Source organism: Cebidichthys violaceus, unplaced genomic scaffold, assembly GCF_023349555.1.
Source record: "Cebidichthys violaceus isolate CVI_PGR_0920_01 unplaced genomic scaffold, fCebVio1.0.p SCAF_67, whole genome shotgun sequence".
Taxonomy (NCBI): domain Eukaryota; kingdom Metazoa; phylum Chordata; class Actinopteri; order Perciformes; family Stichaeidae; genus Cebidichthys; species Cebidichthys violaceus.
In genome coordinates, this window is record NW_027176894.1 from 121,999 (window position 1) to 193,648 (window position 71,650).

The 71,650-nt window shown below is 45.2% G+C and overlaps 4 protein-coding genes across 8 annotated transcripts in view; all 4 read right to left on the reverse strand.

Moving 5' to 3' along the window:
* mpz (myelin protein zero) overlaps positions 1 to 3,436 on the reverse strand; it is a 10,961-nt gene extending 7,525 nt beyond the window's left edge. For 2 of the 3 annotated variants that reach the window (XM_068734766.1, XM_068734765.1), the window contains exons 1-2: positions 3,241 to 3,378; positions 1,556 to 1,722 (exon numbers count right to left, since the gene is read on the reverse strand). In XM_068734766.1, the coding sequence (XP_068590867.1) occupies positions 1,556 to 1,722; positions 3,241 to 3,286 (213 nt within the window). In that variant the 5' untranslated portion in view covers positions 3,287 to 3,378. Of the gene's footprint in view, positions 1 to 1,555; positions 1,723 to 3,240 lie in introns of all 3 variants that reach the window. The other variant, XM_068734767.1, reaches the window with a different exon arrangement.
* A 7,656-nt stretch (positions 3,437 to 11,092) lies between these two features.
* lig1 (ligase I, DNA, ATP-dependent) lies at positions 11,093 to 47,497 on the reverse strand. Of its 3 annotated transcripts, none has more exons than XM_068734797.1 (27): positions 47,358 to 47,497; positions 46,596 to 46,664; positions 45,362 to 45,542; positions 42,724 to 42,928; positions 41,242 to 41,367; positions 39,884 to 40,291; positions 39,608 to 39,722; positions 37,554 to 37,640; positions 36,721 to 36,777; positions 36,011 to 36,069; positions 34,515 to 34,628; positions 34,195 to 34,361; positions 33,706 to 33,782; positions 33,422 to 33,513; positions 32,238 to 32,337; positions 31,961 to 32,046; positions 30,986 to 31,101; positions 29,706 to 29,801; positions 26,125 to 26,235; positions 24,057 to 24,128; positions 21,879 to 22,023; positions 21,281 to 21,363; positions 20,703 to 20,855; positions 16,871 to 16,924; positions 14,226 to 14,369; positions 13,209 to 13,301; positions 11,093 to 11,285 (listed from the first exon to the last, which is right to left on the reverse strand). In XM_068734797.1, exons 1-27 carry the CDS (start codon positions 47,372 to 47,374, stop codon positions 11,211 to 11,213), a joined length of 3,102 nt encoding a protein of 1,033 aa, XP_068590898.1. In that variant the 5' UTR covers positions 47,375 to 47,497; the 3' UTR covers positions 11,093 to 11,210. The 3 variants fall into 3 exon arrangements, with proteins under 3 accessions (XP_068590898.1, XP_068590897.1, XP_068590899.1); XM_068734796.1 differs by having other exon boundaries at positions 42,724 to 42,931; XM_068734798.1 differs by lacking the exon at positions 41,242 to 41,367 and having other exon boundaries at positions 42,724 to 42,931.
* Positions 47,498 to 48,290: 793 nt separating this feature from the next.
* Positions 48,291 to 54,535, reverse strand: LOC137890645 (ETS domain-containing transcription factor ERF-like). Its single transcript, XM_068734813.1, has 5 exons — positions 54,458 to 54,535; positions 52,083 to 52,314; positions 51,503 to 51,662; positions 50,644 to 50,722; positions 48,291 to 48,800 (listed from the first exon to the last, which is right to left on the reverse strand). Exons 1-5 carry the CDS (start codon positions 54,513 to 54,515, stop codon positions 48,487 to 48,489), a joined length of 843 nt encoding a protein of 280 aa, XP_068590914.1. The 5' UTR covers positions 54,516 to 54,535; the 3' UTR covers positions 48,291 to 48,486.
* An 11,505-nt stretch (positions 54,536 to 66,040) lies between these two features.
* pip4p1a (phosphatidylinositol-4,5-bisphosphate 4-phosphatase 1a) overlaps positions 66,041 to 71,650 on the reverse strand; it is a 12,854-nt gene continuing 7,244 nt past the window's right edge. Inside the window, exons 5-7 of the mRNA XM_068734799.1 lie at positions 69,844 to 69,896; positions 68,519 to 68,609; positions 66,041 to 66,492 (exon numbers count right to left, since the gene is read on the reverse strand). Of these exons, the coding sequence (XP_068590900.1) occupies positions 66,349 to 66,492; positions 68,519 to 68,609; positions 69,844 to 69,896 (288 nt within the window). The 3' untranslated portion in view covers positions 66,041 to 66,348. The remainder of the gene's footprint in view (positions 66,493 to 68,518; positions 68,610 to 69,843; positions 69,897 to 71,650) is intronic.

Here is a 71,650-nt window from a genome sequence, read left to right on the forward strand (position 1 = left end):
ACAGTCTATTGACGTTTTTGGTAAAGGATTATTTGAAATGTCCGACACACTTCTGATCGAAGGTCGGAGGCCCGCATGAGCCACAGCTGAATTACACACAGCCTCTTAACGTGATATGAACATGCCAGGAATCAAATACGACATTTCAAAAAAAGGACAAATGCACCATGAAAAACAGATCGACATATGAAACCGTAAATCCGTCCCGGCGGGGTAAAGAAATGAGCGACACAAGATAAGTGGTGGGAAGAAAAAAAAAAAACAGAAATCTGGTTTCAAAGTGAGGGCACAGCGGGAGACGGATGAAAGCGATGGAGGTGAGGGGAGGAGGTAATGAGAGAGGAGGGGAGGGACAAAGAAGGCCGGGCTGTGGAGGAGGAGATTAAGAGGTGGACAGAGGGAGGCACAGTCAGGACGGGGAGATAGAGAGATTAGGGAGATGGCGGGACGATAAGGGGCAGGGAGAGTGAAATTAAAGAGCGGGAGGCGGGTGAGGCAAGCGAGAGGAGGCGGGAGGATTACACGTCGGAGAGAAAGTTTCTGTGCGCTTGTTGTTTCCTTTTCCGAGTTAATACACGTCTCCCGCACTTGTGTGTCAGAAAAGAGAATTGGGTATCGCTCCAGTGTGTGATGACATTTCAGACGTTCACACAGTCCCGTGTTTGTCGGACTAAACCGGGATTCATTTTTTTATGATTTGCAAGTCTCCTGTTCTGTTAGAGAGCCCCTAAAAATTACTCAAAATTCATGAATCCGGGAAGCGCAAATGATCAGGATTTAGTGAAATCAAACAGAACCCGATGTTAACGCACAGAACATGGAGTTCTCTATCCAGAAATCACGCCATGATGTGTCATCAGTTCACCGCCCCCTCTCCTCTTCGTGCCTGGTAGGGGCGGAGAGAGGGGGGGGGTGAAAGTAATAACAGGTTGGTTCTCTTTTTTATGCAGAAGACGCAGTCTGCATTTCTGCTGCAGCAAAAGATTCTTTTGTATTTTCGTCTTGGAAGAGGGAGTACATAACAACAGAATTTAATTTAGGATAATATGGAGGAAAGATGAAGGGATAGTCTGGTGTCCCTACCCTCCTCATGATAAATATCTTCCACTATGTTCATCAGCCAGACTTTATCTGTCTGTTCGGTGCTGAGCAGGTGGGTTCATCGCAGCTTTTTGTTTTTGAACAGAAAACAGCTGCTGATGAAAGCCACGCATGACGAGGGCATGAGAGTGGATTAAAAACAGCGACGCCTCGGGCTGTAAAAACCAAAACAACGAGCTTCAACATGAACTTCTTGTAGAGCGTACATTAAGTTTGCTCCACGACAATCTCATCAAGTGCAGCTTCAAAGTGGAAGCGTCTGATTTTATAGAGATTCACCGATTGCTACAGGTGGCTTCACTGTGACCAACTGTTGCATATCATTTTATTTTGCAGGATGAGGGCGTCGTCACCTGACAGCACACCTCTCTGTTAAGTACCCCGGTTATCAACAAGCGGACTGGAGTGTGTGTGTGTGTGTGTGTGTGTGTGTGTGTGTGAATCTGCGCCTTACAGAGATGCTGTCCCGGGAGCCGTCGGGCCTGTACGTCCAGGAGAAGGTGACGTCCTCCGAGGTCCAGCGCCAGGAGAAGAAGGAGCAGGACAGCCGGATGTCGGAGCCCAGCAGGGCGTGGCGCTCCCAGCCGGTGTAAATCACTATGGCCTGGGACTGCTCAGGCACTGGGAGACACAGAGTCACGCACAGACGAACACGGCAACAGCAAGAGTTAAATGTTCACGCTCCTGTTTTTTTTCTGGTTCAATATTTGATTTATTCTGCATAGTCTAGACTAGAATTTGCAGAAGAAAGTGATTATAATTGCAAACTTCAAAAGCTTTTTGATGGAAGAAAGCAAGTTTGTGAACAAACAAAACCATCCATGCACGGTTGTTTACATGAGTGGACAAAAAAAAAAAGACATTTATCCTTGTTCTGATATACTTTTGATCTAAATACACTGGCATTTGTTCTTAAGTCTCTACATTCCTGAACATGTAATGATGAGGCATTACCAGATTACTTTTCTCCCTCAAATCTGCCAAAGAAAAGCCAAAATATTTAGGCATGCATCCACCCACCCACCCACACACACACACACACACACACACTGTTAAACTGCACATTTAGTGGCGTCGGACCCACCATTGATTCACACATGCACTCAGTAAATATTTGGATTATTACTGGAATATTGGCGCTCGTCTCTCAAAGTCAAAGGGGAACATCATCGTCTCCATTAATATGGATTACGTTGGCTTAATCGTGTGCGCTGTTTATGCTCGAATAATATCTAATGATCGATGTTAATTTGGTTTTGGCCGCAAAATCAATATTTTACTTCCCTCGTAAGTAAAAAAACGCACACGGCATCTCAAGCGACCACCAAAGCCCCCCCCCCCCCGCCCTCCAAAGGTGTGAACGGGCCACCGGGCGTCTCAGTGCGCTCACGGCTACATCACAACACCGACACCCCTGAAGTGTCGTGGGGGGGGGGGGGGGGGGTTTGAGCCATCTCTCCTTCAGCACCCAGAGAGGAGAGGAGAGGAGAGGAGAGGAGAGGAGAGGAGAGGAGAGGACACAGCTCTCTCCGCCAGCGTCCTTGAGCGAACGCCGTCAGTGCAGCCAGCAAAAACTTGTCAATGAAACCTCGCTTGACATTTCTAATTAAAATTTGGACAAATATCTGACCGGAGAGTGAGCACTGAAAGCTCTGCCCCCCCCTCCCCCCCCCCCTCCCTTTGAAAGTCATAATATTACTCTTTCTAACTTTGCAAGCTGAGAGACACCTGCTGCATAAAAGGAGCACAGATTTAAACTCAACATAACGCACCTGAGAGCCAACAATGTCCTCCACAGCTGACTTTTGTAAACTGAATCAATAAGCAAATGGTAAGATATTAATTCAAGTGCTTCAGTTTAGTGTTAAGCCAGAGTAGAGGGAGATATTACATTTCAGTGAAAGATCAATTAGTTCCCTCTTAAGCCTATTGACCCTTTTTATTATCATTAAGTCCATCAGCTTTCAGGTAAGCGCTGAAGAAGAAAACACAGAAAAGGCCCTCTTCATCGTACCCTCACTTAACCTTTAACCCCGCATCGGCGGAAAGATCATTTCTACATCGTCCCCTTTTTTCAATAGATGAAATAAAACACAATTAAAAAAAACGTTCAAAGAAGATTCTTTCTTTCTTTTTTACCTATTCCCAGGAGGACGACCGACGCCAGCGCCAAAAACGTCAGCATGGTTTCTGGCTTCAACGGAGCTCCCAAAAAGACGGATGCCGCGGACCTGACAGGAGTCTCTGTCGAGGACGAGTCCCACCGTGGAGGGAAGCGCGAGTGGAAGGAGGAGAAAGAAAGAGAGTGGAGCGGAGGGGTGAAGGACAACAGGACAACAACAGAAAACCCACTGTCCACTGGTTTATACCCAACCACACCCCTCGGCACAGGCCCGGCCCGGCCCATTCCTGCCCTCCTCCACTCCCACCCCCTCCTGCCATTTCTCTCCATTTCGCCCCACATTGAAACAAAGCGTGCACATTATCTCGTGAAGTGGAATGGACGGGCAAAAGTCGGCAACGGGCAAAGTGGTGCGAAAACGAAATTTGCGAACCCTGTGCGGCGTTACACCGCGATGAATGCAATGTGCAAGATTACACCCTCACCGTGGTGTGACTGAATTGAGAGGGAATGCTAATCAACGCTTTGCATGTAGGCGCGAGGTGTGTGTGTGTTTGTGCGCGTGTGTGTGTGTGCGTGTATGTGCGACGTGGGGACTACCATCTGCAGAGGCCCTGCTTGTGATCGGCGCTCATATGTAAATATTACACGGGGAGAGGTGGGAGGCCGTCTCGGCCCGTTTACTGTCTGTTTACAGTGGAGGAGGAGGGGATGAAGGGGGGGGGGGGGATCCTGCAGCGGGGTCAGCCCAGTGCGCTCTCCTCCGTCCCCTCTCCATGCACTTTCACCGGGGTCCGAGGCCAGCGGGGGCCCCCCCAAACAAAGCCCCGACTCTTTGCCCTCCGTCCACCCTCTCTCCAGATTCCTGTCGTTTGCTGACGTCGAGCACTTGGGAGACAATGGGGAGAGAGGGAGACAGGGGCCGACTGGTGTATGCCCGTCTGTCAATGGCGCTTTCTTCCTCTCCCTTTTTCTTTTCTTTCTCCCCGCCTGCTTTTGGGACAAAGCAGCGTATTCAAAAAAAAAAAAAAAAAAAAAAAAAAAAAATGCAATCGCCCACTCCCCGCTTTTCCAGTAACACAGACGGCGAGCGGGGAGAGACCTGCTATATATAGATGGGTTGATACGAGGACAGGACAAGAGGCGCTAGACATGAGACGGATCCGCAGGCAGGACGCGGGGAGAGAACGAGACGAGCTGCAGAGGAATTTCAGCAGAGGCCTCATTTTCTAAAAGGTCTCATTCCATCATTCTGTCACATGTCATAAATATGCATTGGCTTTGCCGCTGGCATCGTAATAGTGAATACATGCACAAATTAATGGTCCGCGGTACTCCTCCAGCTTCAGCAAACACACAAGCTGGATGCTCTCATTCCCAACGTGAAGTGTAAACCATATCAGTTTGTGATTGGACTCCTCCCAACACCCCCCCTCCCCTTGGGAATGCATATATGATGAGGACGAAAGACAAGGAGGCACTCGACAAGGATGCCCACTTCACTTTGTCATTTTATTGAGCCTACTTATCCAGGATCTCCTCTGCAAGAAGCGGGGCCCTTGGCCGAGACGAGCGTTTAGCAGGCGGGATCGGACCCTTGCTTACATTTGAGGGCCGCGGCGTAAACATTCCTCGCCACTTGTGGGAAAATCGCAAACCGCTCATTCATCTTAACACCTCAAATACCCCCGCCGACGGATCAGCTGAACGAAAAATGGACCATCTGCCAACTTGTTGGCGGCCTCGGCTGTCTAAGCTTTGGCTCCGACGTCTAAATCGCGACATCCTTAACAATTATGGCAGATCCTGCCTTCAGGCCCCAGAGAAACAGGGGGGTTCTTTATGAGCCTGGCAGGTGCAGAATGTGGCACGCTCCCAAAAACTCGTCAGCTACGAGTGACGGTGGCAGCGGCTCAGCTTTTGGCAGGCAGAAACTGTATCACATATAGAGCGAAGGCACCCCCCCCCCCCCCACCTCCATTCCTTCAGCTGGCAGTGGTATATAGCACACTAATGTAGGAGAGGGAGAGCTTATCTGCAGCTAAATTATACAGCGGGGAGAGGTAGAGGAGAACGGGGGAGAGAGGTACCAGTGAGAAACAGACTCCATCCGTACAGCCATTTAGAGATTTCTTTTTGCTAAATTATACACTAGTCCTCCGCTGCACTTTCGTGATATTGAGGTGGACAAGGCTTCATATCAATTGGTGTTATTAGAGATGACTGAATACGCAGAGCACCTCCGGCCTCAGCCACCACGTGAATGAAACCATCTCCACCGTCTGCCCGCGCAACTCGTCAAGCTCGGGTTGTTTTTTTTTTTTTTTTCCACGGGTTGACGGCGGCCTCGGCCTCATTTGGCGGCGGTTTGCGTCATTAGACACCCGTAGAAATTTACGGAGCACATTTTCTTGTGATATTGTAATTTTCTTTGACGCGGAATTATTTTCCAATGGCAGGAGAGAGAGAGAGGAGAGAACATTCAAAAGAGCGGGGATAATCGCGGGCTGGGAAAGCATCCCGAGCTGTAGATGTTAGGGGCTCTTGTCAACTCTATCCATGTCTAATTTCTCTGCAATGTCGAGTGTGTTTGTCACAGCTCTGAGTGCAGCCGCGTCCACCAGGCAGGCTGGCAGATGTGCAGAAGGGGGAATGTCTTTTTTTTTTTTTTTTCCTTTCTTGGAAATGTGGAGGGCTTCTGTGAATGGAGCGAGGACGGCTGGAGGGTTTCTTGCCCGGTTAAGATGGAGGGAGGAGGGGGGGGGGGGGGGGGGGGGGGGGCAGAAGAGATGCACACCACAGGCCGGTTCACACCAAGGTCATAACACTAATGGCCGTCAACAACGATTCCAACGAAGTGCACTGCGGTCTTACCCCCCCTTAAGCACAAGGCCTCTCTCAGCGCGGGCCAAAGCGGAGCGCCGACGAGCGGGGAGCGGCGCCGACCCGCCGCCATCATAAACAAATCACGGAGCGGGCTCGTAAAAACGACTAGTTTTGCTGCGGGGGTTGGATAATCAGGCGAAACATTTCCATAACCAAATACGGCAAATGAGCCATGGCGAGCAATTGGCCAGAAAACTGTCAAAAGTTAAGGCTAGAAGGCAGGATTAAATATGCAGCCATCTAGGTTTTTGTAACGGGACACCGGTTCAAAGCCTGAGAACTAAAAAAAAGATCTGAAGAAGAGAAGCATATGCCACGAAAATATGACTCGAATGTGTCTGCATACAGTTATTATCTCAAGAGCATCCCCAACCAGGCGGGGGTACTTGTATCTCTTGGGGGGGGGGGGGGTATTTAGGAATTTGGAAAATTTGAAATAAATGAATTTAAAATGATATCCTCATATTGAGTCAGCTGTAACACCTGAACATGAAAAGAGTGCATGAAAACTAGTTCAGGGGAGCAGAAACGGTTGCCTAAAATGAATGGATTCATGGTTAAATTAGATGAATAAATAAATACATGGCGGTGTCAATGAAGGGCCACTTGAGTTCACTTGTGTGGGGAATTGGGGGGCTTTGGCCGCTTTGAGTGACAGGTGGGCGTCGTCTCAGGGCGCTAGCTGCTAGCCGCCTGCTTCTTTGACGCTGCCAAGACGGCGCCAGCCGGAGCCGCCGGCTTTGAGCTTCACAGACACCTGTGGGTGACGTCACGGAGGCGGCGTCCGTACTTCATACGGTCTGTGGTTGTGAAGGACAATGGTCGCACGCTCACAGCCGCAATGCACGGTGTGCGTCTCTCATCAGCACGTTAGCATGCCAACGCTCGCATTGCCCTCGTCTCCAGCGCCTAAACCCGTTATCTTAGACTTTTATATTTGCACTTCGTGTTGCAACTGCTGCAGGATGAATGAAGTTCCGTCAGTAGAAGCCACCGACGAGCGGCGTCCTCCCGACGGAAGAGCGCTCCGGAGGGCATTTACAAACAATGTATTCTCAATTAACTTGGAGGACTCGTTGGCACAGCTGCACACAACTTGTACGACTTGAACTGAGCTGATGAAGAGCCCTGATGAGTCACACAGAGCGCACAGTTCTGCACAGCCTCTTCTGTTGAGGACATAATACCCCCCCCCCCCCTTAAGAGCGGAGACTGGAGGACGAGGGAAATCATATAAAGGGGCCCAAAAAAAGAGGGGGCCTGACATCATCAAATCCGAAAGGTTACTGGCCAACGCTCGGCCCTCCCGCTCAAGAAAAACACTATTGATATTCCGTGGGTTTCGGCCGGGGGGACAATGGCCGGGTCTGTGCCTCCCTCTCTGCCTCGTAGCCCTGGCATGGCAGAGATGTCACAGAGAGCACCAAACAAATGGATGGAGGGACAGAGAGAGAGAGAGAGAGAGAGAGGGATGGATGGAGGGACGGGGAGGAGGTGGAGGAGAACAAACGCATTGTTCTCAGGGTGGAGAAAGGGGTATTGTGAACAAGACAGATAGCTTATGTGGGAGAAACAGGGAGAGGGGGGGGGAGGAACACAAAAGGACAGAGAAAGGTGAAACCTGGCATTTTTTATAGATGCCCCCCATTTTTTTTCTTTGTGGGTGGAGGTAATCCATAAAACCTGCTTCAGGGGACACTTCCTAGAACTTTTAAGAGGAACACAGCGGGGACAGTTTTAGCACAGAGGAGCCATCTTCAGCTTGCCTTTCATCTGTCACAAAGACCAGAGATCACTTCTGGGGCTTCTTCTTCTTCTTCTTCTTCTTCTTTTTTATAAATCATACTCCTCAACCCCAAAGCCCCCAGCCGCTTATGTAGCAGCAAAGGACAGCTCAACAGAGGCGGCGAGCAGGTAGGTTTGCAAATGCAACCTCCTCCCCCGGCGGGACCCGGTGTGAGCGGGTGACTTGATGTGAACTAACAGCACAGCTGTTTGAACACGGGCGAGGACCTCGCTGGAGATGGAGGCCACTGCGCCGCAATGCCCTGCAGGCGTGTTATGTGCTCCAGCTGCCCCCCTCGGTAAACATCAGTGGCACACACACACACACACACACACACACACACACACACACACACACACACACACACACACACACACACGGGCAGATAACCAGGCACACACACATCTTCAGAGAGATGATAAAAACAAACCCACACACACACAAAAGAGGAAACCGATACAGTAGCGTCCCGGCGTGCAGGCGCTCGCCGTCAACACAAAAGGTGCACAGAGACTTCCTCTCCACTTACACCATCACACGTATACAAATTAGGAGACAACGCTCGCCGTAGTCAACCTTCAGAGTAATCCACAACAAACAGCCGGGATCATACGGCGCACGCACGCACACACACACACACACACACACACACACACACACACACACACACACACACACACACACACACACACAATATGGAATTGAATTCATTATGTATTTGCATTTTCAATATTTCATGCTCTGTTGCCCGTTTGATTTCCAATACGGTCTTTTTTTCCATCCCTCCTCACACTCGCTGTAGCCAACTTCTAAAGCGACAGCACAGCCGACAAGTGCCATTTGAAATTCAGATTTTTTTTTTTTTTTGTAACACCAGCATGGTCCCTTGTTTCTGTAAAAAAGAAAAGAAAAAGAAAATAGACAAGATGTGATGATGGTATTCATGATGAGCGTCAGATGTACCCAAAGTAGCCCGCAGGAGAAAAGACATATTTCAAGAGCAAACCGGGGGGGGGGAGGGAAAACACGCCTTTAAATCTTCACGAGGAAGTGAATTAATATGGAATAAAACAAATAAAGAGAACGGTACAGATCAACAACAGAGCAGACAGAAAGAGCAGGCAAATCTGGATTTGGAATTTCCATTATTACTGTACCACAATGGTGTCTTTCTCAAACTCAGCCCACACACACACACACACACACACACACACACACATACATACAAATAGCCAAACCACCAGCCGTGCAGTATGCATACTTGCACACAGAGATAGCATAACAAACAGTGACCTCACAAGCACTCCAGCAGAGGAAATACAAACCGCTCTACATGTGAAAACAGTGACATGCCACATACAGAGTGTGAGTGTGTGTGTGTGTGTGTGTGTGTGTGTGTGTGTGTGTGTGTGCGTCGCCACATACTGGCCGACATTTACATGCAAATGTCCCACAGACGGTGCAGTAAAGCGCCCCCACTTGTTGTACAGCAAGCCTCCCTGCCGCCACAAGAATGCCGTCCTACCGACGTTTACAGTTGATTTCCCTGCATCTCATTGGGTTCAGCACAGCTTCCCGCTGCTGCTGTTGCACTGGAGCAATGCATTACTGATCAGCGAGTACACATCCCACACGGATCAAAACACGAGGCCACGGCTGCACTTAAAGGATGGTTTGGACTTTTTTTTATTTTTTTTTTTATAAAGTGGGGCTGTATGAGGTACTTAAGCACAGCCGGTGTATTATCCACAGGAGATGGCGGTCACCACGCCCCCAGTTTAGAGAAGCAGACACGGGAGCAAAGCAATGTGCATCATAATAACTGCTTTACCGTTTCCGACGGGGAACCGACGGCGTAATCTGTGCCGTCTTCAACGTCACAAGAATCATTTTACCTCACAGATACTGGAGTTGCTGGTCTACCGTTGCCTCGATCGGTTAGTTTGGTGCCGTGAAGCCTGACTTTGGATTCATCCAAGTCACACAAGAACACACTAACACGATCAAGGCAGCGGTAGACCAGCAAGTTGAAGAAAAACATCATATAAGTACACTGAAAACAGGTTTTATAACAGATATTTCCTAGAAATAAGGGAGCCAGCATTCCTAGAAGGAAGGACGATGGCGTCAGGAAACTTGGCCGAGTACGATAAACACTCCCCGTCTGAAGAGCCGATTGTCCTGCCAAGATGTTCTGTTATCGTGACCCCGATGAAGACAAAAGAAACGTATGACCATATTAGATATTATATAACATACCGTATTTGGTAACCAGAGGTGCTGGGTTTGTGGTTCAATCGACGGATTTGATTGGTGGAAAGCGACATCAGGGGCTGAATTTAGACTATAAGAGTGAGCTGTGAGAACTAATAGATGGGACTTGTTGGATGTTGCCTCGCGCTCATTAAAACAATCAAAAGGCCTCCACCTTTACAGACACGCCGGCTTTATGCTGATCTCACGCAGTTCGGGGCTAGAAGCACGCAGTTTGGTTTTTTTTGCATGCAGAAAAAAGCAATTGTTGCAGAAATCTCAAGTTTTTGTCAACGTCAACAAATTATGCGTTTGCACTTTTTGTCCGCGCGACCATTCAGCAGAACATTCAGCGGTTCAATCTCGATCACAAGTTCACCCACATCCTCTCACATGGCATCACTGTGCAGGAAACTCTTAAGTCCTCTCCATGTAATAACCCCCCCACCCCCCCACGTCTCCGACAGTCTCGGATTGATTCAGGCTGGACGGTTAGTGGATTCCCATCATCTAATGCGAGCTGTGAGTGCTTCTCTTTTGTCCTGCTGTTTGAGCAACTGTCAGCTCCCGCGTCTTTTTCTGCTTCTAATAACGTTTCGGGGCAACCGGCAACCTCCTTGGCTCGTCGTCCTATTACCGCACGCGCCCAATGCACTTTGCCGCCGCCGCCTTCTGAGTGCTCGAGCAGGAACCGGGCCCGCTGAAGACGTCGGTATGCCAGCCGCACATTTAAAGAGTTTTGCTTGGCTTTTTTTTTCTTCTTTTTTTTTTTGGCAGAGCGAATTTTTTGATCGGGATCTATTACCAGCAGGTATACTCTAACTGCTGAGTCGATTTGGGTTTTTTGGAATTCATGTGCACAGTACGCGGCGAGATGTTTACGCACTTTTGGCTCTGAAAAAGGCGGCAGCTTCCAGAAATCAATGAACACAACAACGACAGGGTGCTTAAAACTGGCAAGCGCCTTTATTTTCATTCGACATTACATAAAGAAAGAAGCTATTTACAATTCGTTTTTGAAATTGCGGTTCATCGTTATTCACCGCCGATGACTACAGACGATCAGTAGTAGTCCTCCGGGTCGCCTTTCTCCCCCTGATTCTGAATCTGCTGCTGCTTCTTGTACAAATCAGCAATCTGCGGAGAGATGGACCGAGATAGAGAAGGAAGAGAGAGAAGGAAGGAGGGAAGGAAGGAAGGAAAAAGGGTTTGCGTTAGAGAGCGTAGGGAGAAGGTAGGAGGAGAGAGGAGAAGATCATGAAGTCAGGTCAGCAACATTAAGAGGGAAAGCTAAAAATAACAGTTTGATTATTCATAACCCGAGCTTTGAAGTCGGTGACTCCCAGCTGCTGACTGGGAGACGGAGGTTGTGTTCAGTTGAGCTCAACAGGGTTTGAGGGGGGGGGGGGGGGGGGGACAACGACAATGAATAATGTGTGAGAATAGCAGGATCCACCCAGAATAAGCAGCATCAGTACCAGTGCAGCAGGGTGGCACAGCGAGGAGGGAAGACAATGAAGCGGGATAAAAGGTAAAGCATTTACTCTCAGCCTGAGTCCGACCCGTTCAGACTCACAGTTATTCTTCATTCCCTCTGACTCGAATGAGGTCAGGTGTCTTTTTAAACCGCTGAACCCCAGAATGTGAGCGCGTCCCGTCAAGAACACAACCGACAGAACTATCATTGAGATGCAGCCGATGTTCCGACCCGACTCCCGCCGTAACGAGCGCAAGTCTCGACTCCGCAGTCAGCAGATGGCTGTTTAATCCAGTCGGTGAAAAGTTGACGTTGTAATACGATTCAGACCGTATTAAAAGCTACACCTGTTTAGAACCAGGTGAAGACAATACTACCGGGATGCCTGGGGGGCCTTTAAACAATGAGCAGCAGTTGCTGATATCTGGGTTTTGGAACTCGTCTTACATTTATTATTAGAGAATCAAACCAGCGGACGGCGAAAAACGTCTATAAATCAAAGTGAAACGTGAACAGATTGTTGTCTGGCTGCTGTCGCCGCTTCATTTATAGATCCTTTGTCTTATTGTGGGTCACAAACTGACATCTTTAAGATATTTAATCGCTGCACAAGTTAGAACAGGAACACGCGTTTCAGTGCTTATTGACAGTAAACATTTGGACACCGATTACCGTTTCATATATCGCCGACGGTCCCGTCACAACTTGATTCCATAAACACACCGTGACGTGTGCATCGACTTGTAATTCAGTCGGGTTGCATCATAAAACAGTGATGTGCTGGTGGGTTTCGGCCACGCGGGTTAGAGAGCAGCAAAAGTAACAACGTCTTAACTCGTTCAAACTAAATTCAAGTCTTCTGTATCACCGGTCGTCATATGAAGGGGGGGGGGGGGGAATAACGGCTTCATGTTCATAGAGCCACAGAGTGTTGCTTGTAGTTTGTGTGTATTCAGGTGAAGCTGCAGCTGACCTGCACATCTCCACTGCTGTATAATTCACTGCACAATATATTACCCAGACTCCAGAACTTTACTCGACTGTTATATAGCTTTGCTCTCCGTGCGGTTGGGAGGCCACTACATGAATCAATGCCAGAATAACTAAATTGTATTTTTTTTTATTTATTTTTTTTTAAAAAAGCTCGTCCTTGCGGTGCCGTTCGGTATTCACCCTTGAAATGTTACGGGACAGATGTTCAGTCTCTACGCTTCAAAGCGACGCGGTCAAACGGACACGAAACTTCATTTCTACAGGTCAACAGAAGGGAAGCCACAGCGAGGAACACTTTCACCCCCATTTTCTGCTCAATGAACTTATGACAACACAGATGTGAGGAGCAAAAGAGACTTCACATCTGCGGAGCGCTCACTCTGATCTTTAAACGGCGTGTCCGGTTGAGCCGCGGCGTCCCGTCTTCACACCTCAAGCTTACAGATCGACTCATTGTCGGACCCGTTTTACCCCCTGGCGCTCTACAGGTGGTATTTGATGCGTGAAACATGTATCCGACACCCCCCCCACCCCCACCCCATTCTTCAGCCTCCCACCAGGCCCCTCCCACCGCAGGTGAGCCGGCGTACCTGAGCTCCAGTCGTGGCGTCCTCGGGCTTCTTGTCGTCTCTGATCCGAAGGAAGCGGGGAAACCTCAGAGAAATGCCCTTCTCTGGATCCACCTGAGGGCATGACGGAGTCACAGTGAGAGACAGGAAGCCAGCACTGAAGCGTGGGAGCGTCTCCTCTCCGTCACTTCTACTCCGCTGAACATTCCAACCCCGAAATGTATTCAACACGCTTTGAGAGCTATTAAACCCCTACTGTTCAAAACGTATCAACGGTTCAATCCTAATTGTTTTTAATATATTGGACAGAGATATGGACTCGTATATATATTCCCCTTTTTTAAATAACCCGAAGGATAAAATGCTGAACGTGATTAATTGCATCTAAGATTTTTGACGGGTTATATGCATGTAGAAATCAAATGCATAATAATAATAGCTCACTGCAGAACGATAATCAAACTAAATCAGTGAGACGTTGAGGAGTTCTAGGGGGAACTGGCAGCAGCAGCGGCTTAAATCAGCCTCATAACCAACAAATAACAAGACGAAAATCTGCTGACTTGACACGTTGGCTGAGAGCGACACACACTGATCGGTTAAAGCCTCGCTTAAAAAGTGGGGACTGATGAGCAGATCGTGATTGTGTGAATTGTTACGACTCGTCCTTTAAGGTTTCACAATGACATGAAACTGATTATATTTGTTAACTAAATGCATTTTCAGATGGATAGAGTTCTACCTCTGCTGTGCTCTTTTGCTTCGACTCCGGTTAAAATGAGTTGAAAACTGTGAACACTTTATGAGCTCTGTGGGACTGTGAGGCTAATGTGCAGCAGGTAATAAACAAGAATCTATTAAACCCAGCATCTTTTACAACTTTGTTCTTTTTAATAACTCAATTAGGAGACGCTAATTGTGACTTTTCATTGAGGGCGACAGACCGTAACGAGCGGGATTCTACCAGCGGAGACACGCGAGGGAGGGGGGGGAGGGGATTAAAAAAAAAAAAAAAAAAAAAAAACGGGGTGAACTGACCAGTCCCATGGCGGCCTTGTAGACGGGCGACAGCGACAGGTCGGCGCACTTCACCTCCCAGACCTGCGCGGCGTCCAGCCACACGTCGGGCTCCGCCGATTGGTCGATGCGGTAATAGGGGCGGGGTTTAGGCAGAATGTGCTCCTGAGGAAAATCAAAACAGACGAGGACGAGATCATTTAATTAAATGATTATTGTACAAAAAAAGATTTTCAATTTATGACGACATGAACCAGTTTAAACTAGAAACACACACACAGTGTAGATACATAGAGACTTTCACAATGTAATAAAATAGGGCAACGTTTTCACACAGAACTTGATAAAGAGACGGCGCTGCCTCACAATCGCGTCCCGAGAGACGGCGTCTCAACACGCGATACCTGCCTGCCTGGGGGCCAGCATGAGAGGGAGATTTCCAAACCACATTATCATACACCCACATGAAAGATTCCGTTCAGAAACACCTCCATATGCACGCTTCTGCTACCCCATACTCACCTCTTAGGATAATAAAAATCAGAAATAACCTTGCAGCTGAGCTCAAGCATCCACCTCCCCCCCACTGTGAAAAAACTGTCAACTTCTACCATATTCAATATTAAAAAAAATAAAAAATACTCTGACAGGAGCAGTCTCTCTGTCAGCGTAGGCGCCACACATTTACAAAATGATGCCCGTCTTGTTCTGGCGTGAAACAACCATTCCAGCTAATGCGACTCTGGGAACAGTGCAGCGTTAACTAGACTGCGGCAGTTGTCCGCGGAACTGGGTCACAGTGAAGTAATGCTGGGGAGAAGAGGGCTCTCCGGCGGTGCCGGTTCCCCCTCTCGCACATTATTCATACTGTAGGCATTCGAGTGACACTCTTGCACGGGGGTGAATGACAATGAGCGGGCCGGGTGGGCGTGCGGAGTCTTCTGAAAACGCTGCTGCTGATCGACACGAGTTAGCGATACGCCGATATTGCGCTTTACCCGACCTGAAATCAGGTCTTGACGGTTATAAAAATGCGACGACGCAATTCCACCTCCTAGGTCAGCGCGACGCGTAGGAGGCGCTCTACTTAGATGCAAATATTTGTGTCGTTTACGCCTCCGAGCACTGAAGCGTCCATCCTGAGGGCACATGTACAGACACTCCCTTCAAGGGGAGTAATTACAATCAAGTACCGGCGGCGTGGTTTGCAGACCGTGCAGCGTTTACGGTGTGGAGAGCTAAAAGAAGAAGAAGACGAAGTTTGACTTCATGTTTAGTGGATAAATGACCATTTGTATATCAATTATTCACCACCGTGTTAACTTCTGGAGTTTAGAGCTGCTGATTGTTTTCTAGATTCATAGTTTAGTTTAGACAAAAGGCAGTAAATGTCACACAAGGTGAGAACAAAAGGGAACCAGTGAGTCCCTCGTTGCAGCAGCAGCAGCAGCTCGCCCCCCCGGAGGAGTGTGAACAGAGTCCATCGTCTCCGTGTCTGGACTCCCGGTCGGCCTTGCAGCTCTGCAACCTGAGCGCAGCGGCCACACGGGCAGCTCGCCTTAATTCACCATCCATCACCTTCAGACGGAGCGCCTCATTACGAAGCACTGCAGAACTGGCTGGATTGGTCCGGGGGAGAAGAAAGAAAGAAAAAAAAAAAAAAAAGGTTCCACCGCCTTCTCAATCACTGTTTCACTGTGATTCTGCTGTGCAGCCGTTTGTTCCACTGAGTCTAAACCCTTAACCTTTGAGGTATTACGTCTCACTCCAGAACGCGGCGGCAGGCTTGTTCGGTGAATATCATCTCACTATTTAGTTTGCTTTCCTCAACAGACGACTGCGTTTTTTGAAAAGCTCCCCTCCTTCTGCTCTTATTTCTGCAGAAGCGGGTCTAAATTTAGCCGATGAAGAAGTCAACGCGAGCGCCCAAATGAATTCAGACTCGCACAACAGCGATCACTTTCAGGGAGCAGTTGTCAATTTCTGCTGCTGCTGCTCTGGAACGAACCTCTTCAAATGTGAATTGAAAAAGCAATTCATTACCCAACTTCAGAGCGCGCCTGCACAGCTACTCCAAACGCAGATATTCTTTTTATTTATTTATTAGCGAAACAAGCACTTTATGATCTCCGGCCACTGTTTTCCCACGAGGAAGCAAACACCTGCAGCTCAAAGCCACTTCTTCTATATTGTTGTAATTCCTTTTTCGGCGATTTATGGCATGTTCGGATTAGCAGACGCTACGTGGACATGTCGGGGGGGTAGTACCTGAGCTCATTGCTGCCGCTTCTCTCATTCTGGACCCGGAGGCGTCACTTAGTAAATGATTGCAGTTTTTGGAGTTGTATTTTAGAAGTACATTTGCACGCCGTCAATCTCATTTTGGCATGAAAGTCTCCATTTAGATCAGGAACGTTGGATTCAATGCAGAATTTAATGAGGGAACGACGAGCTGCAGAAGGAAAGGGGACCTCATGCCACGCTCGCTCCGTCTCTTTTAACCTCACAATTGACTGAGAAGAGAGAAGAAGAAGAAGAAGAACCTGTAGCTGCAGAATGTTTAAAACCCCGGTTATGAATTTAAAATACGCCGGCGTCAGTGTGGGAAAACAAGTGTCGAGGCGTGATTTGTACAGAGCAGGTTCGTGCTCGCTGTGTCGCATTACCTTTAAGAACTTGTAATGCTGCTCCAGATCTTCATCCTTGAAGCCTGTCCCGATCTGGAAGAGACGAAAGGAGATAAGACACACACGCACACTCAGATACACACACACACACTGCCTCACGGTGAGACAGCAGACATTTGGTAGCGAGGAGCAGAACACACAACAGCAAGCAAATCCCCCCCCCCCCCCCCCTCCCCCCTCCCCCTCCCCCGCATCACGTCTTCCTGCTTTTTGCCTGAAGCGTGGTGTCACCTCTCAAAAGGCCTGAAACCCGCTGAGACACAAGAATCACCCGACGGGCTGACACAGCACACAGAGCGAGGGGAAGGAAGCGTCGTGCAAATGAAGCGCGTTTCAGCTCACGGGTGTGAAGTTCTGCAGGTGTCCACCAGAAGCTCCGTGTTCCCGAGGCTGCCGTCAACACGAGACGGTTTAAAAACAATAAACATTTTTTTAAAAAAAGGGCCTTTCGTTCAGCGGCGGAACAAGATCAGTCCTGATGTGAGATCGTAAAATATTGCAAAGATAATAAATAGAGAAATTCATTATGTTTAGGTGAAGTGACTGGGATTTGATCCGATGTCTCAGCCTCTTTGTCAGTACCAACAACAAGCAAATATGAGACTTTTAGGACTCCTGAGCGAACAGAACACGATAAGCACCAGTAAGAAGTTAAGTCCAAATGACCAGTTGATGCTGGGACCGTAACCTAATTGTCTTTTTTGGGTTTTATTAGCATTCCTCTTATTCTCCGTGAACCGAGAGTGAACTTCACAGAGGATCTCGCTCAAGGACGCTTCAGCGGGACGCGTAGTCGAGATTACTTTGGGGGAAAAAAGGCAAAGTGGGTTAAATTCTGCTTTCAGCTACATGAGGCTTGATGAAGTTTACCGTGTCAAGGACGACAAGAGTGTGTTTTTTTTGTTTTACGGCTGACATTGAAAAGTGAAAGAGAAGAAGAAGAAGAAGAAGAAGAAGCAGAGACTGTGTGCTACGTGTCCGTCACTTTAATAGGAAATAAACGGATTCCGGCTGAAGTTTTTAAACTCTAAATATTACTAAAGTTGCTGTGTATGGGGGAGGTGATGCACCAGCATTACTTTATAAGAAAAAGCACAAAGTGTAACTGCCAAGTTCTCCAAACATAACCGGAGATTAGACGGGAAAGCCTCCATCTTCATGTGGCCCAGATCCCAGCTGAGAGTGTGAGAAACGCACAACAATAAAAGCCGGTGTGATTGGACACCTGACCGAGTGCTTCCACTGTGCTGCTCGGTCAGCATTTGTTCAGAGTTGCAACCGTTGAAGGAATAACCTCTTGGTTTGAAGAATATCTGAAACGTGAGGGTTTCTCAAGCAGCTGTGCGAGAGGAGGAAGATGAGAATCAATAACCCGACAACAGACGGGGAGCTCTTCATCGCCGCGGCGAGTAAACGTCTTCTGTTGTGTACTCCGAGCACGACATCCATCCTCTCACAGGAGAGTCATCTCGAGTGTGAAAACATTCTATTTATGGGAGAAAATGGTGCGAACGGGGAAAGTCCGCCAGCGCCGGCGCCGCCCGCAAAGTGAACGCGGGGTTTAATCTAACGGCCGGCAGCAGAACAGCTGCGGCGGTGTACCGGCGAGCTCCCAGGTGTGAATGTGTGTAAGTACATGAAAGTGAAGAGGAGAAAAAAAAAAAAAAAAGTGTGTGTGTTCACTCGCTGCTCGCTAAATCCCTTCTCCACGGATAAAGACATAAACGTTACAGAAGAAGAAACGGAGATGGAAGGTTTTTGCAGGACGAAGAAGAGACAGAATTTATGCTCTGTGGTAAAGTCATACCGGGTTTGTTCACGCTCTTATTATCTGAAATATACACACACACACACACACACACACACACGCACACGCACACACACGTGGTCACGCACACACACACACACACACACACACACACACACACACACACACACACACACACACACACACACACACACACACACACACACACACACACACACACACACACACACACACACACAAGTGTGTCATGCATGCTCCGATACACGCTTACCACTTATCCTAAGATGCACCCAGTCTCTCACACACACACTCACACTCTCACACACACACACCTCAAATTTGAGGGGAGAAGTGACAGTTCAAAAGCGCTTACACAAACGCAGAGCAACCTCACACACACTGAATACAAACACAACCGAAACACACTCAGCACAGACATACAAACACCCCGCAGCGCGCACACACACACACACACACACACACACACACACACACTTTATAAACAGACGTAAACAACCCGATCGACACTATACACCTCCTAAATACAGAGATCTGGAAAGCTTATTAAAGTAAAGAGAACAGGCGGGTTTGTCAGAACGCTGGCGGTGCTACGACACATTAAATGTGTTGGGACCAGAAGATTGGTCTTGCCTCACCAAAAGGTTGCATGTTTAAATACATGAACTGCCAGAGGGCAAAAAAATAAACAACATATATTAACATTTTGAACTTCACGATTCGAATGTTGCCTGAAAATATTGACGTCCGCGTCCAGCCCAGAAATGTGAGAACGGTTCACTTTGAGACGTTTAACTCGAGTTCTTTGAGCCGGACGACTCTGGAACGGACAAGACGCTGCACCTTTAACACAGGGGTGTGTGTGTGTGTGTGCCCGCGCATTCCCCCTCATTAAACAAAGAGAATATTGATCATATTTGAGCCACAGTGAAGCACATAAGTACCACTCTTCCAATGAAACACTGACTTTATCGTTTCTTCAAAAGCAACAAGTCTGTCTGAGAATTAGACTTCAGAGTGCAGAGAAGAGAAACACTCACAGTAGAAACTCTACCTGGATGAAGGCCACCAGCCAAACGATGCATTCACACTACAACTAAGTGTTGCTGGAGTTTTGACAAACAACGAAGTGAAGGATGTTGTCACTTCCATTAAAAAGTCGATTCACTTTTTTGCCGCGTCTCAACTTAGTACACTTCCATGTAGTACACCGTGTACACTGTACTTCCTCTGCGTATCGCATTCATTTTGACAGTTAGCGTCTCCAATCGAGCGCGGCTGTTGTGCGCCGTCCGGGAAAAGACGATCACAACATTTAACCGTAACGGTGAATTGCGACCGAACACTTAAACGTGATTGTTGTCCATCAGAACATCTGGCGGCTTGTTGGCCCACCTGACAGTCGTAGGAGGAAAATACATCGTCTTGCACGTTTCGCGGTTCCTCCTCCTCCACTTCGTAGCCAAGATGGCGACCGTTGGAGGGTTGTGAGAACACCACCCGGGGTGACGTATTTGTCAGTGTGAATGCACTTAGAATAGCAGGCGTGAGTACGAAAGAACACGAAGGGAGCGCTGCGGGGATGACGTGTTTTCATAGGCCGACCCAGAAGTTAGCGTCTCACTGGCTCAAAACGCCAACGAGATTTTTAAAAGTGCATTTCGGATTATTGCAGAAAAATAAGCTCCGTGGATTTACTCACATATTCTATGTTGTAGAACAAAACGTTAGTATCTCTTAAGCTTGTGTTAACCACAGACCTTATTTCAGGCATCTAAACAATAACACTTAAAAAAAACCTAAAAATAACATTGACACGAGGGAACAGGAAGTGCCCAAACTGACTCATATCTGGGTTTTAGGAATCATTCCTGCAGCACTCCATAGAGTCACATTATTTGTTACTTAAGAGGCTGTAATATGCAAATTTCAATCAACAATATAAGCTGAACGACTATAAAAGCTATAAAATGATTAAACCTGAAAACCTTGTTTAGTTAGAAGCGTCCTGCGTTGGACACCCACCTTGCAGACGGACTGGTACTCCTCGTTGTCCTCGTCGTAGCAGGCCAGCAGGAAGCCCCCGTAGGTGCCCGCCCTCTTGCCTTTCCCCAGGTAGGCGCCGATCACACACAGGTCGACCGTGTCTCCGACGCCGTCCAGGTAGTCCTTCTTCAGCTGAGCGAGGACACGGCAGAGTGTGACACATTATCTATCTATCTATCTATCTATATCTATAACTACACGTTTCACGATTAAAGATGCAATGCATCATAGCACAATAGAGCTCAATGAACAAACGGGATGATGTGCATCTCAACATCTCAGTTATGACTCTAAATATCTTTTTTTTTTGTTGCATTAATTAAATGCCAGAGAGCACAATTAAATGTCATTTATCAACAATGAACTGTCAGAGCTCTTGAATAAAGACTGGAAATGTTGACGAGCTAAATCCCTCTCTGTCCTCCAGAAACATGAAATCAGCTCCTATTGTTAGACACTAAATTGTGCTCACGTGTTTGTATTTGTGTCATAAGAGGACAGATGCTTTTTAGTTGTGTCACACACACACACACACACACACACACACACACACACACCTTGAGCCAGTTGTGAGAGCGCTTGGCAATTTCATATGTGGCATCCTTCTCCAGAGTCTTCACCATTAGACCCTCGCAGGAGTCTAAACACACACACACACACACACACACACACACACACACACACACACACACACACACACACACACACACACACACACACACACACACACACATTAATACACCAAAACACGATTCTAGTCGTGCAGAAAGGAAATTAACAGATTATCTTTTAGATACATGGAAGGTCTTTGTCTCCATCTGACGCATGCACGCACACGCGCACGCACACACACAGGTCAAACAAAGAAGAAGCAAAAAAAACAACAACTACTACACATACACAACTACTACTACTACAACAACAACAACAACAACACACACACTTACTTCACACATGAAAGCAGCAGGTAAGGGCACAAATGAAATGAAACTTGCATACAACACACCCACAAACAAAAAGGTTCAAGACACACAGGGGAAAACAAATAAACTGTGTCTCCATCTAACACACACACACACACACACACACACACACACACACACACACACACACACACACAATCATGAATACACCCACCCACCCACACACACACACCTCGGACAGACTGCTCCAGGAACTCTGCGATGGCGTCTGTGTTGTCAGAGTCGATGGATCGTGCGAACACAAACTCTCCTTCCACTTCTGAGAAACTTTCTTTCAGCAGAGCCCGACGCCGACACAACGGCTGTCGCACCAGCGACTACACACACACACACACACACACACACACACACACACACACACACACACACACACACACACACACACACACACACACACACACACACACACACAGAGAGACAAAAAACAGACAGATCATTACAAATGGCAAAACTGTGTATCATTACAACCGTTTCCTCTTCATAGCTTGGAGCATTGCAATGACAAGGATGAAATACCATCTCATCCACACACACACACACACACACACACACACACACACACACACACACACACACACACACACACACACACACACAGTGTAAGAGTATACTCACAGATACACAGTCACAGCAGCATTGGACACAACCCCACAAATACAGTTGCAAACCAGCAGATTTTGGGTGCAGCAGATCACAGAACTCACGGTTCTGAGTCACTGATCGGATCAGGAGACCACAAAAAAAAAGTAAACTTTAAGAGATGCCACGATCGCATTTTCTTGTTGCCGACAACGATTGCCGATTGTCAATACGGATCCGTTTTGTTGTCGTTTTGTTTTGGGAGCTATAAAAAGCTTGTTTTTCACCAGCGCCCAACAAAACTCATCACTCTGTTATCGTCATCTAGTCATCAATTACATTGATACACACAATTCAAACGATTAGGAAATAAAAGATTGGATTATTATGAATAAAACAATCTGGGCTTTAGTAGTTTTAATGATGCATTATAAGCTGCTTAGAGCGAGTGTTAGAAGGTTGAAGAGGTGATGACTCACTCTCACTATTCTCCCTCAAACTATTTATTGAAGTTTCTCACTAAAACCACATTTTACAAGATTACTCCTGAACGCATCTTAATGGAACTCAATGGAACCTCCGTACGTTAGCCGTTAGCTGCGAACGCTAACAGCTCTCTTCCTGCTAACTTCAACCCGGATTTTTGGTTCACATAGAACTGGCAACCAGATGTTTTACTGAATATTGGCCAACACCGATGGTCAGTAAACATCTCACTGATCATCTACAGTTACAAGAAAACTGCATTTCTGGACACAAGCTTCCTTATGAAGTCGATATGGTGAAAGAAATCCACCAAACACGGAGTTGTGTATCGGCCTCGAGGTGAATGTAAATCTATTCACTTTTCTTTTAGCTCCGTTTTGGTCTCTACCGACTTCCTGAGGGAAATATTGCTAGCTGCTAAATGCTAGCTAGCGCTGAGAAGCGTCAACACTGGGAACACAAAGGGTGTGACACGCCCGTGGTCCGGCTACCCGCCCCTAATGATCGGCACAGAGGCTCCATCCCAGGACAGGGAACATGAGAGACAACCAATCAAACCCAAAGAAATGAGTTAATGAATAAAAAAGGGCAACAGCCTAAAAAAGAAAAGAAAAGAAAAAGTACATCCAGAGAGAAATTTATTCATAACATTTACATAAATGCCACATTAGGTGGGAAGCAGCAATGAAACTGCACAACTTCAGAGTCACTGGTGCTCTTTTAACTCTGGAATGTTGCTTCCGTCCACTTGGGAAAACTCAGAGCATCGGCTGATGGAAGCATCGGCTGATTTGCATTTTTCTTCGGCTGACTTTTAGGAAATTAGCTTAAAAATGGTTGTGTAATATTTGGTTGGAATCATACACACTCTAAATCCCACAACACACACACACACACACAGCTGGAATTACAATGAGCGTCACAATCATCATCTGGTTACGGCCTCCAGTAGAACCAGCATTGACATTCAGGGACGTTGTTGGAATCTCAGCGGGCGACAAACACGCAGGCGTGCTCACAAACAATAAACGCACACACAGAGAGAGAGAGAGAGAGAGAGAGAGAGAGAGAGAGAGAGAGAGAGAGAGAGAGAGAGAGAGAGACACAGAGAGAGAGAGAGAGAGAGAGAGAGACACAGAGAGAGAGAGAGAGAGAGAGAAAGAGAGAGAGAGACACAGAGACACAGAGACACAGACACACACACACACACACACACACACACACACACACACAGGGTTGTGTTTGAGAGGGATCTGTGGGTGATATTCTCCTCAGCAGGTCTTACCTCTCCGTTGAGGTAGAGGAGGTCAAAGGCGTACACACACACTTGGACTTTGATGTCCGAGGCGTCCACATCCTGCAGGGAGGCATGAACAAACAAACACACACAAACACACACTTCTTTAAATATTTTTCGCTTGACAAAAATATGCAAATAGACGCATCTTATTCACAAATCGCTACAGCCAACCTTGGGACTTGTTACAAAGAGCTCTTTGATTTCTCTGCCGCTCATCTTAAAAGTGAACCTCCCCCTCTTCCTCCTCCTCCTCCTCCTCCTCCTCCTCCCCCTCCACCTTTTAACAGCATCGCACCTCCTCGTTGTGTTCGTCCTCCTCCTCCCCTCCGGCGTTAGTTATTACTTCTCGCTCCTCGACTCCCTTCGCTCACCTCTCCTGCTTCTCCATCTCCTACCTTCACCTCTCCTGCACCTCGTTCTGTTTACTCCACACTCGTTTACTCCCGTCAGTCGCTCCGCTCCGCCGTATTACACCGCCTCCCCTATGACCCCCCCCCCCCCGATGTGAAATTCCATGACTTTTCCATAACGACGCCGAATTGAAAATTGAATTCTGAGATTGGGTCGCACCAGTTAAATCAGTAAATCCATTTTAATGTTGGTGTGTCAAGTCCTTCCTTCCTCGCTGATGGAGTGTTAAACTAGTGATTTACTGAGAGAGAATTGCAGGCAAGTAAATATGGGTGTAAATAAAAAAAAATGATCCAAAAACACCTAAAGTTTTATAAGAAGTAAACACCCTCTGCAGCTCAGGGAGCTCGTCTGTCGTCTAAATAAAAAGAAGTTTAGTTTTGACTTGATTTAAGTGCTGCGCGGTGTTTACTGATGGACGCTGGCGTTAATGAATGAAATGTAGAGGGAGGAGGAGGATGAAAGCAGGAGCATCTGTCTCCACAGTAAGTCATCTGTTGAGCGGTTTCGCTTGTGACACAATCTGAAAATATCTTATTTTCTCTCATTCACAGCACCGCCGTCTCTCACTCCACCTCTCTGCCCTCGCAGCTCAATCGCTCCATCTCTACTTTTCTCTCTCCGTCGTTCACAAAGTGAGACGTGAAGCTGACTTTACTTTAAACCCCGCCCTGATGGCACTTTCCGGGGGGGGGGGGGGGGGTCTGGTTTTTGTGATGGTTTTGTAATTAATGTTGTGTAAACCTCTACACTTTCGTTACAATTAGGCGAAGTTCTCTTCGGTCTTCAGACGATAAACTGAACCTTGTGAAGAGGGCGGTGAAGGGATACGACATTAAAAACCGGCGTCTTTAAGAAAACCTCTGCAGCCTCCAGACCTAAAAGATTCCTCTCCCTCTTCTCCTTTCCACGCCCTCATCACACTTCTCCTCCGCCAGTAAATGACGTTTAATTAGTTCCTATCGGGTTTCATCTCCTCATCTGAATTCATTTCAGCGAGGACGCTCCTGAGCGGTAAAAACAGAAGAGACGACGTTACAACGAGGGCAGTACAATCAGTTTGTGCATCAAACCGTCATTACAAATAATCATGATTCCGTCGCGGCGGTAACTGTATCGAGCGGGAACAAAAAAAAAAAAAATCATCAGGATAATCATTTTCATTATCGCGTTCCATCGTATCGGCGCTCTCATTTCTCCTTCTCCTAATTTTCAAGGATGCCATCGCGCACACAAAAGGAGACGGAGGGAAAAGACGCCGTTTCCCTCTGATGTGATTGGTGTCGTGGAAAGAGGCCGTTATTCTGATCAAAACTGAAAAAACACCTTGCTGACATTTGCGTTCTCCCCCTCCTCCCTCTCCCCTCCTCCTTCTCCCCTCCTCTCTCCTCAACTCATTTGACTCTTCTGTCTCCCATTTGCCAATCTCTCCCTCTTTCTCCATCCATCGCCCTCCGTTTGTCGGATCATTTCACTCCATTATCTACCTCTCCTCTCCCGTCTGGTCTTTATCTCTGTCTTGTTTTCTCTCTTCAACCTTTTCACTTCCCCCTCCCTCTCATCATCTCCTGTCTTCTACCATTTTACCTCCCCCGAGCATCTCATCCCTCCCTCCCTCCTCCCTCCCTCCCCTCGTACGTACCTTTCTCTTACGGGTGGTGAGGACCTGGAAGGGCTGGATCTGTTTCTTCTCCCGGTCCCAGGCCACCGCCTCTGAGTCCAGGACGCAGGAAACCACCGAGTCCTTCTTCACCTTTTCAAGGAAAATCACAGCAAAAAACAATTAGAATAGAGAGATTATATTCAGTAGAGAGACGAGGAGAAAAAAGAAAAGCCAAATGATGTTTGAGAATCTGCGTATCAGCAACATCTGCTGTAGCAATCAGGATTATCAGGAGGTCTCACTGACGTAAACACAACAAACTCGGGACGTTGAAAAAAAACAAACCCCACAGGCAAGCAGATTGAAGGCGCGTTTGAGGACCTGCAGCTGTTTTCCATTTGTTGCCAAATGTTTTGCAAATCAACCTCCACGCTACATGTATCGTTACTCTTGAGTAACTTCGACTAAACACACACACACACACACACACACACACACACACACACACACACACACACACACACACACACACACACACACACACACACACACACACACACACACACACACACACACACACACACACACACACACACACACACACACTCTCTTTTTGGTGGGATGCTCCACGTTGTGCCAAAAGCCAAATATTTCCACCAGAGACGTTTGTTTCTCCGTTTAGTCCTGCATTAAATACGAGGCTGTGGCAGCTGATGAATATTTCCCTGTGCAGGAGAAAGTGATTGGGTTCAGGCTATGGGCAGATCATATTGATTCTCAAGATCAAGCAGAGTGGCGGCATTTATCGGGAGCCACCGGAATCCTGCGTGCGAAAGCTTAGGGGTGTTAATCTCTGGCGTGCCGGTCGATTTTCGGAGGCCACCGGGACGCTGTAAAAACGTACAACTTGAACCAGAGTGAGATCTGAGAGGTGATCAGAGGAAGCCAATCACAGCCGAGAGTGAGAGAGAGAGAGAGACGCATTAGAGATAACAGGTTGTTTGGAAACAGACAAATGTTTCAAACGGAACCGGTTATACTCGTTCGGTCATTAGGCTAAGCAACGCATTAATGTATTTGGATTCATATCAATGTGTTAATATATTAATATCAATTCATAATTAGAAGCAGGAAGGCACTACGGAAGATTCGGGGGAAAATGAGTCATTAATATGCAAAATAATGCAGCAAGGTGTAATCAGACCATGTCCTCGGTGCAGGAAGCTCATGTTAGTGTGAAGTTTGTGAGACGCACAAACAGAAGACGCCACTTCTTTAAGTAATTGTCTGTCATGTTTATGATTAGCTATTGATTTCCTTAATGAAAGCCTCGTTTAAAAACAACAGACATGGGCTGGCACAGTCGTGGTGAATTAAACGTCATAAATTCATAAATTAAGGTCATAAACACAAGAGAATAGTCGCAAGCTCAAATTAAAGAAAATGACGTCGCTTCAAAATGCTGCGACTTTCTCTGGAGATGCTAATGAGGCAAAAACACCGACACTTTTAACTCCGTTCAACTTTTTCTTTCTTTCTAAACTGTGAGCTTTGGGATGAAGTAATGCTGAGAAACAAAAAGGGGAGAGAAAGCAAAAGGAGGGAGGCGAAAGAAATTACCAGAATATAAGAGAGTGAACGAGGAGGACTGAGAGGAGCGAGGTTGTAATAAAAAAAGGGAGGGGAATGTGTTGGAAAAGACAAAACAGGAGAAAGAAGACGGGGATGAAGAGGAAGTGAGAGCAAAAACAAAACAAAAAAAGGTGAGAGAAGATAGCAGTCAGGGACAACGACAGGAAGGAGCGAGAGTGAAAATATGTGAATGTAGAGGAAGAGAGAGAAGTGGTGAGAGGGAGACAAGGATGAATAAGACAAGAGTGAGAAGAGAGAGAGAGAGTAGTGGGTAGGGGGGGAGAGAACAGGCATCATCAAGAAGTAATGAAGAAGAAAAGGAGACACGATTAGACGGAGAGACATGAGAAGGAGACAGGGGGACAGAGAGGGAGCCAATAAGGTAGGAAACAAAGAGCCGTGTAGCTTTTAAAGTTCTGGAATAAAAAGAGAGAGATGAAAGTCAGCGTGAGAGAAACTGGAGAGGGCAGATGTTACGTGAGGATGATGAGACGGGGAGTGTGATATGGGGGGGGGGGGGGGGGGGGGGGAGTGATGAAGAGACATGAGAGGCACTGAGAAAGTTAACTTCTCGTTTGCTGGCGTGACCTCTCGGTGGTGGGAGGTCTCGCACCGAGCATCCGCAACAGAGATATTAGCATTCCACAGGGCAGCAGCGCTAGGTAAAAGAAGCTTTTAATTACCCCCCCCCCCATTAACTACAGCACTGATAACAAAGCCAGCTTACTGACAGATATACTGCTACTTCACAATAAAAGCCTCCTGCTGGTTTTTCTGCGATGGAAAGATGTATTTTTATCTTATTAGAAGGATGCCAGCAGAGAGACGACGGGAAACGAGAAGACGGGCAGCGACCTGTCAATCACAAGGTAGCCCCGCCCCTAAAGCATCGCCTGCTTTATGGTCTGTCTGACTCTAAATGGACCACAGTTTACTAAATGAACATGATGCTGTATTGAAGAAGACTTGAAACTAGAGATTGAGACCATAAACTCATGTTTACAATGTTAAAGTAGAGTCATTTTAGACTAGACTTCTATACAACCAGAGGAGTCGCCCCCTGATGGTCACTAGAGAGAATGCTAGATTAAGACACTTGCTACATTGGCTTCACTCTTCAGAAATGGAAGTTTCCGTCTGGTTTACACCTCGCCGTGACGCCACAGTGGCATAATGAGAACAGGCTTTACCGTGACCAAGACAAAAAAAAAATGGCTCCATATCAACCAGCTGCATGTTGCACTTTACCTCAACCAGCAGCCTCCCATCATGCACCTTTTTCTTCTCATCTTTGAAAATGAGGAAATAAAAAGGTTGCCTCACAACCAAACTATTTCAGCCTCATCTGTGACAACCTTGACAAAAACAACAACAACAGTGAATGAGGGGAGGGAGAGGGAGAGAGAGAGACTTCGGTATGTCATCGCTGATCCTTACCAAAGGCAAAAACAATAAAATACACACTCGGCAGGCGCCAAGGTAGTAAGCGCGCTCCGATAACCCCAGGCCACCTGCCAAAGCTTCAGGTGCCGGTGATCTCTTCCTCTCTCCCCACGCAAGCAGAAGCTCGCTAATTTGGCAGCGCTACCCACAGCTGCAATTACACAACCAGTGTTTTCAGCATCTATTAGAGGGATGAAGCTTCACAAGCTGCTTTCAAATGACCACCCTCAGTAGACGTCTCTCCAAATTCAGAAATGATTTTAACGGCCAGCCAGCGGTAGCTCTTGATGACTGAAGGGGGACAGGGAAGGGCAAAGACCGGCACAGGAACAAACACACTTTAAAAAAAAAAGGGGGGGGGGGATTAAATTGAGACGGACGGGCTCACGGATGAGAGAAACGGGTAAAAATAGAAAGACAAGAGCGGAGCGAGATGAATGTGCGCGGCTGTAAAAGCCCTCATTTGACAGTCAAAAGTGCAGACAGACTCTCGCTCGTCTCCCACGGGGCTGAGCTGCAGCGCTCTGTGTGTTCAAGTGTTGTACCTTGGGAATGCGGGAGATGATATCGGGGTATTTGCTGGTGTTGTCTTCCTGGTTGCGGCTGAACACTCGAACCTCGCCACTCTCCAGAATGTGAATCTGTGGGAATACAACATCGTTACCATTAGTATATTTATCACATGATGGTAAAGTAACAACACCGACCGCTTTGCTATTTTCTGTATTATGTTTTCGTCCGAATGTGGATTGTAACCAACCACCATGTGACTTACAGGAGCCTTATTGCACTGTACTTGTGATCATGCTCCTTTAAATACACTCACTTCACACGATATGTTGCAACAGTCGGGGAACAACTAATTATTATTTTTTTTCTCTCTCCGGTTGATCAATGAGCATCGTCTCCGATAAATGAACTCAAATAGAAATAAAATACACAAACAATAACTTACTGGACTAATTAGACGGGACAGTCGCTTCCATGAATGCATTCGCAGTTATTTTGATTCATATCTCACACACACACACACACACACACACACACACACACACACACACACACACACACACACACACACAAAAAAATCACAAAGACACACACACACACTGTTTAACTGAGTGGTGTATCAAGAGTCCCTCTGCTGGCTGTTTGAGGTATCGTCCACTGCAGTGAGACAGGAGAGGGTGAAGAGGAGACGTCATGGGGTTCTCTCTTGCCTCCCTCCTCTCTCTCTCTCTCTCTCTCTCTCTCTCTCTCCTTCTCTGTTTCTCTCTCTTCTTCTCAATTCAGCTCAGTTCAAAGGCACTTTATTGGCATGACTGTCCAAAATTAACAATACAGCTGGAGGGGTTTACATTACAGTCTCTCTCTCTTTACGTCTCTCTTTCGACATTTTCGTCTGTCTGTCTGTCTGTCTCCCTCTTATGTGTCACCCCTTCACTGTCTCTAGCCTCTTTCCTCACCTCTCCCCCATCTTTCTCCCCCGCCCCACCCCTTTCTTCTTGGACCACAATGGCAGAAGTAGCTTTCTCTGCCTGAAGGGCCCAGGGCAAGAGAAGCACTACTGTTTATCTCCCCACACACACACACACACACACACACACACACACACACACACACACACACACACACACACACACACACACACACACACACACACACACACACACACACACACACACACACACACACACACACACACACACACACACACACACTACTCAAAGAACACAGCTGAAAGGTATATGCATACAAAATTTTCAGCCGGCATACGTTCGGTGGCTGAACGCTAGAAAAACAAACTTCACTTCAATAAACGCACCTGCGCACGCTCTCCGTCGTACTTGTACTCGCAGGTGAACGTCGCCTCGTCGAACCTCTTCATCACCTCGCCGACGCCTTTGGTGGGGTGAGCCAGCATGGGTCTCAGCGGCACACCTGGGAGGAGGAAGGTGGCGTGAGAACCCGGGGACACCGAAGCAACCGATACAAATAGATACGCGGTCATGCATTTTACATGACTTCTAAAAACGCTGAGGAACTAACGCAGATCTCAAGATCCATTTATAAAAAAAAAAAAAAAAGCTGTGAAATTTACTTCATTCGCACATGACGCATCGGCATCACACCCACAACCGTTAGTGTGACAGAACACAGTTGAAATGAGTTTGTTTGCGTTTTCATTTGGCCATAATATAAAAGTTGTCTGACTCACGGGCCCTCGGGCTGCGCTGCTAAGTTAAGCTTTAGAAAGCAGCAGAGGAGAGATATCATGAAACACTGCAAACAAATTCCTTTAATTGGAGCTTATGGAGCCCGATATGACAGGACACTAACATTCTGTCCAAGCTGGCTGGCCTCCCAAAAAAAATTCAACCGGCTCCTTTAACTATCTCGCATTCCAGAGAGAGAGAGAGAGAGAGAGAGAGAGAGAGAGAGAGAGAGAGAGAGAGAGAGAGAGAGAGAGAGAGAGAGAGAGAGACTCTGAATAACGATTGTCTACCTGCCAGAATAGCTGCTAGATCTGTCTCACTAACCAACAACGGACAATTTAGTAAATCTCAGACGAAGGCCCGTATTAATTTCCCACCTTGTTGCCGAGGCTGCTTATCACAAAATCGCTCGACAACAGCATAATTGGAAGCTAATCCTTAAGTTTACTGGTATCTTTAAAGCTCTCTGTGATGAACGACTCAACTGAAATAACTGACTCGCCTCCACTGAGCGGATCAATAAAACACACACTAGTCACTGTTTCGGATCTTATAGCCGCTCTGCCTCCCGATTGGTCGCTTACCTGGAGTGAGCTTGCAGTGATTGGGCAGCTCGTCGATGCCTTCCGTCAGCAGAACGGGGATGAGGACGTCGTAATTGGGCATCTCGCTGGACGGGAGAGAGAGAGAGAGAGAGAGAGAGAGAGAGAGAGAGGGGGAGGGTTGGGGGAGAAAAACAAACAACAACAAAAAAAATCAATATCATCCAAAGTGGAAGTGAGCAGAATGAGTGAGGGAGGATGAGGGACGGGGGCTTAGAAGGGGATGAGGCGCCGTAGTGGCGTCGAGGGCGTTTGTTACCAGTAAGTCTGTTTGAGAATCAGACTCTTCTCTTCGAGCCAGGCCCGCCTGCTCTCGGCGCTCTTACCCTTCCCCGCATCGAGCACAGCGGGGGGGAAACCTATAAGGAAGGACAGGATCAGCGTTCGACCGAACATTTGCCGGATGAAAGTGAAAAACTCTAGATGAAGTGGACCTAAAGACGGAGCTTCAGCCCCACCGCGGTGAAGAGGGTTCAGTTAATATCGAAGAGGCCAAATTAATCATTCTGTTTCCCCGATCCGGACATGAATAATTACCAAATATTAAAAATGTGACTGAATACTAATTCGTCAACATTTATTATTCATGTTAAGATCCACTTCAGCCCGACAAAAAAAAAAAAAAAAAAAAAGGTGCTCTTAGTTTGACCTGCGCGATTAAATAATAGTTAAATAAATAAAGAAAAATGTGAAGAAAAACATTTCCAGACCACAGATCAATGCAAATTTCCCCACCGAGCCTCTGGTCTAATTGACTCTTATTAAAGCATACCTCCAGTCACGAGGAGGCCGCGAATACTAATAAGTCAGAGATGAATTTATTTTATTTGATGTAGGAGGAAGCGGGTCGGATCATTACGGAACGCAGCATATTGGTACGAAGACACCTTCCAACTACATACCTGTGGCTTTTGCCGACATTAACTGTTCAAATTTCATCTCCGACCGTTCTAAGGAATGAATATTCATTTGAACAATTATTAAGAATATTTTAACACTGCGTTAACAAGTGTTCCATAAATAAAAGTCGTGATTACTTGCTTCAACGCCTCACCTTTCCTTTCCTAAAGTGTGATCTCCCCGTTGGGTTAACTTCGTAGCACAGAAGTGTCTCAATAACACAGCCATGAGCAAGTCTGCAAACTTAAACGTTAATAAGCAATCCGAGTGAAACGGAAGCTTTCACCGGCTCTAAACTAATCTGACGTCTCAGCACTTTGAGTTGAACAAATCAAGTGGATATTAGGTTCGGGTGGATGGACGAGTATTTCAGAGTACACCCCCCCCCCCCCCCGTTTGGGGTTTTAATGTCATTTTATTTAGACTATTTAACGCTCCGCCTCAGAAGAAGACTGCGCCGTTATATCTGCAAAAAAAAACAAAACACTGGTTCTCTGTACACAGGTGCACCTGACTTTTGTTCTAAGACAAATGGAAGACTACCTTGTCCAGGGGGGGTCAGGCACACGGCCTGGCTCAGAGCCGATAAGACGCTCTGCTCAGCCAGGCCTATCCTCAGCTTCCCGGCCAGGGACCTGTCAATCAAAAGCACACGACAGTGATGACGCCCGCCTGCACCTGCTGCCCATGACGAACAGGAACACATGCACAAAGAGCTGCGTATACACAACACACGTGCGTCTATATACATGCAGGTGTGTGTGTGTGTGCGTGCGTGCGTGCGCAGCCAAGCCTCTCTATGCTAGTGTGTGAGAGTGTTATTTTACCTGACTATGTAGCGGGCCTCGGAGAAGCGGCACGCCACAAAGAGGCCTTTGATGATGTCGATTTTCTTATTCATGGCCTGAGGCAGACGGGAGGAAATTGAGATTCACAGAGGAAGAGCGAGGAGAGACAGAATGCAAAAAAAAAAAAAAAGACCGAGGTCACAAGCGAGTACAAACTCCATGTTCAATTCAGAGTGTTGAAAAAAAAAAAAGAAGAAGAAGAAAAAAGAGCCAGCAGCCACGGGGATGAAAAGGGAACTAATTGCTTGTGAGATTCCAGCCAGGTGACGACTTATTCAAAAGGCAGAGCGATTACCCTCTTCCCTCTGAAGCAGACTAATAAACAAATAATTCCTCGTTCGATACACAATCACATTAACGTTTCCTCTCTTTTCCCTCGATGAGCCAGCGCTGGCAGCCAAATAGAGCGAAAACAATATTTGCCCGGGACTACTTTCCCCTTAATGAAAATGTTATTCCCCGGCTCACCGAGTTCCCACTCATGCTGGCGATTTCCTTCAATTTCCTGAACACGCCCCCCGCTGTCAGACTGGCCGGCTGGAACATCGTGCGCTGGTTGCTGCGGGAGCTCTCGGCCACGAGGCCCAAATCTCCTCTCTCCTGCGCCTCCGCCTTGATTTTGTCCAATTGTCGCCCTGGAAACAAGAGCGGAGACGATAAAGAGCGGGCTGATGGGCAGCGGAGGGTGTCGTTAGCGGTTAGGCCGACAACGCTCAAAGCGTTTAGGGGCAAACTAAACGGTTGTGTCTGAGCCCCCCCCCCCCCCACCCCCATCCCTAACACATTACCAGTTGCTTGAGCAACAGCTTTCATCAGCACCGTCTCCCCCACACCGAGCTCCATCCCCAGGTAGGCGGGACCCAGCTGGTTCAAACACAGGTACACACAGCACAACAAGTCGTCTGGAAGAAGAGCACATAAACACAAACGTTACTACACAGAATATATATATATATATATATATATATATATATATATATATATATATATACACATATATTTAAGCATTTTACTTCGCAGCTGGATCCTCACAATATCACGCAAGAACTGCTGGATAACAGGAAAATCCATCTTGTCAGGCTCCGAGTAATTGGTTTGTGAGCGACTGTCGGTTGAAAACAATAAGAGCGTCTCCTAAAGACGTTAGCGCTGCAGTAACAGTGAATCCCACACCGCACCGCATCTCTTGGCAAACAAGTGTCTGGATTCAAATGAATGGACTTTTCACGAGCGTCACGCGAGTAAAGAGTGTCAACTCACTTTGTTAAGCCTTTTGTTGTGAGAGAACAATCACTTGTTTCGATAAACAAATTAGTTTGAATGCATGATAATATATCACCGATGCATTAATGTGTTCATCACTTCAGCTGGTAAAAAAGGTAGAGCTCATTTTAATCGATTTAAATGTTACATTACATTCTGCTAGGTAGCTTGTAAATGTCCACCTGTGGACCAATAAAGCCTTATTGATATGATATCATCATCATCTATTGATTATATTTCATAGTTAATCTTTTCCATGAAGTTAAGCTAACGCTAGCTAGTGGCTAACGTTGTGAAGGAGGCTTTAAGCGGCGGAGCTGCTCTGTGAGCTGCTGCTCCGTTAACAACACTTTATTGACTCCGGCTGCAGATGATCAGAGTTGACTCACGCCACAGACCATCACTCTCACGTAATTCACTTACGACGCACTTTAGCCTCCAAGCACGACGAGAGTGACATTTGCGCGTTAAGCTACGGGAATAAAAGCTTTCCTCACTCACTCAGCAACACCCCCCCCCCCCAAAAAAAAACCTCAGATCAACAAGATTCACATGAATGACACGTTTTGAATTTGAAACAGGGAATTTTGCCCAAAAGTGTCTCGTGTGCCGGTATGAAGTACAAACTAAAGTACAGGCCTACAAAGAGAAGCACAGACACACACTGTTAGTCTGTGACAGCTCCACACACACACACACACACACACACACACACACAAAATCAAGGACATATGGACAGACGCAACCAAACACACACACACACACACACACACACACACACACACACACACACACACACACACACACACACACACACACACACACACACACACACACACACACACACACACACTATAACAGAATCCCAGAAGTACATGCTCTCTCTCACACACACACACACACACACACACATTCATGTGCAACCTGGCTTCATCATCATCTCCTTGATAGAGTGGCTGGCAGCCAGCTGCCTGTGTTGCGACATCAGCATGCATTATGGGAGAGATAAAACACCATTTACCTGGAGAGAGCAGCAGCACGGAGCGGAGCAGGTTCGACAGCGTCTCGATGTTTCTCAGCCTGGGAAATGACAACAGGACGGCTTTGAGACGAAGGAAGACGAGCTAAACGAATTTTAAAGCCATCCTGTAAATACTGGGAGGCGGGAAATGAGATTTGTCTGGGAGGTTTTAATCGGAAATGGAAGCCGGGGAGGCAGATGAACTGTTCATTTATGAAACGCTATACATCAGTCTGAGTGGGCGGGCGAAGTACAAGTACAAGTCATCACCGGAGCGTTTGTCATTCAATATCCTCAAAAGACAAGAAAAGGGAAGTCTGTGAAGGTGTTTTCAATTTGCTGGCTGGAGACGCGAGTTCCGGATCATCCTTTAAAGTGCATGATATGGATTCCTAAAACTGAGAATTAACATGCCTTTCTATCCAAATATATTCTTTAGCATTCCTAGAAAATGAGCTAATTGTAAAATTTCATTTCATGTCCCCTGCCCTCCTCAAATTAATGCAGTTTCCTCAAATTCTCTGGCTGGAACGCACTAATTATTTTTTTTCAGAAATTCCCAGCAGGAAGCTCGAGTGGTAATTTTGTAGAAATGCTTCGGTATACCTCCTTTGAAGAGCGATCACTTTCTCCCAAATGGTGTTTTCCTCGTTCAGAGGGGGGGGGGGGGGGGGGAGAGAAACACCTTTTCGTCCAGATGGAGCTCTTACCTGCCAGAGTCCTCTTCAATCTTCTCAAAGGTGCGAGCCACCGCCAAGTACGGCACTCTGGAGAGAGATGAGCAGGGAGTTAGCGGGGCGGAGCATTTCACGCACACTTGCCACACACCGCGTTTAACGGGCTCAGCTGTTGGGAGCGGCTCGCAATTAGTGCAACAGTAGAACGAGCTTTGATTGAGGGTTATCAAAACTCCATTAAAAGCAACAGCGGGGAGGACGAGGGTCAGAGATGCCACGGAGGGAAAATTGCGTTTACGATGTTCTGGGGGACAAACGGGAGAGTAGTTTTGAGAAGACAAGTCTCCAAAAAGAGACGTTTTCTGTAGATCTTTGCGGAGACGAACCATGACGTTTAACTGTAATCTGAGGCAGATATGAGACAACGTTTTAAAAGTGTGTGACCGACATGTAGCTTCAAAAGGAGAAACGCGTCACCGTACGCAGCAGCTGACCTGAGACGAAGCAGCTCGACTTGATGGAAAAAAAAAAAAAAAAAAGTCCATGATTCTTTTTTTTCCAATCACCAAAGTCAGAGCACTTCCCTGGCGTGAAAATGGAATTTCCTCAGAGTTCTTTAATGTCTGACTCTGGACAGTTGCCCAGAGTAAACCAGGCTGGTTTCCACCATGTCTGGCCTGACGCCTCGTTTCCTCACAGCCCCCCCCCCAACTCCAGCGGTTTACGCAACACACGCATCTCTTCGACTTCCCCAAATCAAAGCCCACGATATTGTAAACTATCAGAGCCGCCGGGAAACACATTCAAGACTTCGGGAACCCCGTTTGTGAGGCGAGTGGGCCGGGTAAGAACGGAGCTGGACTCACTTTTGGCCCCGCTTCCAGCAGGCGTGGTCCACAGGGTGGTAGCTGGCTCTGGACGGGTCGTAGTCCGTCTGTCCCGAGGTCGACTCGCTGAGGGAAGAACACAACGGAGGACATTAAGAAGAGTCACTGAAGCAGACTCGGATCTCTCTGTAGACAGAGAGTCACGCTCATAGCAATGAGACGCTCTGACATGTGAGGAGGGTCTGAAGAGAAAGCTTCAGTCATGTTATATTAAAAGAAAACACTGATTGGGACGGTAAAATAATGTTCGCTGCACTTCTTACAAGATGCGCTTCTGTTGCTCACACAAGGTGGAACAACACATCATTACCAGAAGAGGTACTGGAGCTGTGGACCGTCTTTAGTGCGTCGTTCCCATCACTCCTGTCCCCGTCGCACACGAGCCGGTGATGAAAAAATAAACAGGCGGATGAAAAATGCATTTCCTTCTCTTCAGGAGCTAAAAATAGTCGGTGGCTGGAATAGTTAACGTGACCTGAAAGTGACAAAAGCAGTAATGCGCCGCTTCTGCTGCTGCTGCTGCTGCTTTATTCAACAAAAGGAAGAAAGAAAGACTAAAGAATAATACCTGAGCTGAGGCTACACAGCCTTCAGCAGAAGTTATCAAAGAAATACGTGTGATCAGGGTTCAGAAGGCCTTCCCATGATCCTTAGTGCTGAGACACACCCCGATTCTAAATATTGACGCAAACTGGCAGGATTCAGCCCAGAACTTAAACCTGGAGAGGTTCACCTATTTTAAGAACCAGGCTGAATTTCCACCAGAATGGGCCGTGGGTTAACGAGGAGACACGACGTCCGATTGACCGTACGACCGTCCGCTCGTCACACGCCGTCCGTCTGCAGCGAGCTTCTAGTGATTCAAGTGTAACTTCAGTCCTGACTCAGACTGTGCTGTGGTTTAAATATAAATGAACGTCGCTGCAAAAACAGACAGACGACACTGTTCACATTCAGACACCTGACAGCTCTCTATAGCAGGGATATTATTAGGGTTGGGTACCGAAAACCGGTGGCAATATGGCACCTATACAACCGGTGCCCACCGGACCGAAACGCAACGCAGATTTCGCTGCTTCCTTTCGGTGCCAAGGCAAATATATCAAGTTTGAAGCTGTAGTTTGAAGCCAAGTGTTTTGTATTTCTTTATATTTATAGGATACTTCAAACAGTTCATATATTGTTCAATTTGAAGAAAACAAATTGCCTTGGCAATAAAAAAAAAAAACCTTTCTTTAATGTCGTCACTCGTCGTTTTGTGTGTTTGTTTTTTTTAAAGTATCGGTTCAGGCACCGTTTAGGCACCGGTATCGTTTTAAAAGTATCGTTTTAGCACCGGTATCGGAAAAAACCCAAACGATACCCATCCCTAGATATTATAGCAAAGTTAATCCTCCAAGAAAAACTAACATGAATACAAAATTTGCTCAAAACATGATTCCACCAATTTTTCCCTCTATTGGCAATGCAATGTAACATATCTTAAAGAAACAAATCTGAAACACAGATGTTCATCGTCTCCAAATGAGAGGACAAGTGCGGTCCAGCCCTGCATGGGTTCTGTACATGAACTGTGATCCATGTAACCAGCTGCTGTTTAGAGTCCGGAGTGAACGGTGCCGTCGAGCAACACGGATCTCTGCATTTCATCGCAGCCAAAAAAAAAAACAAAAAAAAAACGGGAATTACTTTTAAAAATATTCTTTGAAGAAACCAAACGCTGACATAACCTTTTACACCTTAACCCACAGGAAGACAAGAGATTTAGAATGCGCTGAGTAGACGGTATTGGACCGGCGCTGTAGAAAAGACCTTGAGCAGCTCATCTAGAGAGTCAGCGTGTTTGTAGCCACAGGGCGGGTATGAAGTGTGTGTGTGTGGAGATGAAACATCATGGCCGGTCATACACAGTACTCAGCTATGCATCGTGTCTGTTCATGTAGCTACGTACTTCTGACACATGATCCCTGGTCCTAACAGAAACAAATAAAGCTTGGTTGGCGAGATGTCGGTCCTGCTGCACTCGGCCTCACCCTTTGGCGTCTTTGGTCTCCTCCTCCTCCTCCTCCTCCTCCGAAGCCTTCCTCTCGCCGCTCGTCTTCTTCTCCCCTTCGCTCTTCTCCGTCTTCACCGCAGCTTTTCTCGGGGCTGTTGAATTGAGGAGAATGAAAAAGTGAAAAAGGTGAGGGAGGAGCAGGAGTCGGGGCAGAGAAATATTTTTGCTGTCTTTCCGAAACTGATAAAAGCACATTTACAGACAGTTTTTTTTTTTTTTGTGCAAGCACAGAGCTATGCAAATTGCTCCTCACCAAAGAAACTGCTGATGGGAGCTTTCTTGAGTGGCTCCTTATCTTTCTGCTCTTTTGGTTCTTTCTGCTTTTTCACCGTTTGACTTTTTGGGCTCTCTTCTTCCTCTGTCGTGTCCTTTTCAACCACCTCCTCCTCCTCCTCCTCCTCCTCCACCTTCTTCTTCTTCTTCTTGGCAGCGGCGGGCCTTTTCTCATCATCCGTCTTCTCCCTTGCTTCATTTCTCTTTTCCGCCCCCTCAGCTTTCTTTACTTTCCCATCAGAGCTCTTTCTCTTCACCCTCTCCTCTCCTCCCTTCTTCTTCTCCTCCTCCTCCTCCTCCACCTCTTCATCTGGGCTGTTAGCCTCGGTCACCGGCTTCTCAACACTTTCTTCCTTCGCTCCCTCCTCCATGGGTTCATCTGTGTTTCCTACACAGAGGGAGACAGAAAGAGAGTGGAGTCATTGAAGAGATAAATGCCAGCAGGTTTACTGAGGGGCCCGCCATGTTTGAAGACGGCTTTCAACATAACAGCCTTCTTCAATAAATGCCGCAGGTTGTATTTTTGAGGTTTCCATTTTCACCCGAGAGTCCGGTCAGAGAAAATGACTATTGACAAACCGAGCAGCAGCGAGTCTCGGCAGACAAAGCCGGGGTCATGAGACATGAAACTTTAATTTCCTCTTCCACAGGTTAAAGTGACGGCTGAATCCAACACTCACTTTTTGGTACTTAACCAGCCAATTCAAAAAAGAAAAAAGAAAAAGAAAAATGAGAGAGGCCGTTTCCCTGTCTGCTGTGCTTCTGCAGGTACACATGCTGCTTTAAAAAAACACAACCCACCAGGTTTAGAGGAGCTGACTGTGGCAAAAAGAAGTTGCAGCCTGATTTTGCACACTCATCACTTTCTGTAAATAAGACAAATCAGGCAAAGAGGCTTGATGTCAATGGGAGACTTATTCTGGAGCTAGAATTTTAAATTAAAAATAATTTTCACGGATTTTGTCACTCGTTTTGTTTTTATTTCTATTTGGAAATTAAAAAAAAAAATGCTTCCCTACACTGATCATCCCAGAAAGTCTCCCGCTAATTTTCCGCTCCTCTATCAGACCCGTGGAGGACCGCTCCTCTATCAGACCCGTGGAGGACCGCTCCTCTATCAGACCCGTGGAGGACCGCTCCTCTATCAGACCCGTGGAGGACCGCTCCTCTATCAGACCCGTGGAGGACCCGCGCTCCTCTATCAGACCCGTGGAGGACCCGCGCTCCTCTATCAGACCCGTGGAGGACCGCTCCTCTATCAGACCCGTGGAGGACCGCTCCTCTATCAGACCCGTGGAGGACCGCTCCTCTATCAGACCCGTGGAGGTGACGGCGTACCTGCGCTGCTCTCCTCCACGCGGGGTCGCTTGTTTTGCTGACCCGGCGCTTCCTCGGCCTCGTCTTTCTGGCTCTCGCTGCCGCTCTGGCCCTCGTCGAGCTTCCTCTTGGGGAACATCTTCCTCGCTGCACACGTCAGGGGCGGGGCCGTTAAATTAAAGAAAAAAAAGACAAAGAAATTGAGAGGCATCCCAACTGAAATCCTGCCGTGATCAAACAGGAGGAGTCTGTGGAGAGTCTGCTCTCTAACTGCAGATGTAGGGCAACGAAGAAAAAACAAAAAGAGAAAATCACCACAGATACGTACTTTGCTAATGAAAACACTAATTCCACCCTGAAAGATATTACGCAGCGCAGCAGCCTAGGGTTTCAGTGTAATTTCCTCTGTAATGTTATGCAGCAGTGGTGCTGGAGGGCAAATTTAGTTTTGGTTCCACATCAGCCTCTGTTTTGGTCCTTGTTAGGGTTCTAGCACAGGTAGCACTGCTGATGCCTTTTCCTTCTAGATATTATAATGACAACATTAACCCAGCGCATTAAGAATGCAATTTTGGGTCAAATTAGAGTCGCATTAATGCGATGGTGGCGCCGCTGCTCAAAGCAAAAAACACTGCAGTCAACAAACAGAAGAGAGAGAGAGAGAGAGAGAGAGAGAGAGAGAGAGAGAGAGAGAGAGAGAGAGAGAGAGAGAGAGAGAGAAAGAAAGAGAGAGAGAGAAAGAAAGAAAGAGAGAGAGAAAGAGGATGAAAAGAGAAGGAGCCGTCTTCCTGCTGCAAAGAGTAGGATGAAGGAGACAAAGTGAGGAAATAAAGACGGCGCTCCCCGAATGAAAACAAAGCTGCGATACTCGACATCTGTGCGGCTCTAAGTAGCTTAAGTATTCCATTCAAAGTCACACGTTTCTGGTGTGACATTAAAAGTACAAAACACCACTTAAAACCACTCGGGCATTCTGTTTTATGGTAACTGCAGACAGTAACACAAATTCACAGATAATGAACATGTATGAGCCCTCTGTTAAACGTACAGACGCCGCATAATGAGGACGTTTTCCTCAAAGTAATGATGGAGGCTTGAGGAGTGTGTTCCTGGTTCAGCAGATGAAATAAATGACAAATAATGCAACAGAGGAAGAGTCGGACCGTTCCAGAGAGACGGACCAGGAAACCAGAGGGAGCAGAGTGTATTTAGAGTTTGCTGGTGAGCAAACCTCTCATGCGTTCAGTTTGTGATGAATATCTTGTTGTTGTTGTTTCCCCCCCTCATTGTGAAATAATGAGTATTTGGAGACATTAGGCTCCTGCTAATAAGTCTAATCAAGTAAAATAGCCCGAGGCAGAAAAACTATCAATCGTGAGCTGGTGTCAAAGTTCCAAAATGCTGCAATTTTGTGAAAAAAAAAAAAAAAAAAGAAGTTAAAAAGCACAGATTTAGTGGTCGGACTAGAGAGAGAGAAGGGAGGAAATGTGATCAGATACTGACCCGTCTTGCGTCTGACGATCCCGGAGGGGGAGATGGAGTTCGGGGTCCCGGGTGAAGCAGAAGAGGCCGGGGTGGCGGGAGTCACAGGGGTGACGGGGGCCGGTGGAGGAGACAGAGGGGTGGCGGGGGCCGGTGGAGGAGACAGAGGGGTGGCGGGGGCCGGTGGAGGAGACAGAGGGGTGGGGACGGCCTTAAAGACGCCGTCCTTCTGAAAGAGAGGAGCAGCGTTAGTTTTGGCGATCATTGTGACGAGAGGCTGGAGCGGACAGAGTTACTGCTTTCTTTTATCTAAATCACATCAACATCTTGATTATTTGCATCTGCGGCCGACATCGGAATCCCAGGAACGGACAATAACAGTTGTCCAGCTGTCCAAAACATTATGATCTGGATCGCTGTGGACCGTTTGTATCACCCATGTGGCTTTGCGCGAGTATTCACTTTTTAAATTGGTTGTAAACGGGTAAAAAACAGAAGAAGAATCATTGGATTATCAAACAATGGCCTGTCAACACGGAGCAGCTGAAGGCAGAAATCGATGAAGTGTCTCAGTAAGCGTAAAAAGACGTACTGCAGACCCTGGATGACACACACACCTCCGCCAGTGAGGAAACTAGTATGTTGTTCAACGGAGCGCGGCGCTCAGAGGGCCGAGGAGAGCTGCTGAACGTCAGTGTTGAGGACCACCCAACGCCTCCAAAGTCCCAATTAATCATCGCTGTGGGGTTGTTCTGGCATGAACTAAAATCTGCACAACCCCATATAAACCATCAATAACTATGCAGTGTGTGTGTGTGTGGGTGGGTGGGTGGGTGGGGGTAATCGTACATGTAGCGTGTGCTTAACTCCTTAGCCTCGCTGATGAGGATGAAGGTCACAGGCACAAACGTGTTGCCAGGTCTCACATTAAAGTTCTTTATAGTGATTCTCAACCAGGGGTCCTTTCTCCATCGGGGGGGGGGGGGGGGGGGGGGGGGGGTTCTTCTACAGTACATCAGGGGGGTCCTTCTGCATGGGGTACTTCTACATCGGGGGGGTCCTTCTCCATCGGGGGGTACTTTTCTATTGGGTGTCCTTCTACAGTACATCGGGGGGTCCTTCTATTCTCCATCGGGGGGTACTTCTCCATTGGGGGGTCCTTCTATTCTACATCGGGGGGTACTTCTACATCAGGGGGTCCTTCTATTCTACATCGGGGGGTACTTCTCCATTGGGGGGTCCTTCTATTCTACATCGGGGGGTACTTCTATTCTACATCGGGGGGTACTTCTACATCAGGGGGTCCTTCTATTCTACATCAGGGGGTACTTCTCCATCGGGGGGTCCTTCTATTCTACATCGGGGGGTACTTCTATTCTACATCGGGGGGTACTTCTCCATCGGGGGGTCCTTCTATTCTACATCGGGGGGTACTTCTACATCAGGGGGTCCTTCTATTCTACATCGGGGGGGTACTTCTACATCAGGGGGTCCTTCTATTCTCCATCGGGGGGTACTTCTACATCAGGGGGTCCTTCTATTCTCCATCGGGGGGTACTTCTACATCAGGGGGTCCTTCTATTCTCCATCGGGGGTCCTTCTCCATCGGAAGGGCCCCCCTCCATCGGGGGGTCCTTCTCCACGGTGGAGGAGAATGCCGTGTGAAATATGGTGTAAATGTCAGACCAGAGTATCCAGAGTCTACATCCGGTGAGTCAGGCTGAGGTTCGACAGAATAAAAAGGTTGGAGGAAAAACCGGAGTTGTGTCAAATGTTTCCTTTCTCCATCAACCTCGACAACGAGCAAAGTAGAGCCAGAAATCCGGACTCTAAAGTCAGGATTTCACCCGTTAGATACGTTGGTTCCATTCTCTCTGCTTGGATCTGAAAGCTTGACATCGGGTCTTCTAAGTCTCCTCTAGTCCTAGTGTGTGAGGCCTTTAGTTTTACATCTCAGAGACCATCAATTTAACAAAAAACAAAAGATCAATCACCAGCAAAAACACTCATTAGCTGCCGCCCTACAATTATCTCTGTGGCCATCAGCACGTGTATTATCAGCCCCTTGTCACAACAAACAATCAATGATTGCAGCCATATGAAAGTGAGGTGAGGAGGGTCACGCTGCCATCGCCACCAATGAATAACTGTTGACACATTACAGAGAGAAGGAACCAACGGGGCCGTTAAGAGAAGTGTTCATCAAACAACAGGTGGTCGAGCGGCAGCCAAAGCCGATAATCAGCTCTTTCTTCTCATTATGCGGCTTATTGACGAAAAGGCATTCACCGTGGTGATTCACCGTACAATTACCGTCTTTGTGCACCGGCGCTTCGGCCACCGCCGAATAAACAACAAACACCGAAACGCCTACAGGAGCTCTGACAGTCATTACGTTCCGCTTGTGTGGGTTTAGAACTTTCGACGAGTTCCACGCTGTTACAAAGCACAAGGAAGGAGTCCGGTAGCGTTGTTTTTAAAAATCACCTTTGAGAATTATATCAGACTTCCTTTTAGAAATATTTGTTTTGTTCGTTCCCACAATGACGTCAAACTGTCAATTCGCTTTTTTGCACAAACGTCAAAAATAAATCCAGTTCATGTGTTGAACGTTGCGATTACAAATAAACTGAATTAGGACGACTGAAGTGTCTTTTACCTTTTCTTTTTTATCCACAGCTTCTTTGTCTCCTTGTCCCTTGGCGCCGGCTTGCTCTTTAACGACCGGCTCCTCGTCATCGTCGCTGTCCAGGATCTGTCGGCTGCGTTTGGAAACCTTCTTGACGGGCGAGTCCGCCTCCCGGACGCCGTTCTGCACCTTGAGAGGGCTTTTGGCGGGTCTGGAGACGAGCACAGAGAGACACGGTGAAAATTGAAATAAATAAAAGCCATGAGCCTCATTCATGCGGCACCTTTACAAAAGCACAGTCTCAGCATTAAGTATTCTAGACGGGATAATACAACCGAGACGTATAAAATCAAGGCGAGCGTTGTAAAAGAGAGGTCAAAGCAATGATGAAAGGATCTTTACATGAAGACAAGAGCGTTAAAGAGGCTTTTCAGACACTCTGAAGATGAGACCGTGGAGATAATGAACACTATCATCAAAGCTCAGAGATGAGAAACACAAGTTATCGTCTCTTTTGATAACACAAAGTTTTATTCATAATTCAGAGTGATTCAAAGATAATTGCCCATATTCAAGCTGTCAGAGTTTCAACACGACGCACCATGTTTACTGATGCCTGAGGTAATGTTCTCCCCACATGCAGGTACTTTTAAGTAGCGTTCACCGCCATAGACGCCATTCATTTGTAAGGATTCCGTTACTCAACAGTATTGTTGTTTGTATTTTTATTTGTTGTTGAATAAGAAGCATTTTCAAAAAGGTTTTGTGTTGTTGTTTTTTTTATGCATGATTGTTTCACCGAGGGGTTCGAAAAACAAACAAAACGAATATCTAAGTACCAAAACAGAAAACCTACCGAATGCACGTAGTTATATACAAATATTTAAAAACTCAGGTACAGCCCTACTGTTGTATGTGACGTTTCTGTATTAATATTAGTGCTGCATTAATGTTACATTTTACTGCTGAAATGTAAAGTTGTGCTGATTTTAACTCCTTTTTATTCTCTTTGGGTTGTTAAACTGTAATCTAAAAGTAACTAAAGCTATAAACGTATGAAAGTCATGCAGTAAAAAGAACAATATTTGTCTGTGAGATGTAGCGGAGGTATAAAGTTACATTAAATAGAAATACATCAAGTGAAGTCCCTCAAACTTCTGCTTCGTTCCTCTGAACTTCTGTTACATCTCTCTATCAGACGTAGTAAACAAACAATAAACAAACAATAAACTCCCATTCTGTGTGATTAAAAACAACATCTTACTTCTTCACAGGTTCATCTGTGGCTTTCTTCTGAATCTCTTTGTCTTTGCACTTGGGCTGAAAGAAGGATCTGATGTGTGAGGAGGAGGAAGAGGAACATGATTAGAGTTAAATAAAATGGAGTCACACAGTCATTAAAACAATATATATATATCTATATATAGATATATCTATATCTATATCTATATATATAGATATAGATATATATATATATCTATATCTATATATATGCATTTGCTAAAGACAGTTGGTGTAACTTAGGTTAGAGGGCTGCTAGTTACACGGTTAACGTTGGTTAAGGAATCAACGTTAAGTGCGTAATTAACGTCAGCTAACGAATCAACGTTAAGTGCGTAGTTCATTGCGTAAGTTAGCTAGCTTCATGTAACGTTAGCTAATGTTATGGTGCTTCCATAACGTAACGAATAAGCTAACGGTTGTGGTTTACCGTTAGCTCACGCGCTACGTTTTAACGTGTTTTGACGAGGGTTTGGCGTGTGCAAAACGTGACGTGTCTTACCCAAAAACAGACGTTACAGACTAGTTTATGCTAATGCTAACTTACAGGCAGTGCAGTTAAAACTCAGCTAACGTTACACTCATTTAGGCACTTTGACCGTAACTAATTATCATACTACACGTAACTAGCTAACGTTAGTAGGTTATTTATCGCTAACACAGAGTCAAACAGTCTCCAAACTATCGCTAATACTCAATAATAAGATAAATATAAACCGTTCCTAGCTCTAAACTTTAGACTTACGCGATGCTCCGCTGCATGTTGTCGTTAAACTCTTCCCTCAGATATTATTAATAACGTTATTACTTAAAACACAGCACAGGATCCAACATCCACCACACAAATACACAAACTCCCGCGCTGCAGAATGACGCCAACAAAAAAAGTACTCAGAATATTCGGCGCCAAAATGAAATCTTAACCAAAGATCGTCAAGAGAAGAAGAGCTATTACGCGGTTGATAAAATGTGGTCTGTTTGTAAAAGTTAAGATAAAGTACACATGAAAAACAGGGTTAAATACAGTACAACGTTATTATTCAAGAATACAGGAAGGAAGTTCATTATATTCGTTTTTTATTTGATACAGTTTGCAACATTAAAATATAACATACGGTTGTATGTTCACCACCATAGATTAGCATGTGTGTCTCTTTAAATACAATTGAAAAAACAAATTTAACAAAAAGAAAATTAATCAAATGAACATGGTTCCCTTAAAGTAATAAAACATGGAGAATATAATAAGATATAAAGATGTTTGATGTGTATCTTGCAGTTTTTTCCAGCATTCTTATTTGGATTTAGTGTTCCCGGAAAATATCCACAGAGTGACACATCTTACTTTCTGAGACATCTCTGCTCTGACTCTCTCCCGGGAGAAAACCAAAGTTTGTGGGGTGCCAAAAGACGCTACTGCCCCCTGCTGTGTCGGGGTGGTACCTGCAGACACCGCTGGCTGGTCCTGATGCTGCAAAAGAAGACATGAAAGCTCCTTTCATGAAAATGTCACATCGTCTGTTTGAATGCATCATTGATGCGGCTCCTATTACTTTTAGTGGAGTCAGAGGGAGAATGCAAGAAAAACTGCTGAATAATTTAAGTTAAGTGTACTGTTTTATTTACTCAAACGCACAGGCCATGTTGTTAATTGTTTACAAGTGCAATTCCCCGACTGTGGCTTGAAGTGCTGACAGAAGATAAAGTAGCTTCCTCAGTATTTCTATGAAAAACAAAAACACACACATCATGGCCTAACTCAATAAATAAAATGAAGCACAAACTAAAGTACAATGAGCTAAAAACACACAAAAGAGGCATGTATTTGAGAGATTTGAGGAGGCAAAGCAGTCCATCTTGTTTGTTCCTCTTCCTCACTCTCTTTCCCCCGTCTGTGCAAAATCCCTCGCTTTCCTCTCCTCTTCTTGTATTTCAGTCTGTTTCACTCCCCCAAACAGGTTTCGACTGATGTGGTTCAGATCCCACCCCGCGGGGCTCTTGTGTGGCCAGCCGCTGGCGCTCACGTGGAGGGCCAAGGGGACGGGTGGGAGGACGCAGTCCCCCAGGTAGGCCCCCTGACGGGCAGGGCCGGAGATGAAGGGGAAGTGGCCGTGGAGAGCCTGGGGCGTCGGGAGGGGCTTAGGGAGGCAACACGGGAGCAAGAAGGGGTGAGGCACAGGGAGGACCGCTGTGAGGAAACAGAGAGAGAGAGAGAGAGAGAGAGAGAGAGAGAGGAGAGAGAGAGAGAGAGAGAGAGAGAGAGACATCAATCAGAGTCCAAAAGAATCTGTCGTCACGTGTTTCACGTGAGAAAAAGAACCAACCAAGAGCCCCGACACGTATTAATTCATCAACGTTCAAAACATTCATTAAACAAATCTGTTTTCCAGAATGAAGTGGAAGCATTAAACGGGGCCTTAAATCACGCCGATGTCATTCACTGCTAAATTAAAACGGCCTTTTTCACCTTGTTAGCCGACGCTGCGCAGTATAACTTACACATTTGACATTTTTATGGCAAAAGTTGTGAAAGAAAAAATAAAGAAAAATAAAGTGTGAAAGCTCATTCTTGACCTCGGTAAAAAAGAAAAGCTTAACTCATAGTTCACTTACTCAGGAGCTTCAGACGTCTTCACAGCAACTGAACAAACTCAGAGGAAGACTGTGAAATACGGTTGAAAGCACAAGTAAGGGGACTTTGAGTTCAGATGTTTTTGTCAAAGAAAATCTAATTTGATGTTTTTTTTAATATTGAAATTGTGTTGCTTTTATTTCTTTTAAAGCTGCACATTTGACGTAGCTAATTGATGGTACTTCAAACATAAACAATACACCTGCAGTACTACAGTGTTCAAGGCATCGACTCCCTGAAGACACCACAGTTACACCCCGGATGCTTTATTCATTTTGAAAAACCCAATATTTGTCTTCGAGGACAAGACTGAACAGCATCTCGTTTCACCTTGAAAAATAAGAAAAATAAAATCCACCAGTGAGCCACGGGAGAAAAAGCAATTTCCTTGTGACTGGAACTACGAGAAACATCAGGACTTCCGCAGCACATTTAAGAGTGAATCATGTGACGTCCAGCTGAGAGCGAGGAGGATGGGAAAGTGATATATTTCAAAGGCAAAGCTACATGAAAAGCGTTCTGATATCCGGTTAATACTGCAGGTTCTGCTGACTACTCAACAAAGAGGTCTGAAGGATCGGATGGGTCCTAACTACTGTCTGTGTGTCTTCTTCCATTGTCGTCCAAAACAACCTCAGAGACACATCAGTGAGACCGAGGGACTCGATCCTGCTGCTGTAAATACTCACTACAGCCTCCAAATGTGTATCAATCCACAGCTGAAAATAGTCCCCAGCAAAAACTACTCTGTGTTTGCTAAAAAAAAACTACAGTGGCCAGCTTGTATTTATGAACAGATCCCATTGTTTCCTCAGATTGTATCACTTTGAGTTTTATCTTTTGCTTTGTAAAGCAATGTGCAATCACTGGTTTAAATATACAAATACATACACTGTTATCATTATTAATAGTAGTAGTTGTAGTAGAAACTGAATCTTGTCAATATAATCTAGTTTTCCAGTTTTATTTGTGTTACTTTTATATACTCTGTTATATATATATATATATATATATATATATATATATATATATATATATATATATATATATATATATTATATGTTCTGTGTGTATAGCGTTAAGGGGACTAAAACTGCACTTCTTGTGCCATCCTGTATCCTATCATGACGATGAAGCTGAACCTTATGACCTATATTTAAGGCGTATGTCTTCAGTAGGAACCAACGGGCTTCCAGAGCCACAGAACCGGGCCGACACATTGCTGGTTTCTGTGCGTTCGTGATCCACATTCTGTTGTTCTGTTTGCCTTCAGCCTTCAGGCGGAATGAACTCGGGGGACAATAAAAACAGAAGGAACGCCTTTTGCCACTTGTCGCCGACTCGCTGCGAGACGCTCCCGCTGCGCAGGCGGGATCTGGTCGACGGGTGCGTTTCTTACCTCCGCCTGCTCCTCCACGCGGAGGAAGACCGCTCTCGGCGGGGGGGAGGTGGAAGGGGAGGGGGCCGCTCTGCGCCAGCTGCAAGAGACGGACGGACGGAGGATGAGATGGAGGGATGGTTGAAATGGGAACGTGGATCTTTCCAACGCAACATTTGCCCGATACGGTGTGCGCAGAACATTAGGAACACCGGGGAGCTGTTTCCCACTTATTAAATATACAGCAGATCACAGCTGATGCAGCTGAGAGGAGCTCGAGACGTTAAACGAGCACTTCAGATGATTAAAACATTAATAAACTTAATAGCAGGAAGGCGTTACTGATGTTTTGCACACTGGTGGCCTCATTTAAAAAAAAAAAAAAAAAAAAAAAAACTTGATTACAATGCATGATATTAAGACTTTTATTCACAAAAGCTAAATCTTTAAATAGACAGCACTTCTCTACTTTAATTATAAATGGCGGTGCTTTCTAAAGGAAGCTGACCTGCCTGTGAACATGATATGACTTGAACACAATGACTCCTCTCCACAGCTGGAAACTCAATGATAGAGTTTCACAAATCATTCCTATTTAAGTCAGCCAGTTTTATATTCAATTATAAAGTTGAAGTAATTGTTTCTATCAAAGTCGGCCCGTTTTAATTGAATAATTACTTTAAGTGTTTTTTGGGAGCTAAACTCTTCTTAAAGGACTAGACCCGTGTTTTCAGACTTCTTTCGTGATGAGGAATAGAACTACAGGTATCTCCTACAGACAATGTATCAATAATCTTATTATTAATCCTTTTATACAAAACATAATACATCGGTGGAGTCCTTTAAGTTGTGACATGAGATGTAAAGATGTGGCGATGACCTGATGGCTGGGTGGTACTGGTGGAGGTGGAGGTGGTGGAGGAGGTGGAGGAGGAGGTGGGTATCCTGGATAGTTGACCAGGATCAGTTTGCTGAAGTTGAACTTGTAGGTGAATCTCTTCCCTTTGGTCTTGTGGAGGATGCGTTTGTTGTAGTAGTATCTGGAAGTAAAATGTTTCCTGTGTCAGACTACACTGGTTCAACTGGATGTGTGTGTGTGTGTGTGTGTGTGTGTGTGTGTGTGTGTGTGTGTGTGTGTGTGTGTGTGTGTGTGTGTGTGCGTTCATGCCAGGCTGTAAGTGTGTATGGTATGCCCTCATAGGGCACTTTAGATAGAAGTGCTTCCCAAATGGCATGTGTAACGTCTGTGTGCATTTTGAATTTTAAATTTGACAACATATGTTGGCGAGGAGAACGTTTTATTTCCAGCATCAGCCTGAGGGAGAAGCTGCACTGAGAGGGAGGATTACACACAGTTAAAGACCTCTGTGTGTGTGTGTGTGTGTGTGTGTGTGTGTGTGTGTGTGTGTGTGTGTGTGCGTGTGCGTGCGTGCGTGCGTGTGTGCGTTCTCTTCCGTCACCTCAGCGCCCGGCTGAGCTTGTCGTAGTTCATGTGCGGTTTGCCCTTCCTCTCCCCCCACAGCCTGGCCAGCCTCTCGGGGTCCCGGATGACGAACTCGCCCCACTCCCCTCCCCAGCCGATGGCCCCGCCCTCGCCCCGCCCCAGCAGCTCCAGCAGGAAGTGCCACAGCTGGACCTGTCTGGAGCCGGGCGACCAGGCTGGTTTGTAGGCCCAGTCTGGGAAGAGCACTGCTGGAGAAAGACAGGAGGAGGTGCATGTACTGAGCAGACTAAATCCAACATGGTAAAGGTGCTACATTTGATTTCCAGCGCGTTAATATAGTGAGAATCAAACTGAGAACTTGGGATACGAGCCCCTACACCACCAGCCCCCCCCCCCCCCCCCGTGTTACAGCGTCTTCAAAATGACAAGAGCTGCTACACCCAATCAAAAAGCTCCTCACACAACTGTGTCCAGATGTCATCATCCCAGATCAGATGAGATTCCTGCGCGCATATTCAACTTTGATAGTTTGTTTGTTCACTTGTTAATTCGTTTGTACGACAATGTGTCACAAATGATGAGTAGTTTGATGTTGACAAAACATGAGGAAATGAAAGATTTCACCACTCAAGAACTGGAAGTCATGCAAAACTTTATCTGAGGACGTGATAAAGAGCACGTCTAATTATTTCTGTCAGCGCAAACATCAATTACAAGCTCATTATATTCACAACAGTATTATTTGTTAATTTAGGTTTATTTTTTCTGTAAATTCTTCATTTAGACAGGACATTTATATATAAAGGTTTATGGAGCGGAAGAACCTCACATCCTCCTTCATCAGTTCAGCTCATTAAACAAACCTGGAATTTGACCTGAAATCTTATATATCTCACGTCTTTATGATCAATAATTTTTGGGAAATTCAGTGTGAGTCAAGACTTGGTGCTTAACAACATTGGTTAGCTCCGTGCTAGAATCAGTGGTGGGATGTAACTAAGTGCATTTAGCACTTAAATTTGAGTTTTGCCATTTTATGCAACTTCATACTTCCGCTCCATTACATCCCAGAGACTAATATTGTCCGTGACAGCTTTAGTTACTTGTCGTATTACAGTTTTTCATCCACTTCCTGTCCAGTGAAACACACGTATTGATGATGTGTTGATTTTGAATGTTTGTGATAAACTGAAAGATGAAGTGTTGAGAATATTCGCCTCCTTTAATAAAGCAGACGTATCATCCTCATTTCTTCTCATACTCTTTATTTTTCTCATACTGTATTCAACTGCATTCAACATTGCGTTGCTGTGCAACAGCTTGGGTACATGTTTACTTCCTGTCAGCTGTCGTCATTGACCTACATAACATGCTAGTACCGTAAACGGAACGAGAAGTTTTATAGTTCGTCCAGAAACCTGAGTGTGAAACCAAAAAGTACGCAACTTGCATATATTTCTGGTGGAATATTACAGCTTGCAAACACCGGACACTACGCAACATGAATATCCCACAATGCAATGCGGCACTGACGTTCATAACAGACGATGGCGGACGGCTCTGTGACGTCAGTAATGCTTCTAAATAACTTCGATCGGCGTAATGTTTTTGTTTTAAGCCCATATAATCATATAGTTTGGTCACGTGAGGTTGGCACAGGAAGTGATGAAATAATAATACATACTGAGTGTTCACTCAAAAGCATGTTGAACGACACCACACACACACACACACACTGAGTATGTAGAGCATAGTACGTAAACACAGCACGAGGCCCAAATCTGAGAAACGAACAGAAATCCTGACGCCTCGTTTCTGACGGGCTGTGTGTATTTCTCTATGAATGGAGTGTCTTGATACTTTCTCAGTATTGATTTGGCACTAACACCTGCTTTATAATAATAATAATTAAAAAAATACATGAAAATCAGTTTTTACATACGGGACCTTTAAGCGAAATAAACCTCGTGAAAAGTTGACTTTTTAGAGATACGCGGTGCTCACAGGACGGCGACACTACAAACATATGATGATCTTATAAAATATAATGCATTGCTTTTAATTAAACTGCCCAACAGTGAATAAAGGAGTTCAAGTTAGCACCACCATAAACATCTACAGCAGTAAAATGCGACATTAATGCGGCGGTTATGTCCACTCTGGTCCTCCGTAGTGGACGCCACATCAAAGTTAAGAAAAGTTCGCCAAGGAAGTTAAACTTTTATACGTTTTCATCACGCCGCTGTGCTCCAGACCGATGCGCACTGAAAAGAATGAACACGTAACGACTCTTACATAAATATGAAAGATCTGCCCGGCGCGCGAACCACAAACCCGCGCAAACCCACGCACGTAAATCAGCGAGACGAAGGAGCACGAGCGCACACTTACTTCTACTCCAGTAGGGCGATGAAAGGTGTCCCGCTGAAGAGCTGCAGCTGCACTGCATCTACAAAACACGCCACAAAAGCATCTTCATCATCATCATCATCATCATCATCAGAGAGAGAGAGAGAGGGGGAAAAAAAGCATAATAGAAATATGAATTGGCTGCCATGTGGTGTTAAATTAGCCTTCACAACAAAGCAGAGATGTAACTGATTACAGCAACCTCTGCACTTCATATCACTTACGAAAGTAAATCATCTTCACGCATATTAGTTTAGTGACAAATAGGACGAGAACAAAGTCTCCAGCTCTTCAGACTCCATATAGCACAATATCAACATTATTAATAACACAGATAGGGTTTATAGATCTCTGTCAGTTCATAATGTGCTTGAAATTACATTTAATTTAACAGCTGATTTGTGATTAAAGCTCATCAGACTCTTTGGCAGTAACGTAAATGTGTGGAAGAAAGCATCTCTTTCCCTGCAGACAGTGTTTTCTATATATTTTGACCCATAAACACACACACACACACACACACACACACACACACACACACACACACGATGACCTTCCCAGGCGATTCGGCAGAGCGGAGGCACCCAGCAGCTTCCCTGGAAGGCTGAAAACTAATCTCTTCAAGAAGCACTTCGCATAACCCTTTTCCTCCGCTGAATGATGTCTCCTCTTCCTATAAGCCGTAGTATCCTCTTATCTTGGAGCAACAACAAAAAAAACAAAAAACATGTCTTCCCCCTTTAGCTCTTATTTTATTCCCCCTTTTTTTTCCCCCGCAGCAACACACTCACACATGATCACTGCAGGGTCACGGGGACATTATCGGGGAACCCCGGAGGGCCGAGCCAAAGACGTTTCTACTTTTAGACAAACAACAGGTTCTGCTGTCACAAGGCCCGAAAACAAAATGCAATCATGCGGAAACAGGATTAGCAAAGAAATTAGTGAAATGATATGTTTTTATCCAAACGTTGACTCTGACATTTGTGTTTTTCCCTTTTTTTTTTTTTGTTGGTTCACTACAAATTGCCGCTTGTTCTACTTGAGCATCAGCTAAGTGACGAAACATGCAAATCTGAATCCAGCATCAATCTAATGACAGACAGAATTACTCTGAATGCCACAATTAAAAAAAAAAAATACGACAAGTAAGAATCATCATGCCAGTCAACCACAAACGGTCGTCAGAGCTTTTTTTCTTTTCTTTTTAAGTACACGACTAATTCAACTAATCACTCACAAGAACTCTCCCTTACAATCATCTGGTTTACAGAGAGCCAGCTGATGAAAGGCTCCCGTGGACGTGGGATAATTATTCAATTGGTCCTGTTACCTTGTTTTGGAGCAGGAAGAGGAGAAAAAAAAAGGCTTCGTTAGATGAATAACAATGATCGGTTTGTCTGCCGGCCCGCTTCAAGTCTGGGAGGACTGAAGGGTGGATGGACCGAATCTTAAACCCTCCATCTCACCTCACCCCTAACCACACACACACACACACACACACACACACACACACACACACACACACACACACACACACACACACACACACACTTCCACCTCCCCCCTCTCCCTCCTACAACATCCCTCCCTCTCTCCCTCTCTCTCTCTCTCTCCCATCCCAGAAATAGGGGGTCAAAACTAAAACATCCTATTATTGTTGATGCCTTCTGAGAATAAACACTGGATGAAAATAGAACATTTTAAAGTGACCGAACTCTCAAAATAACAACTAATCCAGGAAAAAAAAATCCTCCCAAAATAGTTTTCGTGGAAATTTGGAATCTGTTGATGAATCAATTAGTTGAGCAACAGAAAATTAATCGACGACACCTTTTGGTTATTGATTCATATATCTAAGGCTGCAACTGATTATTATGTTTTCGTGGTTAATTGTTTTGTGTATAAAATGTCTAAAATAATCCCTACTTTAATCTCCCAGAGCTAATCCAAAACCCAGTTTCCTATCATATATCAAAATCAATGCTAATCTACAATGGAATAATCCATTCATTCATTCATATTTAGGTTTTTCTTTAACTGTTGTTGGAACAAAACATGCACATTTAAATCATATCAACTTTGATTGATTAAGACGGGCATTTTTCACTTTGTCTCCATATTTAATTGATGAAAGAACGATTTGACTATTCCAAGATGAACTTGTAAGGCGTAGTTGCAGCAGCACATCGGCTGCACTTTGTGAGCAGAGCGACCGACTGCTGCAACAGTAAAACCGTCGTCACAGGTGAGAGGGGGGGGGGGGGGGGGGGGGGGGGGGGGGGGGGGGACCTGAAAAGAAGAAAAGAAATAAACCGGGAGGAAATAGGTGACGGCGCTCTAATACGCTACGGATCGGCGAGTGTTATCGTGAGCCGAGGATGTGATCGACTGGAGTGAAGGTGACTGGAGGTTTTTTTTTTTTGGTTTTTTTTCTCCTCGCTGAATCAAAAGGGGCGGCCGGACTCAATAACAGAGCGGCACTTTGCTCCACGGCTGCTTTTCACTCAGGACCGGTCCTTGGCCCCGAGGTCAACGGGCCGTTAAATACTCGGCCACGGCGGCTCAGGAGGCCGCGAGAGGTCGGCGCACACTTTACGCGGCGGTGATTACACGCTGGTGAAGATGCTGAGGAGGAGCTTTTATTTTGAGGTGTGTGTTTTCAGATGCAGTGTCCTCGAGTCTCAAGTAGGCTCACTCCACCTGAGTGAACTCCTAGAGAAAAAGGTTAAGAAATCATATTAATAACATATACTAACTATTTCTCACCTTTGAAGTTTGAGCAGAAACGCTCCAGAAACTATAAGAGGATTAAATGGCCCATAAAAAAACCCTTTTGTTTTCAGGGAAATGTTTTAATATTTGAGTAAGGTCAGATGTAATAGAATCAATTTGAAAGCAACGAACACTAATATTAATGCTCCTCGTGATTAGGAGAAGACAAGTCTGAGCTCGCAATACTTTTTATGTTATCGACCAAATTCCGTGAAAGGGTTCATCATCTTATTTTCTGGTAACATAGTCTAAGATCTGAATGTAAACGACGCCAGATTTCAGAAAATGACATTTGGGCAAAGCAGTTGGCTGAATATTTCGGTCCCGATACCGACAGCGATGGCGATACCTGGGCTTTGGGCACCGCTATCGGCCCGTTATCTGACATCCCTACAAGCGTCGGTGCCGATCGGAAAACAGGTGAAACGGATAATACGCGGATAAAGCGAATCTGAAGGTCTGTTCTACAACGTGATTTCAGTGAGAAGCAGGTTACGGGATCACTGTGGACGACTTAACTCAGACACAGAGCTGCTGCTGTGTTTGTAGGTGGGTTATCTGTGATTTAGTTTTCACTGCGGCTGAGGAGGAGACAGACAGGGAAGCTCCCAGCAGCAATCCATTTAGGCTTATTATATACATGCATCCCTATACATTCGCCCCCTAGAACACACACACACACACACACACACACTTAGCCTCTCAGATGCGATAGCTGACACCGGAGGCTTTTAATTCCAGTGTAAATACAAATACTCTCCCAGACAGCTATCAATTATGTATGCCGCTAATTGAGTTGAATGTTGGGCTTTTAGCAGCCTGGGGACCCTGGGTCACATGCAAAAAGCCTGGAACCAAACACACACACACACACACACACACACACACACACACACACACACACACACACACACACACACAGGCCTATACATTTGGATACTTGTGAGGACCGCTATCGATATCGTGCGTATCCTAGCCTCTAGCTTTAAATCTTTATAGACCGTAGCATTGATTTTGCATGTTTTTGCCCGTCTATAACATATTTAGAGTACTTTATGTCACTGATGATGATTTTGAAAGCCATGTTTTCATGCCGTGGGAGGCCTTGGGTTTATATTAAGCTAAATATGGCATGAAGATCAATTAGCAGACTCTTGGAATTTATGTAATCCATCAAAGTCGACATTCAGCCTGCATTGATTTTAGTTGGTTATATTATTGGAGTGAGAACTACACCATGTAACAATGCAGGGATTTTGAGAAGAAGAACAAGCCGGCTCTTCACTGTGATGGATTACTCAAATCAATATTTTTATGAGGCTGCAAACAGGAAATATACAGGAATGGTTGAGCAACTACAGCTCTAACAATCCCAAAACGCACTTCTTTATCAGCAGAGGCTCAGTTGGAGAACAAGTTTGTTTCCTCCGTTGTTGTAGTTTTCAAGATGAACAATTCAACACAACACGGACGCGATTAAAACGATTCTTGGCAATCTACGCTGAGCAAACGCCCGCTGATGATGAAGGCCGCGTGATACAGTTAAAAGCTCCAGAGAGGACATCGTGTGGAGATCGATACGATCCTCAATCCGCCCTTTGAAGCGGCGAGGAGAGACCTGCAAAAATATCCTCGCTCTCCAAAAAAAAAAAAACGCTCCTAATCTCTACCACTAAAACTCAAATTGGTGCTCTCAGAGATAGCAGTACAAGGAGAACACACACAGAGAATAAAAACACTGCTGGTGCTCATGGATTCACACACACACACACACACACACACACACACACACACACACACACAACAAAGGAAGAGGCCTCACAGTGAGCATAAAAGCTGACAGTTTTGAAATTGAGCCTTCGGACTGATGGAGCCGCTCAGGCAGCATCCAAAGCCAGGTGACAGAGAGAGAGATTTAAACAAACGGGCTGAATATTGAGGCGGGCGCCGTTCTCAGGGGAATATTACTGTAAAGATGTAATATAAACACGAGAGTTGTAAGAGGGGAAGAAAGAAAAAAACAAAACTCTCCTCTGTAGCGTTTCTGTGCCAGATATTAGCCCGGTCTATCACCAACAGACACTCAAATATAATGAATGTGCCCGGGCATAATCAAACTTCACATTCCCTGAGGGGCAATTTAGGTAGACGGGAATTTGCTTTCCACCGAGATTGTCATCCTTTTTTTTCCCTCTCCTTCAGCGAGCGGTATTATCTCCTCTGTGAGTGTGTGTGTGTGTGTGTGTGTGTGTGTGTGTGTGTGTGTGTGTGTGGATAGAGGATGAGGAGAAGGAGGGGGGGGGGGGGGGGGGGGGGGGGTTAAGTCTGGATTTGATCCCCACTAAAAGGACTGTTTGTTTTACAGCTGACGACCCCGGAGTTTAATCTGGTGCTTAGCTGCCTGCTCAATCTCTCCTCTCCTTCGTCTCCCTGCATCCTCTCATCCTCTCTCTTCTCCCTTCATCTCTCTCTCTTTCTCACTCACTCAATCGTATCATCCTCTTGCAGCGAGTTAACCTCCCCCCCCCCTCCCCCCCGGCCTCCCTTCCTCCTCAGACACCACCACCTCTTCATCATCTTCCTCCCTCCTTCCTCATCAGCTCCTTATTTCGCTCCTTCTTTCTTTGTGGTGCCAGGAGCGCTTTTTTTTTTTCCTTCTTCTTTTCCACGATTTACATTTAGCTGGAGCCATCAGGTTGCATGTTATGCGTAAAATTAAGCGGTGTTACATCACACAGTACAGTGGGTGCATGTGTGAGTGTGTACGTGTGGGAGGACGGGAAGGAGTGCAGCGATGGTTTTGGGGGGCCCTCAAATGTGTCCTTGTGTGTGTGTGTGTGTGTGTGTGTGTGTGTGTGTGTGTGTGTGTGTGTGTGTGTGTGTGTGTGTGTGTGTGTGTGTGTGTGTGTGTGTGTTTTAGGGCCACTAAATGTGTGTGTGTGTCAGGAGGACAATAGTGAGAGTGTATGTTAAACAGGATGATAGTGTTGCAGCAGATGAGGGTCATGCTCCGGGACTTAAGGGTCAAATCCTGTTAGAAGTAAGAGGGATCAAGGCTTTAGCAAGTCGCTGCCCTTTTCTTTTTCTTTTTTTATTTCTTACTGCTGCAATATTTACTGACTCTGTGCAAGAGGAGCTCTGTGAGTGTGTGAGAGAGACATTCAGAGTGTGTGTGTGTGTGTGTGTGTGTGTGTGTGTGTGTGTGTGTGTGTGTGTGTGTGTGTGTGTGTGCGCGCGCGCGCTTTGGTTTGATTGAGCTCCGTTAATACATGTAAAGCAATAAAACAGAGGCAGCAGAGAGAAGAAAATAATTGATTGTATCAGGATAAACCGCTTTGAGCAGGGGTGGAAGAAGAACACGGATGTTTTACTGATGTAAAAGTAGTAATACTTCAGTGTATAAATACATCAGTACTCATGTGCAGAATGGTCCATTTCAGAATATTATAGATTATTGAACTATAATCATTGATGCTGCTGCTGGTACTGGCTAATTTGAACTACTTTATGTACTCAATATATAATAATTTAGTAGTTGATGGTATATTTTATATTAATCAGAATATGCAATGTAACTATTAACTGTCAAATACATACAGTGGAGTAAAAAGTACAATATTTGCTTCTTAAATGTACTTAAGTAGAAGCACATTGCATAAAATGGAAATACTCAAGTAAAGGACAAGTAACTAAAAACGTTATTTAAAGAGACAGTTCACCCCCAAATCAAAAACTACGTATTTTTCTTCTTACCTGTACTGCTATTTATAAATCAAGATTTGTTGCGAGGTGCCTAGTTTTGGAGACATCGGCCGTAGAGATGTCCGTCTTCTGTTGAATATAACGGGAGATGGCACCAAAAAAAACAACCTACACCCGCTAACCGTATGGCGGCTAGCTCGGTAGCGCTACGTAAGCTAGCAGTATTGAGTATAGCTGCACGCGCCAACCATCGAAAAAACATGAACTGCAGCCATTTTGCAAACCCATAATTCAACTTCATATTTTCTCACATATTCTATTATTACTATTATCTATTATCTAGTATTTCAGGGATTTCTATTAACACCAAATTCTCTCTGAATCTTTGCATCAGAAACACATAAATCATCCAAAATAATTTAAAAAAAAAGCTTTGTCAAATGAGGATGATGCAAACCATTCCAACACAGGATTTATTGTATTGCTGCATTTTCAAAGGCTTGAGTCATGCTGTTGGATAAATAACTCTCATTAAAACAGTATTATTTCCTAATAATAGCCAAATAGTAATGAGCAAAAGATCCCTCAGCTGTGAAGTGATGTGCAAAAAGCATAAAAATGTTATATTGCCGGGTAGTGACTGTCGTGATGGAAAAGGCACAAATAAGATTTACAGCAAATGAGATTTCCTTTTCTCTTCCTGCCTCACACCATCGTATACGAGTCCCACATCATCTGAATCGTCACTGAAGTATCTCACAAGGGGAAACTATCAACATGGCAGAATGAACAAAAGTGGAGAGCAGAGACAGCAACGTTTCCCAAAGGAGGTAAAGTGGTATAATGTCATGAATAAAAACTTCAGTCAATAAAAAGACAATAAAATGGACCTGAGGCCTTTTAGAGCAGCAGCGTGTGAGAGAGAAGCCGAGTGTGTCACAGAATAAAAGCAAATGAATGCCCTCTCACTTAAAACCAGAAGGTTATGGGACCAATTGTCTTCCTCACTTCCTAGGGCTTTTTTATTTATTTATTTTTTTCCACTTTCTGGCCTCTCAGCCTCCCTAGTTCGTGCTGCTCTCCGGGGAGCTGTGGTTTCTAAAAGGTTTCTCAATGTCCTTAATCCCTCCATCTCTTTGTGTCCAGGCAAAAAATATATCCGCATGAAACTCAAGAGGCCGACAGGGGCCAAGTCGTGTGAGAAAAAGATGAGCTTCTTTCCAACATTTTGTGGGAAAAGGAAAGCAAAATTAAAAAAATAAAGCTTTTCTTTCTTTTTGAAATTGAGGATAATTGGCCTTTTTTTTTTTTTTTTTTTTTTTTTTTTTAAAGCACAAAGCTTTAAATGAGTGGTTCTAGAAGGGGTGTTCTTTAGGTTCAACAAAAAGAAAAATGGTTTGATTTCACTCATTTTAATAACTATGAATTATCCCAATTAAGAGTGGATGACAGCTATAATCATAGGTTTCAGTTACCGACATTATTTCCAAAACTACTCTGTAGACACAGACGTGGAACTATTGTGGAGCACAGCTCAACTCATTTGAGAAAAAAAGGATTTATGATTGGATTAAAGCCTATTTCCACATATTCGTGCTACGGGTGAAAACAAACACACAAACAGGACTAGATTGGTGTATGCTGATCTTAAATATATTCAGAATAATATAGTAATATACTACAATAGGTTCACTGAACAGTACACTCCACCATCTTGAGGCAGAACAACACCTCTGCATGTTGCAAAACTAGTTAATAAGCAAGCAGAGAAATTGAAACCGTTAGCTTAAAGTAACGGATAAATGGCTGAAAAAGTTAGCTTAAAGTAACGGATAAATGGTTGAAACCGTTAGCTTAAAGTAACGGATAAATGGCTGAAACCGTTAGCTTAAACTAAAGTAACGGACAAGTGGCTGAAACCGTTAGCTTAAAGCAACGAATAAATGTCTGAAACCGTTAGCTTAAAGTAACGGACAAGTGGATGAAACCGTTAGCTTAAAGTAACGGACAAGTGGCTGAAACCGTTAGCTCTAAGTAACGGATAAATGTCTGAAACCGTTAGCTTAAAGTAACAAATAATTAGGCTAAAAGTAAAGGATTAACAGTTGAAACAGTTAAAAGGTACTAGATACAAGATTGGGATTATTTTGATTGCCTCTCAACATGAAGATGCTGGAGCCGGCAGCTTGTAGCTAACAGTGCTAACCGTACGCTTGCACTAATGCAAACTTCACCAAAATTGAGCTAAACATTACCATAACCAAGTATTGGATAGCATCAACTTCAAAATGCATTTAATATAACATACTGAATTTTTGAGCTCATTGGATTGGACTGTGGGGTTACATCATACAAAAAAGGTTGGGAACCATTTGTGTACACAGGAACAAGACAAAAGCAGAACATGAAGTAAAGAAAGAGAGGTTCTGGTGGAGGTGAAGGGACGTTACTATATTTACCAACTTTTGGAGCTAGTGTTGGAAGCTACTTTAATTTTTTTTAGTTGCTCTTGCTAGTTTCTCGAGATCACCAACCCTGCCTTTAAGCCTTAAATTGGGGAAAACATTTTTTTCCCCTCAAATATATGGACCGACATTCACGGCGTTATCAGATCCTGTGTTATAGTAAATAAAAAAAGAACTGATTTGAGCCATTTTGTACATCATCATGTCTTTATTTGTGTGTAAACAAACTCTGAAAAGAGCATCAGCCAGGTTCTTGATTATTGGCATTAACATGATTGATTTCATTTTGCAGTCATGGATAAAACATGATCACTCAACTGCAAAAAAAAAGGTCTCCTTAAACAAGTCATGTCAACTATGTCCTCCAATCTTATTGTTTTACCATCAGTCTTAAAATGTAATGCACTGACCATAACTTGAAACTGGTGGATCATTGTAGTAATTAAATAAAAGAAAAATTTCATTGGTCCAGTCTTGAAGAAAGTTAGATTATCTCTATAACAGACTTTTTCCCCACAATAGATACGATTTTAGGACTTGATCAATGACTCATTTGTAGCCTTTTTTGCAGCGTGTATAATAAATAACATGACACTTCCATGTGAACCGTTTGCGACCTCAGTTCAGTCAAGCAGGGTAACTTCTTCTCATCGTACTTGGTGTCTGCAGTGTTTCTCACTACTGTATAAGGTGCTGGGTGTTTGTGTTTGAGAGAGAGAGAGAGAGAGAGAGAGAGAGAGAGAGAGAGAGAGAGAGAGAGAGAGAGAGAGAGAGAGAGAGAGAGAGAGAGAGAGAGAAATGTCATTGCTTGAGTGTGAGATTCGGTCATAATGTTGTGTTGCTTGTGAGTATGTTGTGTTTCTGTGGTTAAAGATTTGGACACGACTGGGTGTCCAGAGGCTTATTAGGTTAGTAGTTCAAATCATTAAATATGTAACAGGTGAAGAGTTGCAAAAATAACCTTCTTTAAAACAAACAAAACGTCCGCAGCGATCACCGCCGTAGCGTTGAGCTCGGAGCGCAACATAATTCGTCACATTTCATTGTACATAAACAACAAATATATTTACAATCAAAAAAGAAAGAAAAGGAAATGTTACCACATTCAGAACCACAGACAGAGAAGTCATTATGGGACTTGATGAGTGAGAATGTAGCATGTGGTGTGTTTATGTTACTGACCTATTGTGACTGGCATTAGGCTGCGTGGTTGGTAGAGCTTTTCCTCTTTTATGGATATATTCCAACTGGCCTTAAAGTAGACCAATCAACTAGAAAGCTCAATAACGGCCTCCATCTTCAATGACAAAAACTGGACACATTTTCACCGTGAATTGTCCCAAATGTATACAAAACACTGTCAGTTTAGCAACATGCTGCTTTCACGCCGATTGCAGTTTGTTATTTGGTAGCTTTGATGCATTTTCATGTACAGTCCGAGCTTCTGGGGTTGCTATCGGGAGCCTGTAGCACTGTATTTTTAAGCCCACTGTTGTTTTGCTTTCATAGATTCAACCTCAGCTAGGAAAACATACAAACAGGCCCTTAAAATTCAGCTTCGTCCTCTCCCAAGACAAATATGTAGTGCAGTTTGAGAGCATGAAAGCTTACAACCAACAACAGAAAGCAATTCCAAAAACACATCTTCTACTCGGGGTTTTGTGGGTATAAGGAGGCAGATATCAATGTTGTAACCGCCAATACCTCTTCGTGTTTTGTTTCATATTTTTGGTCCGTTTCGGGAATCCAAGCAGCACAAAAATCAATCCGGGTCAAAACCATATAGACGCATGTAATAAAAGCGGTCTCTTACAAATGGTTGGAAGGCTTGTGCCACATTTTGATGCTCATGATCTGTCAATTAGAAGCGCGCAATTAAAACGGGCATTTAGGTAAAACGGGAAAATGAACAATAAAAAAAATAAATAAAAAAAGTTTGTATAAAAGTAAACAATAGTTTGGATGACAGATGTGGTTACGGGACCAGAACAAAATATCAAAACTTTAAAAGTAGCATGCTTGTCACCGTTTTCCTTCGCTGAAAAAAAAAAAAGGAGACGGACCAATATGGAGAAAATCGGTTAGCAGGTCTGTCTTTGAAGAGGGAGGCTGGGATGCCTTTGACAAGCTGGTTTGTGAGCCGTTGAAACTCTAAAAAAAAGAGCACCCTCCTTTTGTTGTGTGTGTGTGTGTGTGTGTGTGTGTGTGTGTGTGTGTGTGTGTGTGTGTGTGCGTGCGTGTGCGTGTGCGTGTGTGTTGAATCCTTCTACCACACCTCCTTTAAGGCTTTCAAGCTGCTTTGGATCAAAGTCAGTCCCAGGGGGGATAATTCAGCAGAAAACACTGAGTTTAAAAAACATGGTAGCCTACCTTCACGTGCTGCTGGATTACATTTTTTCAGACACATTTCAACACCTACTTGATCTTTTTGCTTCACAAAAGGGGGGCCAGGTGTCCCTGCAGCCACGCGTCCTCTGCTGGTATCGATTTGTTAGCTTCATCTGACTTCATCGCCGCTTTCACAAAATCACTTGTTTGAACATTTTATTAAAATACTAAACCAAATGGTCAAATTAGGATTGGAAGAGGGAGCGGCACCCCCCCCCCCCCCCCCCCCCCCGAAACAAAGTCAACTGTGATGTTAAAATGAACCCCACACTGGCCACGAGATTAGAACAGATAAACAGTACATCAGGCTATATGCGTCATCATAGTTACCGATAGATATATAGCAGCCACAGCCACCGCCATCCACTTTTAGAAACATATCTGACTAAAAGGGGAGAGACAGAAGGAGGAGAAGCTTCTCTTTCTGGAGTTGGATTTCAATAAATAATCTGTTTTTTCTGTGTGTGTGTGTGTTTTTTCTTTCCTCCTGCCTGGTTGGGTTGGGAGGAGAGGAGCGGCGCGGCATCGGGGCTGGGGGGGGCTCTATGTGAAGTTCTGGAGGGGCTGGCTGACCCTCATGCAGGCCCAGTAGAAGGCTCGAGCCAAGGTGACGAGAACCAGGAGCAGCAGCGCGGCCCACGAGGCGTAGATCCCCTGGTAGGTCTGAGCCTTCGCCCACGTTCCGGCCTAGACGGACGATTGGGAGAATCAGATGCTGAGTGTGTCATGGTGACTGTGATGAGTCAGCGCAACACGCAAACCAGGAAACACGGAGCCAAAGATACAATTAAAATGGTCCTTGCATTTACTATGCGACACATTTAGGTTGTCGCAAGTTGTGCAAAGTTCCATCCAAGACTCCAGAGATTTTTAAAGATGAACCGGTCTCCTCTAAAGTCACTCCTTCAATTATGTGTCCACGGTCTGTGATCAATCCACCTGCACCACACTGACGCAGCGCCACCGAGTTGCATCAAATGCACTAATTTCCATAGAAGTATTCAATACTCGAGAGTGACTCGAGGGGGGGGGGCGGGGTAAGAGAGAAAATATCTTTGCCATCAAGTATTGAGTGTGCAGCTGCTTCGAAGAAAATTATTTAATGAGGATGGTAAAAGTGACTTTGAGAGAACCCACAGGGATTTTCGGGGAATATGGAAATATGAATTCCTGTTTCAAAGTCACAACACTGGAGCAAAGCTAATATGGGGAGAACAAGTCGAAATAGAATTAGGGGACATTATTAGAGGCTTTTTTTCTCCATCTAATATATATATATATATATATATATATATATATATATATATATATATATAATTGTTGAAGTGCTATCAGGAATATCATAGAATAGATCTCCTGGATGACACACAGCGCTGTCTCTAACGCTATCTAGAATGTTTAAGCCCGGAACTTGACGCCCAGATGAGGTTTACAGGTACGCGTTTGTGTATGTTACAGGTTCGCGTTTGTGTACGTTACAGGTACGCGTTTGCGTACGTTACAGGTACGCGTTTGCGTGCGTTACAGGTACGCGTTCGCGTGCGTTACAGGTACGCGTTCGTGTACGTTACAGGTACGCGTTCACGTGCGTTACAGGTACGCGTTCACGTGCGTTACAGGTACGCGTTCACGTGCGTTACAGGTACGCGTTCGCGTGCGTTACAGGTACGCGTTCGCGTGCGTTACAGGTACGCGTTTGCGTGCGCTGCATGTTCTCTTCATCGTTATTTAAAAAGAGCGCGACCGGCAGCCGTAATCGAACCACGAGGTAATCAAAACAGATCACGCAGGCTGAGAAAAACATCAAATATCCTTAAAAAAAAAAGTAACGTAGACCGCAGCCTTAAGTTAATGCCTTCCCTCTTTCTCCTGTAAACGATGTGTGAAGTTTTAATGATTCAAGCTGCTCTCGGGGGGCTTAACATTTTAAATGGCCTCTATTAGCTCATGTTGCTGAGTTGGGAACACGTCGCAGCTCCAGAAGCTCACAGCTGTTACGGCGATGGATCTTCTTAACTACCTCGATGTACTTTAAAACCGTCGCTTCGGTATTCCTCTAATTAAACGCAGTCTGGAAGCGAAGTTTGATCCGTTACTTGTTGCCGATAAAAGTTTACCGACACGGCTTGGAGAATAAAACTGTCAAAACTTGTGCTGCTGCGCCGTGCTTATAATTAAAACAACCTTTTTTTGTTTTTTTTATTGAACACCTGATCTCACGGTGTGGCGTTTACTGCCGCTACACAACGCTGTCAATACAGCATTCTCATCGTGTGCACATCGCTAAGTGTTCTCCGTGCTGACAGGCACGTCTGCCTCCTGTTAGTGTTGAACGCGTCTGTACCGTGAGGGGCCGTTTCATGCTCGTCTTGCACCCTCTGCTGGTTATAAAGCAGAACGCATCGACTGTGTAACCCGGTTATATTCTCTGCCGATGATTGGGAGATAGTTCTACTGTTGCACTCTGAATTTACAGCTGTTCCATGTTAAATTTACAGATTAGAGATTGTAATCTGACTGCTTTTTCCTACTGCCTTTGTTTTACATGCAATCGTTAAAATTTGCATGTTATAAAATAGGAAAAAGGGAGGATGGATTTGAAAAAGATGAGACAACAGTTATTATTTTCCGTAATTCCTACAGGCCACTTATTGATCATCTCATATTAAGACTTATAATTGAAAGAGCTCTCCCTCTGCTGGATGTCACTCACCATCAGCCCAGCGGTGGAGATGCTGAATAGCAAGCAGAGTAGAAAACACCACAAGCTCCGCCTTCGGGGATACCTCTGGCCAATGGAGGAGCTGCAGGACCGACAGAGGGGGGAGAGAGAGGGGGGGGGGTTCATTTGATTAGGAAATTAAATCAAATACAACACAATGATATGACCCTGTAAGTACGAGTCTTTTTCACAGCTGGGGTTTTGAGTTGTCGCAGTAGGAGCAGCACAGTTATTAATAAAGATGTTCCCAGTGAGTGAGTCAGCATGAATGATGCCACAACGCTGAAACCGGAGCAGCTAAACAGAAATCAGACACTATTAACTGCAATATTTACACCCGTGTTTCCCCCTGTCATAATATATTTGAAAAAAAGTCCCATTACAGAATAAGGATGTGGGTTAAAACATCATTTAATGTTACTCCAGAATCAATCATTTTAGTTTCTATATTTTGGGAATGTAAAACCTTTTTATTACTGCAACCAAAGCAGGTAAACTCTTTATGGAATGTTCAGGGCTGAAGTAACATACAGACACGAGTCCAAGTTCCATCCAGGTTTGGGGTTTTTCCTCAGATCTGACTGAACTAAAGCCGTTCATAAAAACCGTCACGGCCCACCTGTGTACTGACGCACACGTCGCCTCCTTCTCAGCACCATGTGAGGTTCAAAGACTCTGTGTTCCTGACAGACTGCAGGAACACGCCTGCTTCCAGTACTCCTAAATGTACAGTAAAAACTTTAAACTTGAAGTTTTATCTACCACCAAATCCTAATCTGTTCTTCCTTGATTCTAAATTTGTGCTAAATTTGAAGAAATTCCCTCCAGGTGTTCGTTCCTAAGATGTTCACAACAATGGGACGGACAGACGAACAACCCGAAACCATTATGGCATAAAAAAAACAAAAAAAACCCTGCAATACCACAGATTTGCCATACTTGAAATGCTTTTTTGATACGCATCACATGCCGGCTGACTCCAGCTCCTAAAGTCTGGTGAACTTTGCTCCGCGTGTTAAGAAGCTTACGCAGACAGTGATGCAGGAATGTGGTTTGCAGCAAAGTCAAAGGAAACTCCTGAGGTACCAAACACAAGTGGAGCTAAATCCCACGGATCAGAAACCTCATGACGTCCCGAGACGCGTGAACTCTCTGCTGCTGCTGCAGACCCCGAAGCCTCGACCCGCTCGCTCACCGAGTGACTCGGTTTCACCGCGTCGGAGCTTCGGCGGGCCGCCTCAGGGTGTAAATCTACAACGTTAGAAGCACAGTGGGGATGAAGGGATGTGATGGATGAATTGCTTACAGCTACTTACACTTTCCTGCAGTGTGGGCACCGGGCCAGCGTCCGGTCTGTGAACTCTGTCCACTGAAATTACAAAAGACAAAAAGACAAAGACGTGCCACCTTCAGCTGCAGCCAGAAACCATAATCAACATCGAACCAGTACGACCGGGACATTACATACCAGTGTGTTCACATTCAGAATCAGAAGAACGTTCATTTCTATCAGAAGGTAATGCATTACTATATTAACACGGAGGGTTATAATGCATTAGGTGAAGTAATGTAGGGATGGCAGTGCAGGAAATAGAGAAGTGCAAATATGTGGAGGTGTCCTTCACGGCTTGTTTACAAAGTGTTGAAAGGCTTTTGAATTATTTTCTTAATGCGTTTGTGCTGACCAGAAGGTTTGTTTGTTTATATATATATATATATATATATATATATACATACACACACACACACACACACAAGAGACCTGAGGGACTTATGGAGGTGGTGTAAAGCTGCATGCTGGAGTACAGCAGCTGACTCATAGATTACGTCTGTAAAATGACAGAAAAACTATGAATAAAAAGCAGTTGATAGAAAATGGAGAAAAGCAACAATCCTCACGTTTAAGAAGCAAAATGTTTGACATTCTTTCTTGATAAATGACTTAAATCATCTACGGTTATACATTATCTATTGATAATGAAATGACTTCTTGCTGAATAATTCCCCATTGAAATCAATGTGAGTACAAATCTGCACTGAAGGGGCAAAGACTTTGACTTAAAGAGAATATTATACATTTTTACAAACTTACAATGAATTCCTTGCGGGATTACAGGCGGTCTTACATAAACACGCCTGCTGCTGCTTCATTGATTGATGACACACTTTAAAAAAGTTAACACACAAAAAAAAAAAAAAAAAAAAAACCACATCCCCGCTCTTGCCAACAGGTGCTCAGCGCCAGCCAAAAAAATGACAAAGAGAAATAGTCTTCTCTCAGGCTGCAGACGTTTATTCCCTCGCTAACGTTGGGGGGGGGGGGGGGGGGGGGGGGGGGGGTTATACATTTGTAAAGCCTGCAGAGCAGAATACACTGTGCATGCTGAGCATTCGTCTTGTTTTGAGAAAGAAAACACTCTGTATTGGAAGCACAGGGAACATTATCGGTAGATCTGCGACTAAAGGATCACTGCACCGCCACCCGGGGCACAGATTAGTATTTTCATTCTGCCTCCCTGTCTTTGAGCAGGCAGCAAAGGTCCGCCTGAATGCTAAACACCCTCAATCATCCGTCCAACGTCTAACTCCATTCTCCCCGCCCTCCTCTCTTCGGTCGTATATATATATATATATATATATATATATATATATATATATATATATATATATATATATATATATATATATATATAAATATAAATATATATCCACACCATCTTTACCCGTCGCACACATTGTTAAAGAGCAGCGAGTTCAAATTATTCTGCAGCACCAAATGGCTCCTATATATCAGCGCGGAGTTCACAGGCGTATTGATCCGCACCGATAACTCAACATTTACTTGGCCCGGTGCAAAGATGTTTTTTGGGGGCTTTTCAATAATTCACCGCTCTGGCTGCGCTACAGTACATTTCACAACAAATACCTCGCAGGCCTACTGAAAGTGTCACCAGGTATTTCAGCGGACAAGCGCTAAAAGCTTCACTCCACAGCAGTTTTATGATTCAGCTACTGTACATAGGAATGCATCACCTGCTCATCAGCGCTTTGAAACGGATCTTGATGTATATATCATTGAAAGAGGTCGTAGAGGGACCTGTGACAGAGACTTAGTAAACTGTT

Bases quoted from the DNA above. Each gene is read 5' to 3' on its own strand.
- lig1 (XM_068734796.1), bottom strand. The intron at 37,641-39,607 runs GTGAGGCCGAGT...TTCTTCCCTCAG, and splicing joins GAGACCAAAGACGCCAAAGG to CGAGTCGACCTCGGGACAGA. The intron at 34,362-34,514 runs GTAATGTGTTAG...TCTTGTTTCCAG, and splicing joins AGCTGTTGCTCAAGCAACTG to GGCGACAATTGGACAAAATC.
- LOC137890645 (XM_068734813.1), bottom strand. From the start codon at position 54,515: ATGCAGTGCAGCTGCAGCTCTTCAGCGGGACACCTTTCATCGCCCTAC. The intron at 51,663-52,082 runs GTGACGGAAGAG...TTTTACTTCCAG, and splicing joins AAGCTCAGCCGGGCGCTGAG to ATACTACTACAACAAACGCA. The intron at 50,723-51,502 runs GTCATCGCCACA...CGTCTCTTGCAG, and splicing joins CAGTACCACCCAGCCATCAG to CTGGCGCAGAGCGGCCCCCT.